The sequence below is a fragment of the Megascapheus bottae genome, chromosome 23 (assembly GCF_031878675.1).
Source record: "Megascapheus bottae isolate mThoBot1 chromosome 23, mThoBot2.hap1, whole genome shotgun sequence".
In the NCBI taxonomy this organism is placed as follows: Eukaryota; Metazoa; Chordata; class Mammalia; order Rodentia; family Geomyidae; genus Megascapheus; species Megascapheus bottae.
Window position 1 is genome coordinate 14876077 of NC_143531.1, and position 59138 is coordinate 14935214.

Genomic DNA, 59138 nt, shown 5'->3' on the forward strand with positions numbered 1-59138 from the left:
TATGCATCTAGTCAACTTAAGAGAATTCTAACTTAACATTAATGACCTTTGGTCATCAAATCTGAGTAGTATATAAATAAGAGAATTGCTGAAAGACTATTCAATTGATTGCTCCAAAGAAAATAAAATTTAAATTTTGTTTGACATAATTTTATTTAAGGTTATTAAAAATCAGAGATTAGTACAAAATATTAAGCATTTATACAATTTTATTTTTAAAATAACAATTATATTTACAGGCTAATTATTGATATGTCTGTTCAGATATGAACACACAATACACATATGACCTCATCTGAAATGGAATCAGAAGCCAACTGTTTTTAAATAACCATCCAAATAAGAAAATATACGCTATTAAAGAGATGTTAAGAGACTTCATGGATAGAGTATAAGTGAGAAAAAGGCTATTTGAGGAAACTGCATAACTTCTCCAAAAGCAGGGACCAATAGCTCATATAAGTAATGGGAGATTGGGCTTGTGAGCAGAGATAAGAAGAAAATCATGGTTGGAGGCTAACTCCAGTAAAAGCTAGCAAGACCCTGTCTTAAAAAAAAAAAAAAAAAGCTACACACCATGGCTTGAGCCTGTCATTCCAGCATGAGGTAGGTCTAAGTAGTGATCTAGGTTCAATGAGGAAAAACATTGCAGATCTTACCTGAAAAATAATCAAAGCAGAGCCAGAAGTTTGGCCTAGTAGTAGAGTGCTTGCCTAGTAAGCACAAACATCAGGTTCAATTCCTCAGTACCACATACATAGAAAAAGCCAGAAGTGGTGCTGAGGCTCAGCTGGTAGAGCTCTAGCCTTGAGAAAGCCCAACACCAGTGCTCAGGCGCTGAGTTCAAGCCCCAGGACTTGCCAAAAATAATAATAATAATAATAATCAAAGCAAAAGATCAGGGGCATGGCCCAGTAGTTGTCATAACAACTTGCTATAAAATTACTTGCTTAAAAAAAAAAGTCAGGGAGCCGGGAGCATAACCTAGTGGTAGAGTGCTCACCTAACATGCACAAAGCCCTAGGTTCAATTCCTCAGTACCACATACACAGAAAAAAGATGGAAGTGGCAGAGCGCTAACCTTGAACAAAAAATATCCAAGGACAGTGTCCAAGCTCTGAGTTGAAGCCCAGGACTGGTTAAAAAAAAAAAAAAAGAAACAAAGGAAGAAACAAAGAAACAAAGCAAAACCAGGGACTTGTAATCCCAGCTACTCCAGGAGGCTGAGATCTGAGGATCAAGGTTCAAAGCCAGCTAGGGCACAAAAGGACCTGAGACTCTTATCTCCAATTGACCTCTAGGCAAAAAAAAAAAAAAAAAAAAAAAAAAAAAGTGAGAATGTGGCCTAGTGGTCGGGTGCTTCCCTAGCATGCACAAAGCCCTGGGTTCAATTCCTTGGCACCACATACACAGAAAAAGCCAGAAGTGGTGCTGTAGCTCAAATGGTAGCATACTAGCCTTAAGAAAACTCAAGGGCAGTGCCCAGGCCAAGTTCAAGCCTCAGGAGGGGGGAACAACAACCAACAGTGACTTTCCTGCTCTGCATCTTCCCTCTCCTCCTGACCTGGTCTTTGATCTGCCTCTGCTGTTCTGTTAAATTTGGACTGGAATCCTAATGCTTTCTCCTTAATGTTTGTTTTTTTTTGGGGGGGGCAGATGAGAGTTACAGTTTGATGTTTTTCAATTTTCCTTGACTTCACTTCACTCTGGCAACTTCAGAACTTCCTGCTGATTCCTTGGAAACTAACAGCCTACTGGATCCCCTGCCAGTTTTGCTCCTCTCTTTACTTGTCTCCCTGGGTTTTTAGTAATTACATTACAGTTTGAAGTAACATCCCTACCCCTTCTCAGAATGTTCAGATGTGTCCTTAAAAACTTCAAAATATGAGCTGGTGGAGAACAATCCAACTCTACTATGTTTTGTGTCTTAAAATTCCAGTTCTGTCTGCACCCTATTACCCTATTACCCTACAATACGTAGTCTTGACTATTAGGACAAGTAAGACAATGCCCATGGAGGCAGCTGATATCTGTATGAATCATGATTTCATGTCTTCCAGATACGTCCAGAAGAGGGATTGCTGAGCCATAGGACCAATCTGCGTTTCCAATTTTTTAAGAAACCTCTGCACCATTTTCTATAATGGCTGCTCAGTATTTCAGAAACAAAATAATTGCCTCTCCTTAGAAAATAAATTCATGTGCTAATTCAGGTTTCTGGCTGTTCTTGAGGTCTACTGTTATCAGATCCACATTCCTAGTTGGAATTGTGTCCCCAGTAAAAAGACAATGCATATGCAGGCTTGTGATATTTTCCTCCCTGATTGCATCTCTCATTTGTTACCTTTCAGTTCCAATAACATTATAGGTTTGCAACCCAAGTAAATCTCTGACTTAAGTACAAATATGGAATGTTCATATCTTAAACCTGCTTCTATTTAATGTCTGCAGATTCCTGTATTTAAAGCCAAACTTAATATTTTTCTAAAACCTTCTAGTGTTCCATAAATGACCTACTTAATAGGACTGTATTGCTATAGCTGTCCAAATTGGAAAAAAATCTTAGAATTATCCCTCTTCCTCCTTCTACCCGCTGCTTCTCAGTCACGTGAAAACAAATCCACTTGCTTTCACTATTTCACATTTTTTTCTTTCCTGACATTTGGGGGTGTGTGTGTGGGGAGGGAGGGGACTTATTTTCCAAGATGGTGCAAAATTACTGAGTCTTTGAAACTCTGAAAGTCTATGACCTTTTGTCCCTTTCCCTCGTCAGAACCTCCAGCACATTACACATTCCATGGTATTCACTTGCTCTGCATCTCCTAGTACGATGGGATTGCTGAAGGACAGGGACAATGCTTTGGTCACTGTGGCATCACCAGTGCTAAGACAAAAACATGGAACTCTTAAAAGCATTAAACATGAATTTTACAAATCAATGACTTTCATATCACTCAACCTCACTTTATGCTTTTTATATACTTGTCTTTGAACTTACCTGCTGAACTCTATTGGTATTTTCTCAGTATTTTGACCATACGACTACAAAGTTAAATGTTTGAGTAAAAGTATTTATTTTCGACATGATTAAAGTGAGAATTTTTTTTGGCAATGTAAAAAAAAATTTAAATCTCAAAGGACCTCATGTAGCACCTCTAAAAATGTGTAATTATTTATAAGACAGATCCCATAGGAGCCACTGAACAGCTGTTAAGAGATTTGGCAAATCACTATGCCAGCCTGAATTTAATGACCTACAAGTGAAGAGCTACATATCCAATTACTAATCCTCCCTCAGCTACTTTCTGTCCTGATATAGAGGCAGCTGAAAAAAGATGCCCTACTAACAGATCAGAAGTGGATCCAGACTTTATTGTCAATGTTCACTGAAAAGAGATCTTTTAATCAGCATTGAGATGAGAAAGAAACAGAGAGGGTCTCAAAAGTGTCAGTTTACAGTTTTTCCAAATAAAATTTGAGTGTTTAAAAAAAGAGTGCCTTCAATTTTGTGACTAATTCAGAGAAATTTCAATTCTTTTGTAGAATCTTAAATCATAAAACTGAATTTTCTATTCACTGAAGTCTTTTAAGCATGTCCAGATATGTCTTAAAGCATTAAAAAAAAATCATTTTGGGCTAGAATGTAGCTCAGTGGCAGTGCTCCATTCTGAGCAACATTCTGAGCTCAATCCCCAGTACCAAGAAAAGAAAGTTTTTTCTTTTTTAAAAAAAAGGAAGAAAAATTCATTTCAGGGTTCTTTCCAAACACAGGCACATTTTCATTCAAAGATTCGTATGTAGTTTTCAATTTCTAAATTCTATAATAATCACCTATTGGAAGTAGAGCCAAATAAAAAGCCAAAGGTGAGGAGAAGACAAAATATATAACTCTGTTCCATTTTTCTTCAAGTTAAATGAAATGTCACTTGGCGTTTTTAGGCAAAATAGCCTAGAAATATCTCGACATGGAGTTTAAGCATATGTTTTAAAGCCATACAAACTTAGGGATTCTCCAATTCATTTTCTTTGTGGACTTCACTCCCACTTTTAATTCACTATTTGAACTGTAAAACCTTGTTATCCAGGCAACCTTTCTCTATATAAAATTCGAAATCAATTAAGCAAAACTTTCCTCCTGTCCTCAGCAAAGAGGAAAGTAGGAGGTTTTCGCTTAATTTTGGGGAATGGAACTATCCTAAACCCCTAAAATGAGATTTAAATGCCTTCAGGTACATATCTCATTTTTTTTTTTTTAGTTTTAGCAAGTAGTCTAGTACAATAGGATTAAAATAGGAATAAATAGAAAAGGAGAAACGTTTCCTCCAGGGGGTTAACGACGCCCAGATTTGGCTCTTAAGAGGAAACACTACAAGCCACCATAAGTGCCATTCACTCCCTAAAGCCCCCAGGCCCTAAGCCCCGCCCCGCCCAAGCCCCACCCCTTTCTCCCACAGAAAGCTTAGGAATTGGCTCCGTTTGATGACGTAAAAGCGTAAGCGACGGAGACGATACGGTGCAACTGCCGCCTCGGCCTCTGGGAGTTGAAGTTCTGGAAGGAGAACTCACACGCGGTAAAGAGACTACTACAGAAAGGCTTTCTCAGTGATCGCTCACAATCCCCACCAGTTCCTTGGCTCGGTAAGTCTGGCATTGCGGCTGGCGCTTGCTGGTAGTATTGATATCTTGTGGGATCAAAGAGAGTGTGTTGCCATGCCGCCCGCCACTGGCAACAAGGGCTTCCGGGGGAAGAGAGGAGCAGGCCCGCATAACTACCTGCGGCCTTGCAGGTCCTGGAGGAAATGACGTCAGATGGGGCGCTTACCGACTCACCGCTCTGATTCGTCGGATCCACCGTAAGCCCGCCTCCAAGCTGCGAGGGCGGCGAATAGCGTGAAAGGAGGGCGGGCGCGGTTCTCCCGGCTAGCGTGGGGGCGTTTACTACTTGCCGGGGTTCTTTGTGGGGTCGATTCCTGGTGGGGTGACTTTACGAGGGGTGACCGGAGACCGGACGGAGCCGAAGACCATTGGCGGCGGTGCCCACCTGGCGGCTCAGATCTGGTCCAGGCTGTCCCCCCCCTCCTTTACCTGGTTTGCCCTGGGAGGGAATGACGCGGCAGCCCTGGACGTGGGGGCCTCGAGGTCAGGTCGGGCCCGAGGCAGCCAGGCCTCGTGCTGACGAGCCGCCCTGGACGGTTTTCAGAAGGCCCAGGGTTAACTTTCACCGGGATCCCTTGAAGCCTTTAAGGTTTGGGAATTTTTCCGGAGAGGTTCGGAGGATAAGGACAGACCACTTTTTTTTTTTTTAACTTTGAAAACTCCCAATTCCGCAAAGCCTCCGTCAGTGTGTCTGTGTCTGTGTGTCCTGCGTTTCCAGTTTAGCACTTTGCAGAACGAAGAAGTGTCATCAATTTACAAGACGTTTTTATTTTAATCCCATTGGTAATACTTATTTTTCCTCTCCCCCCACGGATTCATGGTATATGTCCTTCCCGTGTCTTGGTTTTATAAGCCCGCCTGAAAACCAATCTCTGAATAAATTCAATTTTTTTGGAAAAAAAAATCCAAAATAAAAGTGTGCACAAACCTTTATATAGTTAGGTTATCGTTCTTTTGTATCTCCCGTGCTTGCTGTAATGAAATGTTCTGTGAGTGTGCCTCCATGCTGAGGAACCCACAACGATTGAAATTTGATGTCATGACCCAAACTGAACCAGTAAGAAAACAAGTTAGTAAAGTGTCAGGTTTCACATAATGAGTAATTGGAACAAGCTAGCCCATAATAAAATATTTATTGTATACATAGAATTGGAAGTGACTTTGTGAAGTGCACATGTACACTGGTGCATAATTGTAAAATATGGGGTATTTTTGCTATGTTTCACTTATTCATGTCTGAATGTTTTGCTTAAAGCCTAGAAAATTCACTCACTATGGTGTATTTTCTTAAGAATAGTTTTTTTTTTTTTTAAGATGATGTTCACTTATGACATTTACTTGTATTTGATAGGCCATCATAGGTTGAATTCAACTTGGGACTTCTTCCATATGAAGAGCAAACACTCCCCCTGGTGTACATGAGTTGTAAATATTTCAGTTACTTGTGAATTCTCACCATATAGAAATCACTTGGAATTTTTTATTGGAATAGAAAACTAGCCAAATATTTTGCCACTGATAAACAGAAATACATTGCTTTGGTAAATTATTATTTCATAAAAATATGTATCCTTCGAATTTTAATTGTACTTTCAGGTTTGCATGTCTGGCTTATTACTTTGAATACATATGTTGCCCAATTTAATGTGCTCTATGTCAAAAGAAAGTACTAGTAATAATACATATTTTAAGTTTTTCCTTCTAATTTGTTTTTTAGACATTGCCTTCAGTTTCTGATTACAGAATCAACTTTGGTGTTTGGGGTTTTAGCCTTGACTAAAATAGAATGTTTACATAAAGTATATTGGATAGGGCAGCCAAACCTGTTGCTAAAACTGTCTGAAGTTTTAAATGCATAAAGTACATGTTGCTACATATGCTTTTAAAAAATAATTCAATTAATAAATACATTGGGTTTTGTTGTTTTTCTTAATTTAAAATATAACCACAATATATAACATCACTACCCAGGTGCTGGTGGCTCATGCCTGTAATCCCAGCTATTCAGGAGATTGTGGTTCAAAGCCAGCCCAGGTAGGAGAGTTCATGTAACTCTCATCTCCAATAAACTATTAAAAAGCTGGTAGAGCATTAGCCTTAAGCAGAAGAAGCCCAGGGATAGTACCCAGGTCCTGAGGTTCAAGCCCTAGAACTGGCAATAATTAAAAATAACATCATTAAGGGGCTGGGAGTTTGGCCTAGTGGTAGAGTGCTTGCTTAGCATGCAAGAAGACCCGGGTTCAATTCCTCGATATCACATACATAGAAAAAAGCCAGAAGTGGTACTAGGGCTCAAGTGGTAGAATTCTAGCCTTGAGAAAGTCCAAGGACTATGCTCAGGCCCTGAGCTCAAGCCTAGGACTGGAAAAAAAAAATGACATCATTAAATAGTTAGAAATATTTTTATTGATTGTTTAGTATACTTGGCCCATGTTACAGTAGATGAACCACAGTGCACTTTAATTCTTTACTGACACTCAAGTAGCTTTTAACTATTAACAATACTACCACAGTTCTTATACTCTAATGTAACTTTTTGTGTATATTTTTTACTCATTTATAGGAATTTACTGTAAGAAAATAAACTACTAGGTCCATGGGTCTCAGTGTATTAAAACATTATTTAAGACTGTTGCCTTCTGAAAATCTTGCATGATACCCACTAGTATTACATGAAAACATGCCAACTTCAGACCTTTAGCAGCACAGCCAGTGAATGATATTTAATTGGTATTAAATAATATTGAAATGATTCTTGACTATAAATAACATTTCACTACCTAAACTTTGCCTTTCTGTGTATTGCTGATATAGTTTAGCATTAACCCTGTGAATTGGTAAGCTACTGCACTGTACTTCTTTGTGGGGATTTGTACATAATTCCTGTCAAGAGTTGGTTTTTAGTTTTTCAGAGGCATCAAATAATGTCCTCGGAAATGCTGTCAGCATTTATTGAGACGTCTAATGTGGAAAGAAAGCAAGATGTAAGTGAAAATCAAGAGGAAAGACAGAAGCCAAGTTCCAATGACGTGACTGAGCCGGTGTCCAAACGGCAAATGAAGAAGTTAATGAAACAGAAGCAATGGGAGGAGCAGCGGGAACTCCGCAAGTAGGCATTTGAGTGTGGGATCACTTCCTGTGCAGAATCACCCAGTGTTGGGCCTGCCCTAGTCCTTGCACATTGGAAGAGGAATTATGATACCCTGAGCTGCTGCTTCCTGCTTGCCAATGCCACCCAGGGGAGGTTGAACCTGAATGCACTTTGAATTGAGGTTACTGGTTTTCATCAGTAGTGGTAAATTTACATGCAGTCCTTGTTCTCACCCAGAACCTCTAGTGGAGAGTAACACCATTTCTGAAACAGTTAACGTCATAGGGGATATAGTCCTAGACACGGAAGAAAAATAACTCAGATCAGTTTGACCTCACATGAATTTGGCTAGAACAACAGGTTCTTGTGAGATCAGTTAGGCTGTAACTGGTATTGTTCAGAAGTTACAGGAAGAAGTAAACTATGGCTGATGCAGGTTAGGAAAAGGTATGACTATTCCCTGGAAACAACAGTGGGGAATGACTGGTAAAAGTAACATTCCTCGAGACTCAAACTTAATATGCTTTCCTAGTGAACGATCAATGCTGGTAATGAGATTATTGATCTATATAGTTAGGAGCTAAATAGGAATCTTCAGATTGTTTTGAAAGGTCTCTTTATAGTTGTATAAAGCTACTAGATGGACTAAATAAAATTGCATGTAGTTTAGCTTGATTGTAAAAAGTAATTCTTTTGTGTATTTTGAAGAGTATGGGGAAAATCTAGATGCACAAATAACAACAAAGTATTTCAATTACTAATTTTAGGCAGAAGCGGAAAGAAAAACGCAAGAGGAAGAAATTAGAGCGCCAGGCTCAGCTAGACTCTAGCTCCGATGGAAACGAGCGAAAACGTGTGCGAAGACAAGTTGCACAAAGCAATCTCCGCCTTATCATTGACTGTAGCTTTGATGAGTTGATGGCATTGAAGGTATCATGAGTCATTGTTAGAAAATCCTGTAGGTGAACTAGGCCTAATTAGTTTAATTTTAATAGATGTAAAAATTAATGTACTAAGGTACATCTTAAAAGACCAGATATAGTGGTCTGTGCTTATAATCCTTTATGAGAGAGAGAGAAATGAATGGATCATGGTTTAAGCCCAGCTTGATAAAAATGTTACTGAAACCCTATCTTGGAAAAACAAGCTAGGTATGGTAGGACACACTTGTAATCCAGCTATATGAGAAGCATTGGCAGAAGGATTAAAGGCTGAGATGGGTCCCTGGCAAGAACAAGAGAGTCTACCTGAAAAAAAAAAGGCTGAGAGCGTGGCTCAAGTTATAGAGCACTTGCCTAGCAGATGTCAGACCTTGCATTCAAACTCCCATACTGCCAAAAAAAAAAAATCTTGAGTGAAGATTTTCAAAATTTCTTCCCCATAGTAAGTTATTTAATACATCACTTTGATATTTGATACTTGTATAAATGCATATATGTGTATATTTATGTGTCGACAAAAACATATATGCCATAATTTGAAGGTAAACTTTAGAAGCTACTTATTAAAGCCATTATGAAAACAGTAGTAATATGGCTTTAAAAGAATGTTCTGTTGTCTCTTAAAAAGAGTAGCTAATTTGCAAGGACTCAGATTTTTTTCAGTGGACACAAAATATGAAAGGATGGGTCCCTTACCGAGCTACTGGCTTTCCTTGCAGTAATGTCATGAATGTGGGAGGCAATCAGTGACAATGATGAGAAGAAACCTTTCCCTATCCAGACCTCTATCCCTTGTGCTCATACTTATTTCCTCAGCATCTTACAGTGGCTATAGGTGGTTTCGATAATGGTCTTAAAAATGGCACTCTTTTTTTTATAGGACATTAAGAAACTTCATAAGCAGATTCAGCGCTGCTATGCAGAAAACAGGCGAGCACTTCATCCCGTTCAGGTATGTCTAATGGACCAAAGAAACAGAAGATTCTGGTTGCTTGTGAAATGAATCTTAATACATTCTATTTTCTTTTAATATTTTCTTTTTTTGTTACAAAAGTCAAGTAAAATATCATGTTTTTGTCATTTTATTATCTTCAGTTATACAAAAAGGTTTCAATTCAACATGTCAGTTATGAGTTCCATGCAAATTGATTAGTATCATTCCTTTTATCATTCAAGTAAAATATTTTAAATATAGTTTCTCCCATGTGACTCTCCCATGTGGCTGGATGGCTTCCTTGTAAGATGAACGCATTTCCTCACCACCTCCAGCCTTCCATTTTCAGCCACTTCTGGGAGATGGGAATGCGGGGAGAGAGGGTAGGAGCAGGGGAGGCTGTCAGAGGCCTACGTGCTAGCCAGGTCTTGTTTACTTAAGTGTTATAAATACGCTCTCCAAGAACCACTGGAGTTACAATGATAGGCCTGAAAATAAAGAATGGTCTCAGCAAGGCAAAATTTACTCCTGCAGAAGGGTGTGCCATCACCCAAAAATCTTTTCACACAATCGGCTCCCAGTTTGCTAGTGTAGGGAAAAATGTGTTTATATAAGGTGATTTTGAAATAAGGTTAATAGTTCACAAGTGATATCAAAATGTACCCACACCTTCCCCTATTTCTTGAACAGTCTGGGGCGTATTACAATTCCTGTTGAAACACAAAAACCTTAAATTTTACAAATCCCTTTTTATCCTCTTTTCCTTAGCAAGAGCCTAGCCACTAAGATCAAGCAGGAACTTTTAAGAAATATCCTTTGATAAAAAAGATAGTTGTTCAACCTGTCAGGACAGCTTACGCCTGTAATCCTAGCTAGCCTGTAATCCTAACTACTCAGGAGGGTGATCGTGGTTCAAAGCCAGCCCAGGCATTAAAGAACTTGAGACTCTTATCTCCAATTAACCACTAGAAAATGGGAAGTGGGGCTGTGGCTCAAGGGTAGGCTTTGAGCTGAAGAGCTCAGGGGCAGTGCCCAGGCCCAGAGTTCAAGCCCCATGACCCACAAAGTAAAATAAATAAGACAGTTTTTTCACATTTGAAGGACTTTTGTTTCCTCTTTAGTAACTGATAGGACTGAAGGAGAATTTCTTTTTTAAGTTTGAATTAAGATTAAAAATACTTCTAGTTAACTGTTTTGATTTTTACCAAGTGATAGTAGCTTTAGATTTTTGTACTTTCATATTTTATGATGTTTCACTTCCACAATTCCCCTTCAATCCTCCTTTGTGTTCACAGTGAGATCTCATCACCCATGATTCCAACTTACCAGAGGCATTAGGGTTTGGATTAAAGAAAACCGAGAGGGCTTTAAAGTGATAAAAGATAACAATTTTGTATCTGATGAATCAAATGAGTGTATGAGAGAAATATTAAGCTTAACTGCTTTTCTTCTCTTCCTGTGCCTGCCAATCCCCTATCAGTTTTACTTGACCAGCCATGGTGGCCAGCTGAAAAAGAACATGGATGAGAACGACAGAGGCTGGGTCAACTGGAAGGTAATCAAGGAAGATCCACTCACATAATCACAAGTGTTTTGTGCTTCTGACCTTCAACACTTTTAGCCTAAGTTTCTGTAAAATGCTGCTTTCCAAACCTGGATACAATTTGGTGAAGTCACTAAAATTAACAAGTATGCCTATATGCCATTTCTTCTGAATCTACACTGTCCAGTATGGGCCACTGGTCACATGTGCTATTGGACTCCTTAGTTGGAGTGGCATGAATCGTGAGTAGAAAATACTTGGTTGATTTCTAAGACTTAATAACCACTTAGTAATTGGGAGCAGGGAGGAAGGAGTGAAAGAGAAAGGGAGAGAGAGAGGGGAAAAAAAGATCTATATAATTGTGTGTGTGTGTGTGTGTGTGTGTGTGTGTGTGTGTGTGTGTGTGTGTGTGTGTGTGCTGGTCTCAGGGCCAAGATGCTATCCCTGAACTTTTTTGTTCAAGGTTAATTACTACCCCTTGAGCCACACCTTCATTTCCAGTTTTGTGCTGGTTAATTAGAGACAAAAATGCCAAATTTTGCTGCCCAGACGACTGGCTTCAAACAGCAATCCTTAGATGTCAGCCACCTGAGTAACTAAGATTACATGTGTGAACCACTGGTGTCTGGCAAGATCTATATGATTTTTAAGTATTTATATTTATTTAAGTATTATAATGACAGCAAGCCTTATATTAATAAACTAAAAGTTAAAATTATTTTTATGTGACCCTTCACTTCTTTTTTTTCATATAATTTTCATTGTAATTAATAGAAGGGTTACATTATATTCACTAGATAGAAAGTGCATTGAACCCTTTCTTATGTCTTGGGCCCCATTTCCCTCCCCCAACTCCAAACCCCTCCATCTTGTCCCCCTCCCCCCCGTTCCTTATCCTATTTCAGATAACCGAATAATCATATATATATAATATATCAGATAACAAGGTAAAATACTGTAACAATATGAGATAACCAAGAGACAGTGTGACCCTTCACTTCTTAAAGATTAGTTAGTGCCATAGTCATGAAGGAGTTGCTGGATTAAAAAGTTTAGACTTCATCCCTCTAGAAAAGGCAGAGTATTGAAAGTAATGTTATTAGAAAATTAACTCCCCCATCAGGGACTTGAGGCCAGAGACAGGACAATAAAATTAGAGGAATATTTAAAGAACTAAGTTTTGTGGTAAGGAATTAAAGAAGAGGTTTTTCAACAACTGTATTATGATAGTCTTTCAGACTTCATTCAGATGTGTATAAACTTGTTCAAAAAGTTGTTCAAAGATTTGTCAGCTTTCACAACCTTTTATCTTTTGTTTTTGAAGGATATCCACATCAAACCAGAGCACTATAGTGAACTCATAAAAAAAGAAGACCTGGTTTATCTTACATCAGATTCCCCTAATGTTCTGAAGGAGCTGGATGAATCAAAGGCCTATGTGATTGGAGGCTTAGTGGATCACAACCATCACAAGGTACTGTGTGACATGTGATTTGGGGAGCTCCTCATCCTTCAAACCCCTGACTCAGAGTTTTCTGATAGTCACATTAAGACTTGAAATAGCCAAGTCTTTGTAGATCCACTGTGATGTTTTAGGCCTGTCCCGCTAAACAAAGGCTTCCACCCAGAGATTACTTCCCTTGGGGAGGTCAGACAGTTACCATCCTCATCTCACCCAGGAGGAGTCTGAGGCACAAAAAAATTAATCATAAAACCAGTAGTGCGAAGCAGATGACTGGAAATGAGCCCATTGGTTTAGGTACTCTGCTCTTCTGGTAAGGAGAGTTTGCTTTTAACTCAGTAGTCCAGCTTCCTCCAGGGTTACGTAGACAGTTTTCATGAGAAGTTCTTTTTTATTCTATTTATTCTTTGCTTTACTAACCCATAACCGCACTTGGATGAAAAGTGCCGGAACTGCACTTTCTGAAATAAAATAGCATTTGCACTTGACAGCAGGCTAAATCCAAACCAGCTCTCTGAAGAACACGATGCTATTCTGTGTCTGAAGCAACACTGTCAGCAGAAAGTAGGAAGTGAATCAATCTTCCTCACAAGCAGAGCTGTGCAGGCCGAAGGTCCTGCCGTGCTCAGATACTGTGTGCCTACCTTGCAGTGGGTATGAAAGCCCAGTGTGCCTCAGGAGTTAGATCCAAGTATTCAGACATGGCTGCCATCGGACAGTGCAGCTCTAGAACATAGTAGAAGACTTTGTCCAAAGGATCTCAGATGCATTTTCATGCTTAGGGAAGGGTTCTGTTTTATAACTTGTAATGTAGAACCAGATTTTCCTGTCCTGCTTTGAATTCAAATAATTATTCCCAAGTCATCCACATCACATTACTTACTGTGTAGATACATAAACAATTGCTTGAGAAGATTAGTTCTCCTGTGTCCTGTACTTCTGCCTTGATTTAATGGGTTCAAGAATTTTAAATTTTAAAAAAGACAATTTTTTAAAATAATTTTTAAAGTTCTTACAGGTTTTTTAAGTTCAGGTTTTCATTTCATTTTTTTTTTTTACATTTGTGACTCAGTGTTATGTAATGAAATGTAAGGGCTGGTTTATATAAAGGGTTGGTATATATAAAGGGTTGGTATTAAAGTTTGAACTCGAGGGCTTGTGCTTTGTAAGTACTCTATTGTTTGAATCATGCCCCATATCTCCAGTCCCTTTTGCTTGTCTTTTTACTTTTTGGTTGGTCACGGGGCTTAAACTCTGGGTCTGGGCACTGTCCCTGAGCTCTTCAGCTCAAGGCTACCCCTTAAGCCACAGCTCCACTTCTGCTTTTATTTTTCTGATAGAGTCTGAGATGGTTTAGACTGTGAATCCTCTTAATTATGCTTACCTTATAACTGGGATGAGACATGAACCACCTCACCCTGCTTACTGGTTGCTAGGATCTTACTGACTTTTTGCTCTACCTGGCCTTGAACTTCAGTCCTCCTGATCTCTTGCTTCCCAAGTAGGTAGGATTACAGGTTTGTTCCACTGAACTTCATGGGCTTTATTTTTCACTGTTTTTGTGTGTGTGTTGCATCCACTGTGAAGTGTTTGTATTTCTCTCCAAATTTGGTTTCAGTATTAACCTAGAGAAAATCAGTAGGGCATGGTGAAAAGATACCTTAGTCAGAAGACAAGTGAATCTGCTTGTGGCTTTGCCCTGGAAGAGCTTTGTAACTGGGTTGGGATTGTCATTTCTTTTGTGTCCTTGTTCATAAATTGAGGTTGAAACAGATGCTATGAATTAACAGCTTACTTAATTAGCAAGATAGTGTTTCCAAATTTAACACACACAGCCCTCTTCAAATAATCATCTCCAACTCCTGTAAAAATTATCTTCTATTGTCCTAGACATTAAAAATAATTTGGCGTTGTAGCCTAAGTGTCAGCATGCTTGTTTTAGGGATTCACGTACAAACAAGCATCAGATTATGGGATTGACCACGCGCAGCTCCCCCTGGGACATTTTGTGAAGATGAACAGTCGGAAAGTTTTGGCCGTCAATCACGGTAAGCTAGACAAATGCTCCAAAAGTCCTAAGCTTCAGGGAATACTATGGGAAAGAACATCACGTTTATGACTTGAACAAATAGAAAATATAACACCTTCCCAGAGAAACAAATTTATGTAAAGAGTAATCGTTTATATTCTGTTTAAATACTAGAAATAATAATGCATATTTTTAGAAAACTCTGAAAATGTGTAGAAGAATAAAAACAATTTAGTTGTAACCTTACTATTCCTAGATAATTTGCATTAACTGTTTGGTGTGCTTCCTTCCATTTCTTTTTTGTGCTAATATAACTGTATCCTCACCGTGATGAACACTATTATTAATCTAGGATATTGAACCCACTCCTTATCATATTTTTTCATATCATTAAATGTTTTTAATTGCTATGTACTAGTCCATTATGTAAATGTATAATAATCATCCTTCTGTTGCTGAATTTGTTTTCTTTTTTGCTGTCATGAGTAATCTTGTGATCACTTATTTTTGTTTACCTGGAGTTTTACTTCTTTAAATTTTTTAAGTGATGTAGGTTAATTTACATAGAGGTTACAATTCCGTAAGTTCTTGAAGAACTTTCAAAACTTTTAATATATAATGAAATTTACTTTTCTATGAAGTAATCCAGAATAGCCTTCAATACTGTGTTGAGATGAATGACAGAACAGTATTGATCATTTTTACTCCTAACTTATAAAAACAAACAGCAAGAAGCTGCTAAGAGCGAGTGAGAGGCAGGAGAATTTTAGATTGATGCTATTTATTCTCTAGTTATATATTAAAAGTTAAAGAAATGAAAGGGATAAAATAACAAGGAAACTAAAGCAGTCCTCTATTGGTTGTATTTGATAAGGATGCTGGTAAGTTTCGGTGTGTTTCAGAGGGAATAGAGGAAAAGCTGGGGAGGAGGGATCTGCTTCAGGACCTTGTAGCCAGTGGGAAGGAGAGAAGAAAAAAGGGAGGGCGGGGGAGAGGGACCGATGGACGGACAGACATATAGTTATGACAAACTCATACTCTTAGTACAAAGGATGTGTTATCCTATGAGCATGTGACATTGAGATAAACTTGAGGTTTGTCTTTGATGCAGTATTTGAAATTATTCTGGAATACCTGGAAACAAGAGACTGGCAAGAAGCCTTTTTTACCATCTTACCTCAGCGAAAAGGAGCTGTTCCCACAGATCAAGCCTGTGACCATTCTTCCCATGGCAAGCAGTCTCCCAGGGCTGAAGGTGGAGCCAGCGGTGATTCTAGTGAGGGCGTCAATAGCAGACTTGAGCCCAGCTCAGCGGCGCCCACAGACATAAAGCAGGCTTTGAAGAAGAGTGGTGGCGGCATACACTAATATACCAGGTTTCCTCCTGACCTAGGGAAAGTAGAGGGGAAGCAGAGTGGAAGAAGGCTTTGTTTTCTCTCATTTCCTTTGTTAAGTTCAAAAGGAAAGAAAATAATCAAGGTAAATAGTAACAAAAGAAATTTTTGCTTTTGTATAAAAACATTTAAAGGGGATTTAAAGTCAAGTTTTAAGCCTCTAGTAAGAGTTTGAGAGTTTTATTGATTGGTGTACCCTCATCTCTCTCATTTGCAGGAATTATTCTTGAAGACATACCCTCTGACTCTTTTTGTTTTATTGTTTTGTGTTCATGTCTGTGTCTTTCTGATCTGTCACCTGTTTGTTGGTGAAGGCAGACATTGGTGCTGTCAGACCACTAGCATGTTGATTATGGGAAGTCAACTACCCCGTATTTTCAGCTTTTCTAGTCATTTCCATTACCTCAAAGATCTGTAGTCACGGTTTCCTTGTTTGGATTGTGGAGCGTGATCTTGTTCTTGCATATCCATGGATCTGCAGCCATCACAAAGGCATGGAAAACCTTTCATCCATTTTCCTCATTCCCATAGTAGTAATTCATGGCCAGACACCCCTGGCTCACACCTATAATCCTAGCTATTCAGGAGGCTGAGATCTAAGGACTGCAGTATGCAGCCAGTCCAGGCAAGAAACTCTGAAAGCCTTTTATCTCCAGTTAATTACCAGTGGAGCGATGGCTGAAGTGGTAAGAGTGATAGCCTTGAGCAAAAATGCTCAAGAACAACACCCAGGTCCAACAATAACAACAACAACAACAACTATATATATATATATATATATATATATATATATATATATATTCATTTTTTGGTTGCCAAATTAAAATTTTCAATCTAAATCATTTCAGAAGGTGGTAACTTTTGAAGAATCAAATTTTTCCTTTATCTTAATTTAAACAGAACATTTCTTGCATTTAGTATTTATTTCCACATATTTTTTAAATAAAATATTTATTTGTTTTAAGATATGGTACATCTGCCTCCTTTACTTTAAGTATATGTTCCTTTAAGTATTGTCATGCATGTGTAAAAATCATGCAGATAATTATTTACATCTATCTGTCCACATCATGTGTGGTTCTCAGTTGTGAATAGATAGGAATAGAAATGAGTGCCATTGTTTGTGTGAATGGCTGTATTGAATCCAATGAGAGCAATCTGACTTTCGTTAAGTATAAAAGTCCATAACCAAACCATTCTTTGGCATGTTGGCCAAAGCGGATGGGTTGAGAGTAGGATGTCTTTTCTAAACAGCAATCATAGAAAAGTGGTATTTATGTTGTGTGATTGTTCTTGCAGCCAAAGTAAGAGTTCAGGGGCCTTTGCTGAGTTTTGACAATGTAAGTTTCTGTTTGTTTTTTAATATGTGAAAATGATATGTAAGCAATTGTATAACATGCAACATATATAGAACTCACTTATGTGTGGTTGAATTTCATGTGGACTCTGTCTTTTGTTGCTTTATTCTTCATAATTATGTGGTCCTCCATATTAAAGCCTACAAACAAGGCATGTAAATAAAGATAAGCCTTACCATTTGGGAACAATAAAAAGCTTATCTGGAAGTCATCATTTTTCAAGGTTCAGCTGTTTCAAAGTATCTGATTACTACATGAAATAAACCTTTTACTTAAATGATCATCCATAGCATAGCGGTTTTAATTATAAAAGGTGAAGAAAAATTATAGGTACCGACCATGCCATTTAATTTTCTGTAATTATAAAAGCCCTATTTTAGTTTTGTAGGTGTGCTATAAAGCACACCACAAATTGGGTGGGTTAAAGCAACAGAAACTGATTCTCCCAGTCCAAGCTGAAGGTCCAGAACCGAGAGGTAGTAAGGCCTTGTTCCCACCCAGTGCTGCGGTAAGGCTGTTAGGTGTTACAGGTGAGTCCTGGTGTGCCTTGGCTCGCCATCACATCACCCACATCTGCTCTGTTGTTTCATGTCTCTTGTGTTGTGCCCTCCACATTTTCCCTTATTAGGTAAGCAGCATTGGACTAGGGTTTACCCCAACCCAGTATGATCCCTGCTTGACTACGTCCACAAAGCCCCCATTTCCAAAGAATTTCAAGTTCATGGTTTCCGGGTGACCGCATGTATCTTTTGTGGGAGAACACAATTCAGTCTACTCCCAGCCTCATCTAGGATACTAGTGGTGATTACCACTTTGTTTGCAAGTAATTATTTTCTGAAGTATTTAATAATTGGTTTTTTTAAATGATATACTTTTTTCTCATTTCAATGTCATTTTTCACAATTTTTACTTAGATAACACTAACACTTGTATTAGAATATAAGAAAGTTAAGGCTTTGTGTTTAATACTTACCATACAGCAAAAAATGATCTATATGCTAGGTACCAGTGGTTTTCACCTGTAATCTTAGCTACTTAAGAGGCTGACATCCAGCCCGGGCAGGAAGGTCTATGAACTGCATCTCCATTGATGTATCTCCAGTTAACTACCATAAAGCAGAAATGGAGCTGTGGTTCAGGTGATAGAATGGAAGGCAATTCTACTAAAAAAATAAAATAAAAGGTAAAGGCAGGGGAGAGGTGAGAACTTTTCTACTATAGTTCAACAACAACAACAACAAACCACTGTAGATTGCCAAGATCAGCTCAAAGCAACATATTCCAATGATCTTCCAGTATCAAAGCTTGATGTTTTTGTGTTAATACTGTTCAGACAGAAAACAGTATTTAAATAAACCCACTTCTCTTACCTATAATGTTAAAAGTGATGACAAATATAAATATTGTCTCCATTAATGTTTATTTGTTTGTAGCATTATGTTCAGGTATTTTCAGATTTACATGTGCTACCATAAAGAGGGCCAGACCATTTGAATCTTTCAAAAAATAAACCTGAAGTTGCAAACAGTGTAAAAGTCACATTGTCAAGAAGGCAGCATAGAATACAACTTCTACCTCTGGCTTATGAATGGATAAAAACCTCTCTGAGCATAGAAATCATTCTCCTGTGCACTTCTTGGTCTTTCTGATCGGCTTTCCTGACGATTGGACCTGAGAGGAGAATTTGATGGGTTGAAATATTCTGTAACCGGGATTTTTATTGTGTTTCTTCTTAAAAATAATGGCTGCTTGTGCTCGGCCCCTGAAACAGAAAAATAAATCCAAATAAGACCATAATTGACATAAAAAAAATCTGCCTTGTTTTAGTAACATGATACTGAAAAGACTACTTGAAGTTTAAGTAAATCATAAACATCAAAATTCATAAAATCTGTTATTGTCTTTGCTTCCTACTATGGGCTCATCTTTAATGTTATTTTATTTTTCCTCTAACATGCAGTGTAGGTTTTTTATTTGGGTCGGGATGATTTACAGTTGATTTACATATAGGTATGGAGGTTGGACAAGGAGTTGATCAGTGAGAAAAAGGAGAGATCTGCCGTCAGTTCTGACTGATAAAAACCAGAGCAGTAAAACAAGTGAATCATTGTACCTAAAAGACATTTCCCAAAGCCTACATGAGTGCTCTCTAATATTGGAATAGGTTTCCAGGAGATGCTGAATATCAACAATAGGGAGGAAAAGAACATGATTTGGAGGCAAGCTATATAATTTCCAGGTATGCAGTCAGAGGACAAGATATGTGGAGCCTATGGGTAAAGCATAAAGTTGACTAGAAACCATAATTGTATAGTCATGTGTCATAGTCATGTATAGTCGTGGGATAAGGAGTATGAGAGGAAAGGCAGTGTACAAAGAAACTATCATTAGAGCCAGAGAAAGGCTATGTGAAGCTTCTCCACTGCACTTACTAATAGTTGTTAACACATTGAGCGCCGCAGTGGAAACTGCTCGGGCCCCAAGGAACTTTGATGACCATGTCATATATACCTAGTGTAAAGGTATCCTGGAGAAACATGACTTAGCTTTATTTGAGGCCTGTAGATATACTCGTTGCCCTTTTGTCGTTATTGCTATGTTTGTTGTAAAGCCAGAGACCACCTAACCTTCAAGGATGCTTGAGGTATGATATTCAGGACCGATGGAGGACTTTCACTTCTCTTGACTCTCTGATCCAAACTGTAGGCCTTTGGTGGGGGGCACACAATGCTATTCTCCATTTCAATGTATTCCAAGGCCCCTGCTGTGGCAGAGTGCCCATTTGCTCTTCTCTCAAATTAACTTTGTTTCCGGGGAAGTCAGGCAATTCCAAGACCACTGAGCTATGAAGGACTGAATGTCAACCCTTCCCCTTTGGAAGGTCAGTACCAGGGTTTCTTTCTCATTGACTCAGGATATCTATTCTATAGTTCCTTTTGTGCTCTTATCTTGCTTCTCCAAGAGCCTTTTTGTCTGTGTTGAGGTACTTTGCCAAGAAGAATAAAGTCATAACGCATTTACCTCCATGAGATATTGGTCCAATTCTGACCCTGAATAGCTGAGGATTAATTGCTATTCCATGTTACTGCTTTTCTTCTAAAATCTCGGGTCTATGCCCCTAAATAGCACTTACTTATTGGGTTCCTTATACCAACTCAGTAATTATCACAAACTGTACTTAACCTTTCAGAACTTCCTTATTTTCTTCAGATCCTTGACTGGACACTCTGAACCAATTGGAGAAAAGAAAATATGAATTTCACAGAAAGAGATTAGATTACAGGCTCATGCTTATCATAAATATGCCAATTCAAGTCTTTGTTTCTTAATGCATTCAGTATTAAGTTCACTTCCTAGTGAGAAGTTCCTTTTGGTATTATCCTTTGAATAAATATCTAATTTATATCATGTATTGGCCACAGAGATAGAAAAACTAACCTTTACTCTCCTATTTTTTGGCTTTATGGAAACACAGATTGCAATATAAAATTCTTCTCTGTCCTGTTTCTGAAGTGGCATGGTTTTTGAATATTCATTTTCTCTGACATTATGTTTTACCCAACTTGTAATTTTAGGCAATACATCTTTCTCCCCCAGCTTAACACACCTTGCCTCCATGTGATCTTACACATAAATATACATGCTGCTTTTAGAATTGCAATGACATGGTTTAAAACATTTTTCTTTGGAGATAATTTTCACTTCCCTAATAGTTACTTTCTCTGTTAGAAGTTCCCCCAAATTAAAACAATTTGTTTTTATCTCTGGTTATCACATGGTTTTGTGATATGCATGTAACAAACTATACTTAATAACAACTATGTAGATTTGTTTCCTATATGGTTTCTATTTTTTTTTTTGGCAGTCCTGGGCTTGAGCTTAGGATCTGAGTGCTGTCCTTGGACTTTCTCAAGGCTAGAGCTCTACCACTTGAGCCTCAGCACCACTTCCAGCTTTTTTCTATGTATGTGGTACTGAGGAATCAAACCCGTGTCTTCGTGCATTCTAGGCAAGCACTCTACCACTAGGCAAAACTCCCATCCCCATGGTTTCTATTTTTAAACTAAAAAATAATGCCCTGTATATATATATATATATATATATTTTTTTTTAATGTCTGGGCATTTACTTTGGGTTTCCCCTTAGCGGAAAGAGAACTTTCCTCAAGAGTTACTTGATATATATATTCTCCCCTGCCAAAATGTTCTGAACAGTAGAAGTGAGAATAATGATTACACTTAGGGAAAAGAAAACACATGAACATAAATATAGTGGAGTTATCACCTAGGTGCTTGATGGCTTTCCACAACTCCCGTGAGCGTTTTTGATTTTGCAGGTGACTTTTGTGATGATTTTGCGGTGGGGATTGGTTTAGCCACTGAGGTTGACTTCTCTCGATTTGCTGCTGGTTCCGCAGAGGCACTTCTGGGACCATCAGCCAAGAAATGTATCTCAGCCAGCTCAGAATGAACCAAAGCAGAGACCCACTCTTTTTCTGATTAGAAAAGAGAAGAAGAGTTGGGAATGAGCTGGTTACAATGGCCATGTGGGTATTTAAAGGGAGAGGCTGGCAGTCTGGTTTCTGAGTAGGCATTTGTGGGTTCATAAACATTTCTGCCAAAAAGTTGTTTCATTCCAACCTGGTTTCTGTTGACCTGTGGTACAGCAGAGCTCAGGTCAGGTAAATTACTGAAATACTTGACCTTGAATGGCAATAAGAGTGTTTAAAAATACTGACTACAAAAGCCAGCCTTAAAGGCTGCTGCTAACAATGTAAAGATAGCTCTACCACATAGGGGTATCTATATAAACTATGCCATTAAAATTTACTTCATAATTAAATAAATATTTACAAGAAGGAGAGAGGGGGTCTAAAAGACTAGCAGATAGGGATACATTTGATCAAAATGCATTATGATCAGGCATGGAAATACTATAATGAAACCCTTGGTGGAATAAATTTGCCACTTAGATATTTAAAAGAACCAACTGACAAATATATCTAGAAATATATTCATTGAGCCCTGGTGACTCATGCCTGTAATCCTTGCTACTCAGGAGGTTAAGATCCAGAGGATTACAATAAAAAGCAGCCTGAGCGGAAAAGTCAGTGAGATTCTTTCCAATTGACCAGCCAAAAGCGGGGCCAGAGGCATGACTCCAGTGGTAGAGCATCATCTGTGAGTTCAGGCCCTGCTATTAACACCAAGAAAGGAGAAAAGGAGGGAGGGCTGGAACAAGAAAAGGAAGGAAGGAAAAGAGGGAGGGAGGGGGAAAAAAGAGGGGAGAAAAAATTAACTGAAACAATGTCTGCAGTAATTTAGTGATTGATTATTCCTGTTCCTTCTTGTCATTTTTTTCCTGGTTCATCTGTCCTTTTCTCCCAATAAAGTTGTGTGTGTGTGTGTGTGTTTGTGTGTGTGTGTGTGTGTGACAGGATTTAAATTCAGAGCCACACTCATTTGACCTGCTCAACGCTGGGTTCTACCACGGGGCCTCACTTCCAATGTGGCTTTCTTCTGGTTACTGTGGAGATGGCGTCTTGCCATCTGTTTTTGTTTGTTTGTTTGTTTTATTTGTGGGAGGAGGGCCTGGGCCTTAAACTATGGCCTTCCAGGTATCAGCCTCCAAAATAGCTAAGATTACAGGCATGAGCCACCACTGCCTAGCTCTAACAATAAGCATTCATTTCTTGTGTAGTTTATTGAATGTAACATTCTTACAAAAGGAAAAATATTAAAGACTTGGTTCCCCATGTACTTGGTAGTTGCCTACAAAGAAAGCAGTTTTGAGTCTCCTTATTTTAAAACAACCTATTCCTAACACACTGGTACTTATGCTGATGAGTGGAATGATTTTCAATCCAGCATGATCAGCATCAGCATCTGAGAGCCCATTAGAAATGCAGGTTCTCAGGCCCTGCCTCAGACGGGTGTCCTCGGTGTGATGATCAACGAGGCTGGCAGATAGCTGCAGAGTTCCACTCATAAGATGGTCCTGATTTAGAGTCGCAGCTGTTTTTGTGGGACCAACAAGAGCCCAAAGGAAGCTATGGCGTGACGGAGGTGATTTAGTTACAATTGCAGAGCTGCTAAAATCGGAACCTTGTTGAGTGCTGTCAGATCATGCCTGTAATCCTAGCTGTCAGAAGGCCAAGAGCTGAAGATCACAGTTAGAAAACATGGGCAGCAAAGTCTGTGAGACGCATCCCCAATGAACCACCCTCCAAAAGCCGGAAGTGGATCTGTGGCTCAAGTGGTAGAGCACTGACTTAGAGCACAAAAGCTCAGGGACAACAACCAGGCCCTGAGTTCAAGCCCCAGAATTGTCCCAAAAGGAAAGAAATAGACTGCCTTCAGGGCTCACAACAGGCCAGAGGACGTGCTCAGGGAGCCCCTGAGTGTGTGCCCCAAGAAAGAGATTCACAAACAAGCTAAGTTCAATTTGAGGCCCACTCAATTTTGTGTGCACTGAAGGACCAGCATTTACCTAGGTGGATTTACAAGGCTGCAGTGATTCTGGTACTGATGGGCCAACTTCCAACATGGGCTTATTCCCAGTTTGGGACGATAACCTGAGTCAAAGTACTTGCAAAGGCATATTGTAAACTCACCTTTTGTACTTGCATGAAGCAGCCACTGTAGCACTTCTCCTAGAGAATCAGTATGTAAAATTTCACAGAATTTTGCCAGGATCTGACAGAGAGCACACAAGAGTTAGTGAGAAAACGGTAGATTTCCTTGATTTTTCTTCCAGATCTCACCTCCCCCAAATGGCATTCTATTCCATCCACAATGCTCAATTATGTCCGCTGGAACTTCAGCCTGTAAGCCAGATTTCTAACAGTACACAGTGAAAGGGCAGAAGTATAGGGTAGGTTAGGCAATGCTGTGCTTAGGTGTCTGATAAAACCCACCATCTTCTAGCAGGAGCAGTATACCTTGTTTTAAGGAAATGGATCCTTCGCTTATTGGATCGTGTGCTTTTCTTTCTTTTTCATTATACAGTGTTAAATTCTGGGAAGCAGTTTAATAGCAAGTGTGTTTGGTTTGTTCAGACTTTAAGTTGTAAGAGCCTAAGTTTAGAATAGTGCCAACAGTAAGGTTTAAGAACATTTTTTGTGTTATGTCTTTTCTGGATCTTATCTGGATCCCTGTTGTAGTAAGTGCATCTCTTGCCTGGCATGTATAAATTCCAATACCCCTGAGCTTTGTTGTCATTGTTTTCCATTAACTTTCTCTTGTTGCATTTCAAAATCTCACTTTATTCACGGAAAAGTTAATTCTAGGCCCTGAGCCTCATGGGATCCACTCAAGAGTCCAGGAGCTCATTCTCCACATCAATTACTCTTCTTTAGTACCTTTGCAAATTTCAGTCACTTCAGCACCCTCAGACTCTGAACTCTTGTCTTCTTCACCTGGGAAAGCTAGTGCTATTGTCTGAGCTCCATTTCCCTGTATTATGGAAATTATCCCAATTATATCTCAGCTCTCAATGGTCTTGAGTCTCTATTATCTGCTGCAAAATACCTTAACACAGTTTATATATTTTCCCACTGATATAATCTATTATTTTGTAACCAGGGTCTCTCATCTACAATTTTGCTGTTTCTCCTCCCTCCCCAGTATACCAGCGATATGATTGTTTATTGTTGCAGTCTGTGGGGGTTTGTTGGTGTCTTTGTGCTCTTCCCAAGTTATATATTTAGTAAACCTTGCCTCTTACTTTTATTTCCTGGTCCAGATAGTTTGGTATGCAAACAGTGTTCTCTTTGACGTGAGCTTTGTTTCTCGGAACCTCTGAAAAGCAAGATCCGGCAGGAGAGGGTGCCTTTGAAGGTGTTGGTGTCTTTCTGACCTTAAGTTCTGCCTGAGTCAAAGACATAATATAATCAGGATGTAGTTTTCAACGTGATCATTTAATAAGAGAGATCTATGTGCACCCATGGCCTTACTACATGAAGCACACCAGAGCTCATCTGACAGTGTGACCTGATTAGTACCAGGATGAAGAGATTCACCAAGGGGGGAAAAAATCATTTAAAGCCCTTGGATAAAACATCAGGATAATCATTTTAAAATATGTAATGTGCAACATTTATTTCTATTACAGTTCTAGTCAACAACCAACACCTCCTATGGGAGGTTTGCTGTTGAGATGGGAAGATTTCTTTCAGATGGACAGTAAAAGTCAACTGAGAGATTGCATGCTGTTTCCTTGCTCAGTGGCAGCTAAGAAAGCTAGAAAGACAAACTAAATGTTCTCCCTTCATTAACTGGAGGAGGAAATAGGCTGTATTCTTGTTCTAGTGGGTAAATGTACTGTACTGTTTGAAATTAAGCAATAACAACAAAGCTTACTATGGGATCTTTGAGTCCAGGAAGAATTATTAAAAAAAAAAAAAGCCTTGTAGGTGTGTGTGTTTCAGACAAGGCCCTTTAACAACCTTCCAGTTTGAGCAGTCAATCTGGAACTTTGGGGACTAGAGTTGATAGAACATCTGACTGTTGACATTTATTAAAAATAAGCTGTATTGTATTGAAGCATTCTGATTTTTAAAGTTTATTATGTTGATTTTTGCAAGGGATAGTAAGGTAGACTCTGTCTCCTGAGTAGCTAGGATTACAAGCATGAGCTTCAGTACCCAGTGGAATGAACTATTGATACTTAGGGATACATTTTTAAATAATCATACTAAATTGAAGAAATAAAAATTTAAAAGAAAACTCACTATACAGTTTCATTTGCATGAATTTAAAATGCTCATCTTCAGAGCTATAAAGCAATTTGTCTTTGAGAGGACCAGGGCCAAGAGGCAAACTTTTGTTTGCATGTTTGTTTTTGCCAGTCCTACGGGCTTGAACTCAGGGCCTGGGCACTGACCCTGAGCTTCTTTGGCTCAAGGCTATAGCTTTACCAACTTGAGCCACAATGCCAGCTTCCAGCATTTTCTGAGGAATCGAACCCAGGGCTTCATGCATGCTAGACACGCATTGTACCACTATACCCAAAAGAAGCTGATTAATGTGTGGGCTTTTCTGTCTTTGAGTATCATTGTGTCTATATATTTACTGAAATCATGAATTTTATCATGTTAATTATATTTTAATAAAGCTGTAAAAATATTGTGAAACATGGTGACTTTCCAGAAAGATATGCAAAAGAGTGGAAACAATAGATGCTAAACTAAAGACACTGCTGTACATGTCATTTCTTTACCTTTTTAATTACTAAAGGATTCTCACTGGAAGTCCTGAAGTACTCATTGTAGTTTCTACAAGGCTCTGAAATGAAATTGGAGAGAAAGACATTTACATTTAATGAAAAAAGAATTTCTATCATGTGATATATGTGCCAGTTGCAGAAATAGATGGCAGTGATTTTCGTTTAAACTAAGGTCAACTCAGGGATGCGTTTTTAATATTTAATTAAATTTTCAATACTTGCTTTAGTCAACTTTTATTATCTTGATTGGGTTATCTTGATTGGGTGCCAGCCTTGGGTGAAAAATCTAAGCAAGAAAGTGAGGCCCAGGACGAGTACCAAAAAAGCAAATAAAAATGGACAATGAAAAGGAGACGAGAGCCTCACCAGGAATATAAAAACATTCATTTCCTTCTCTGTGCTATTTCCTAGACTGACTTTTTGTCTGATGTGGTTTGGTTTTAGCTCAACTTTAATATCTCTTCACTCATTTTACATGGATTAGAAACAACTGCATGTCCAATTAATAATGCCAGTAATAATATAGATGATATTACCCAACTGGAATTGGGGTTATAGCAGTGAAGATTTTCTGTTGTGGATAACCTGTTACATACTGAGAAAAGGTGTCATAACTATTTAACAATTTCTTGCCACGATTGTAGCAATCATATATCCATTTCTACCTCTTAGGACCAGAGGAGACCTAAGGAGATCTGCCATCTGGAGAGGAATACTCACCAGAATGAGGTCGTGGAGGCAGTCTGACACAGTGTGGGGTTGGTGTCATTCTTTTGCCAAGACTCTGGGCACTCCTGTTTCTTGGACACTCCTCCGTAGTGCTGGGTGGGTAACTGCATTTGGAGATTGGTGTCTCATTTTTCTCTGAGTTGTTACTCTGGCCAGTGCAGCACATTGTTCTGAACATACTCTCATCATCATTCACAGTACAGATTGGAATGTTATTCAAACCTACATGAGTCAGAATTTTAAAAAAGGAATCAAATAGCTACATTGTTTTTTAGCAGATTTCACTTGAATACTCAACAGTTTTCCAATTAAATACTGTTCAGTGCACATAAAATGTTGGACTTTAGATTTTGTGAATCAAGGCTAAAGCTGGACATTCTTCAGAAAGCAGTGTGGCAGTACGGGCTCCCTTAAAGTACTGAGCCATTTTGTGAGCCTTGAAATCCAGACATCTTTGGTCTTGGTCTGGAAGTCAAGCTGAGTAGATGCACCTAAATCCCAATTCTTATAATAACTAATGTACGCCAGGTTTAGATTTTTTTAAGATATTGAAAATGCTGCCATGTTACAAGATCTTATAAAAGAGGTGCACTTTGTTCTTTACTGTTAACAGGCAACAAAAACCTATTGTGGTAGGGATGGGAGACAGGATAAGGTAGATTGGAAAGAAAAGAAAGGAGAGGGAGAAAGAGAAAGGGGAGGGAAAGGAGAAGGCAGAGAGGTAGGAAGGGAGGGAGAAGGGAAGGGAAGGGGAGGGGAAGAGAGGGAAAGGGGAGGGGAAGAGAGGGAAAGGGGAGGGGAAGAGAGGGAAAGGAAGGGGAGGGGAGGGGAGGAGAAGGAAGAGAGGAAGGCAGGCAGGCAGGCAGGCAGGCAGGCAGGCAGGCAGGCAGGCAGGAAGGAAGGAAGGAAGGAAGGAAGGAAGGAAGGAAGGAAGGAAGGAAGGAGGGAAGACAGGCTCATATTTATCACAACAATGAAAATCTTGCTTTGTTGGTGGTAGTGGTGGTCTGGGGCTTGAGTCAGGACCTAGGAACTGTCTCTGACTCTTCTGCTCAAGGTTAGTGCTGCAATGCCACTTCCAGTTTTCTGGTGGTTTATTACAGATAAGAGTCCTATGGACTTCCTGGCCAGGCTGGCTTTGAACCACATCCTCCTGAGCTACCCAGCTCCTGGCTACTTCTTTATTTTACTTCAGGAAGATCACTGCATTGCCATCTGCTAGGGACAGTGGTTCTTATTTCAGAGGTGAATCCCTGGGGGTCTGAGGGCCAGCTACTTCAGCTGAGGTTGATCTGCTCCCAGATGCGGAGGCATCGCACAGGCAGGAACTAGTCTCTCTCTAGTCCACTCCAGCAAGTCACAACGTTCTGCTTCGTTTTGTTTTTTATGTACTTCAGAGCCCTGAGAAATCTACTTTTGAAAACATCACTCTCTCTCTATTTCCCTCTAGAACACAATATAGATAGATACATGCATGCTTTGAAATTCTGATCTAAAAGGAGATATTATCACTATAGAGGTACATAAAGTGGAGGGAGAGAGATGGAGAGAGGGGGGAGGTGAGGCATAGAAAATATATGCTCCTCCAGTGGACTTTTACACAGCCATTAGAAAGAATAATACTATGTCATCTGCAGGGAAATGAATGGACCTAGAACAAATCATATTAAATGAGGTTAAGCCAAGCTCAGAGACACAAATTACTTGTGTTTTCTCATGCAGAAGCTAGATCTAAAATACACTACGACATGACAAATTATACAGGACTCTAGGCATGAACACACAGTGAGAGCAAAAGAAGAGACTTTTAGAAGAACAAAAGGGTGCAATACCTATATGCATCTGATCATATAGGATAATATTTATAGACATGAACGCCAGGAAATGGAGACAAGAGGTTTATTCTTTGTTGCTGCTTATGTTTTCTTTGCGCCTTGTTCATTTATGTATCTGTCTTTGGGGGAGGCACAGAAATGGAGAGACAGTGAACAAAAACAGCAATGGTTCTCACTAGATACGATATTGAAAACGAGCTAGATAACATGTGGGTGGGGACAGGAGGGAAAACAGAAAACAGCAAGAGAAAGGGTGACATTGAACGAAAGGAGACATACTCATTGCCTGACTTATGAAACTGTAAGCCCTCTGTACTTCACCTTTACAATAACAAAGTTAAAAAAATTGTTTCTCTGAGGTTGCTATTTGGTCTGAAGAGGATGGAGGGGCTCTATGCAGATAGTTAAAGCACCGCTATACTTCAAAACACCAGTGAATCCATTCTGCCCCAAGCTCTCTGAGTGACCTACTTGGCCCTATCTACATTGAGCCCCCCCAGACCCCTGTACTAATAAACAAGAAATCCATGGCATATGTCTGCAAAGAAGGGGCCCGAAGGCCTCCTCTTTAGCTCCAGAGCTGGCCCATGGCCTCAGCACTGAGGGACTATGTCTTGCCAATGGTTAAATCCTTTGAGGAGCTGCCTTGTCTTACACCCTAGAACCAGCTGGTAGTTCATATGTGAGGGGGAAGGCAGGCAGGAATGACACATACCCTAGGCACTAAACCCCTTACCTTTGATGTGGCATACTCTTCTGGGATGAGGAGTGTGCCTGACTAGAAAGCAGTTTTCGTTTCTAGGTATAATATGGCTGCCTCTGCACTCTAACTGAGGAGCCGACGTTGAGGGCGTGAGGTTTGCGGTCATGGCGTGATGGTTTTTCTCTCTCCACTGTGGCCACAGATGTTCTCAGGGTCTAACTTGGTGGACCTCGCTTTCAGATGGGCTCAGGACCTGAAATCACAGCATGGCACAAAAGAACCTGAGACTTTTATCTCTAGAAAACGAGAAGTGGGCTTGGGTCAAGGGTAGGGTGGTAGCCTTGAGCAGAATTGCTCAGGGACAGCGCCCAGTTCAAGCCCCATGACCCACAAAAAAAAAAAAATAGGAGGCCATTTGCTTTCAGATTAAAATTTTGTGAACATTGCAAACAGTATAGGTAAAAGTAGATTTTAATTTTCCTGTAATAAAAGATATTTGTATCCAGGTGACAATGGTTCATTCAGGCCTATACTCCTGACTATTAAGAAGGTTGAGATCTGAGGACTGAGAGTCAAAGCCAGCTCATGCAGAAAAAAGCCATGAAACTCTTATCTCCAATTAACCACCAAAGAGTCAAAAGTATAGCTGTGGCCCAAATGAAAGAGCACTAGCCTTGAGCAAGAAGCTTAGCAACAGTGCTTAGGCCTTGAGTTCAAGCACCAGGATCAAAACACACACACACACACACACACACACACACACACACACACACACACACACCACTTGATTTTGAAAGAAGAGAAAATTGAATTTACATGAATCATGCCTAAAATGTTAAAAAGCCATTTTAATGCCGAATTAAAGATTGTACCTGAGGACAGTTTTTAAAGCAGATGGTTTGGATGCCAGAAAATCAAGTCTGATGATGCGGTTCCAGCTTCATAATAGGGCTAGACTGAGATTTGTGTTCCTTAACAATTTGCTGAGAATTTTCAGTTGTCAGAACTAGACTGATGCCTCCGAAAGAAAACAGCTAGCTCCCTCCAGCTCCTCTGACTCTCACTCCAAGGAGCCTATGTGTCTCCCTGGTTGTCAAGATAGATACACTCACAGCTTAGCAACATGCTAACATTCCTTGAGAAGATCTGAGTTCCAGAACCTCTGTAACCCTCCATCCATCCAGACCTCTAGTTACCCACAGCTTGTCAAAAGGATGTTGCAGCAAAAATGATTTCGCTTCATGTGAAACATGTGATGAATAAGAAAGAGAAAAGAAAGCAATATAAGTTGCATTGATAATTCTTCCCCATTTCTGTTTAAAGAGCAGGTGATATAAGCAAACGTTACTCGGGGAAAAACTTGTGGGGAAGTGGTACCAATTATTTTGATGAGCCAATCCTTCAGGGGTTTTCTTCTGGTTCTTTTTAAGGTGGGCTCTCATTTCCTGCTCAGGTTTGTGGCTGGAGTATAGTCCAGCCATTTGGGGCTGTGATGATAGACATTTATCCCAGCATCTGTTTTCCCTCTGCTATGATAGCCTCCAGCACTTTTCTGCCCAGACTGTTCTGAAGCAATAATACTCCCACCACTAGCCTGTTATGTCTCTTAAGGTGATAGGACACACCATTGAACCCCATTACGGGGTGAGAAAGGGGTCTTGTCAGCTCGTCTGTCCAGATTGGCCTCAAACTACAAATCCTCCCTTGCTCAGCATACCACATGGGGTTATAAGCACAAATCACTGGAACATGGCTCTGTCATTTTCCTTCTCAGAATGGACATGATTATGAATGTCTGGAAGCGGCACCCACCATTTTGGGCTTTCTTCAGCCTGCTGGAGGTTGAACACCTACACATGTGTACGGTAGGAGGTGTTGTATTGACACATCATGTAAAGTCATTAATATAAAATTAGACCATATTAGCAGGGTAGGCCAGAAATCCAATGATGAGGATCTTACTAATGCACACAAACATGATACACAGTCTGAAGATGTAGCTGGAGTGGTAGAGCACCTGCCTTGAGTTCAAACCGTAGAACCCCACAATAGAGGAAGAGAAAGAGGGAGATACACAGACAAAGGACAAAACCCAATAAAATTGGAGGCACAGTTAATGTGTGCAGTGAGCCAAGCAAGTGACCCAAAAAGAAAGGCCCCTGGAGGAGGTGTGGGCTGGGTTTTCTCACCTCCAGCCTCTAAAATTTGATATAATACATTTCTGTTGGCTTATGTCGCTGTATTAATTCATTATAACAGCCATGAGAGACAAATACATGACTCTTCTTGAAGCTCCCTAACCTGCTTCCCTATTAGGTTAAACTAGCTACTTCAAATGTGTGGATGCTTTCACTCCTGAGGGGTGATGGTTTAAGTGCCACATCTGTCACTAGATGGAGCTGTGTGCTGTATAGACATTCTGGCCCCAAGCTTTGACAGAAGAGGCACGAATTGATGTGGCCACTTGGTTCTCTCAACGAGAAAAGCTCTTCAGAAGTTAAAAATCCATGACGGCGAATGTCCAGCCCTTTCAGTAAGAGACTGCCGATGTCCTGCCGTGCTGCCCTGGCTTGTGCCACTCGTGGAAGAGATCTTCTTTGAATAGAATTTTTCTTAGCTGGGTGCTGGTGGATCACACCTGAAATCCTAGATACTGGCTGAGATGTGAGGATGGTGGTTCAAAGCCAGCCTAGGCAAAAAAGTCCTCGTGAGACTCTTCTCTCCAATTAATCACCCAAAAACCAGAAATGGCACTATGGCTCAAATGCTAGCGTGTGGAGAAGCTCAAGAATAGCACTCAGGCTTGGGTTCAAGTCCCACAACTGACAAGAATGACAAGAAGAATTTACCCTAATGATCTTCAGTTTTCTCTTCATTTATGCTAAGCTATAAATACATATGTAGTTTGTGTTAGGGTTTCAGAGTGATTGACTTTTTTGTGTGTGTGTGTGGGTCATAGGGACACTTCTCCTGAGCTCTTCAGCTCAAGGCTACCTTTGGGCCTGGACACTGTCTCTGAGCTCTTCAGCTCAAGGCTACTTCCCTACCCTTGAACCAAGCCCCATTTCCTGTTTTCTAGAGATAAGAGATTCAGGTCCTTTTGTGTCTGAGCTGGCTTTGAACCTTGATCCTCAGATCTCAGCCTCCTGAGTAGCTAGGATTACAGGCGTGAGCCACCACACCTGGTCCAGAGTGAATGATTTATATCTATAAAAATGTCTCATAGGAGGCCGGAAGTTTGGCCTAGTGGTAGAGTGCTTGCCTTGCATGCACGAAGACCCGGGTTCAATTCCTTGGTACCACATGCATAGAAAAAAAGCCAGAAGTGGTGCTGAGGCTCAAGTGGTAGAGCTCTAGCCTTGAGAAAGTCCAAGGACAGTGCTCAGGCCCTGAGCTCAAGCCCAGGACTGGCAAAAAAAAAATGTCTCATAGGGGGCCTGGAGTTTGGCCTAGTGGTAGAGTGCTTGCCTAGTATGCACGAAGACCTGGGTTCGATTCCTCAGTACCACATGCATAGAAAAGCCAGAACTGGTGCTGTGACCAGTCCCCAGGACTGGCAAAAAAATGTTACAGATGCAAAATTGTTCTGTGACATTATTATTGCAGGATGACAACACATGGAAGAGCAATTACCATCCTGGATATCCCAAAGAATTACTAATGGATTTTCTTTCTAGATGACACTCGGCATGTATGGGTAGCACTTACCCTCAGTGTTAGCTTGTTACATATTTACGACGTGAGTGAATGAGTGATTGAGTGGATGAATGAAGCAATGAAGCAATACCCGGGACCACAGTGGAACTAATAAGATGATGGTGACTTGCCTTAAAGTCAGACTCTTCTAACCCGATAGTAGGCTGTGAGGGACAACACTGAGAATGCAGGCTGTGAATCTGAAAGGGGAAACCACAAAAGTCTCAAAGTAGGTAGGTCACAATGAGACCCTGGCTTCACTCAGACTGTCCCAGACTGGCTCTGTGACAAGACCTCTGGCCTTGTCAGTTTATTACCCTTTCTGGGGTGCAGAGGATCAGGAAGGGGGGACCTTGTAGCCCTAACGTTGCCAGCAGTTGCACTGTTGAAGGTCTCAGATTCTTGTTGTCTCCAGGGAAGAACTGAATGAAGCCCATTCATGCCTCAGCAAAGCCAGGACTTTAACAGAGAGAGGGAGAGAAAGTGCACAGTGAAGAGAAACAGTGGGCTCTACCAGGTGGCAGAAAGGCATGGTTAAACATTCCTGTTTTCTAGGCATCTAGGCAAGGTTCATAGTAAGGACGGGGCCTGATCTTAGGGAAAAGGGAATTAGATCCTCTTGACTTCTAGGAGGGACTATGTATATACAAGGTTACTATCCCAGGCTTTATGTATTGGCATCCCATAATACTGGATGCCTTAAATTTGTTGCCCAGAGATCATATAAAGTCCCATTTCGCAGGTTCCTCAGTTTGCTTAGAATTGCCCTGGAGTTTCTCTGTTTTTAGGAAGAAGTCTTAACTGCAAAGTGACCACTAATTATCCTTATGGAAGAGACACCAAGGAAAGTACTAATGAGGGCCTAAGATTCCACAGTGTCTCCTGGCCTGGGGGAAGGGGGAGAGGGAGGGAGGGAGGGTTGCTATGACTGGGAGAGGGGCTTGGTCTTAGCATTCTTTCTCTGTCAGTTACACACACACACACACACACACACACACACACACACACACACACACACACACACAAAACACAACAGCTAAAGATGGACTGGAGTGTTGTCTTTCCATGGCTGCCACATAATCTCCCTTCTCAGGCCCTCACTATGTCTCTATCATGTCTCTTATTTAGCATGTGAGGGTAAGTGACCAGATATGTGGAATGTCAAGAGTTTGAGCCTAGAGGCTTAAAAACTGATTTCCTAACAGTGTGATAAACCTTTTCATGTCAAAGATCTTATTCTGGAGAGTTTGGGTCTTCCACTGGCTGTTGGGATGGTGATGTTCCTGTTGACTAAGCAGACATCATGGAACTCAGTGGCTGGGATAAGTCTGCTTAGAAGTGTTGGTCTGAAGACAAATCTAGGTTCAAGTTCCACTTATGCTGCCCTGTGTAACACATCTATAGCATGAAGATAACATTTAGCACACATTAACTAGCAGTCATATAATGATATCTATTAACTGCTCGGGTTTTTTTAAATTTTCATTTATTTTTGTTGATTATAGGACTAGAACTCAGGGCCTGGGTGCTAACCCTGAGCTTTTTCACTCAAGGTTAGTGCTCTACCACTTTGATCCACAGTACCACTTCCAGACTCATGGAAAGAAACAAAGAAAGAAAGAAGGAAGGAAGGGAAGAAGGAAGGAAGGAAAGAAGGAAGGAAGGAAAGAAGGAAAGAAGGAAGGAAGGAAAGAAGAAAAAAAAGAGAGCGAGGAGGAAGAGAGGGAGGGAGGCAGGCAGGCAATGTTTTCATTGAATGTTTTTATTGAATACAAATTATTTCATATTTTCTAAATGTTGGGTTACCTGCAGTGGAAACAGGTAACACCTCAGGGAACAAGTGATTCATTGATGGCCTGGGCAAGAACGCCGTCATTTACATCTACCGTGTTCGTGACTTTTAGAGAATTCACATATACTGATTTTCTTAGGCTCTGATTTGACTGAGTTGTTTGCTTTCTGGTCACCCAATCAACCTTGTCCACTCCAGCTAACCCTGCACAGGGAGGAACAGTCTCCAGATGCCCGAGGGAAGTTACACTCTCACTGTGATTTAACAATTAAACTCCTCTCATTGTTCAGGATGTTTGTTGAAATTTGGCAAGCAACATGGCCGAAAAGAAAATATTAACAATGAATCACTTAGGCATTCAAAGCCAAAATCCACATCACAGGACGGGAAGAGAAGGGCAGGGCAGGACAGGGAAAAAAATTGCATAATGGGATATTCTTTGATTGAAATTATAAGCAATTGTTTTTTAAACTGGCTGATCAACTATCATTTAATACAGTAGTTTTGATGTATGTATGTATTGCTGCTGTCTTTGAAATAGATGGTAGTCACTTTTTGATCAGAAGTTAGTGTTTCCTGGGATAGTCAGCCCCTGGATCTGTCTGGTAGGTTGTTCTGAATGTACTTGAGAACTCTGTTCCTAAATATTTGGTCCTTTCCAATGCACTTATTCTCTTTCCCCTTCATTCCAGGTCATCGGCGCCTAACACTTTCCTAAAATGTCTCCTGAAACCCATTTTTTTCTGAGGCCTTGTGTTTGTCTGGTACATTCAGTAATCCAGTGTACATATGTCTTCCCCTCTCCTTGCCCACCCTTCTTGGAGAGGAGGGGGCTACCATGCTGCCTTTTGGATGGAGATGTCTCATCTACTGGCTTTTAGAGTGTCCTGACAAGATATACAAACTTGGTGGTCTAATATGTCAGATATTGTCTTCTGTTTCTAAAGACCAGAAATCCAAACTCAGAGTGAGCAGGGTCAATTCCTCCGGACATTCACAGGCAGAGTCTGTCCTATGATTCTCTAGTGTTGGGTGATAGGCTTTGTTTATATGTCTATAAATTCTGAGCTTATACTCACTTCACTCTAATCCATCTCAGGTCATCAAGCTTTCAGAGAAATAACCCTTCAAATCGATTATACGTTTCTATTATTAACAAACATTAGTAATATTATTCAAATATTAATTCTCCCAGTTTCCAACAGGAATGGCATTTACCCACCGTCAGCCAGCTGGTGTGTACTATACTAGTTTGTGGTTCCATTCTGATTGAGGGCTGCCCAGGTCTCTGGAGTTAACAAATATTTTCAGTATGTTACAGCAGCACATCATGTTCAGTATGCAGGCTGTTAAAAAGGTATAGTGCCAGCTAGGCACCAATGGCTCACATCTATCCTAGCTACTCAGGAGGCTGAGATCTGAGAAGAATGGTTCAAGGCCAGCCCGGGCAGAACAGTCCCTCTGAGACTCTTCCATCCAATTAACCATTCAAAACACGGAAGTAGTGGTATGGCTAAAGTGACAGAGTGCTAGCCTCGAGTACAAAGATAGGCTCAGAGACAGCACCCTAGCCCTACACCAATCCCCCCCCTCACCACCCAAACAAAGGTATAATGCTAGGATTTCCATGAAGAAATTCTAAATAGATGAGTAGCTGTGACTCCAAGTCCAGACTAATCACAACATGAAACACCAGGAGCGTCTGGGTAGAGCCACAGAGCAGAAAGAGCTGTATCACCATGTCAGCTGCCATCCTGTGTCCTTCCCAGGAAGACACAGCTGGCAATCAATCGCACTGGGTCAGCGACAGAACAAAACTGTCGTGATGTGAGTGAGTTGTGAAGCACATACCCATTGTGAAGCACATATGAATTATATCAAATTGTCATCGGTTGTCCCTTCTTCCTCTCTTCCACCCTTGCAAACACTTGTGCATCTCCACAGTCATAAGCTGGTCCGATGATTTTTGATGATTCCAATCCTCCATGGCTTTTCAGTTTGGTTATTGGGATAAGTTGATCCAAGTTTGGCTTTGGGGCATGTCAAGGCAGTCAGAAGTGGCTCTGCCCTAGAGTGAAGAAAGGAAGTCACAGAGACTGTAGTATCAAGCCCAGATGGAAAGAGTCATTGCTTCCTCTCACATGTCCAGCAATCACTTTTCTTGCCTCACATCTAGAAACCACGAAAGTTAGTTTTGCCTCCCTAATAGTTCAAGAGTATGGTCTAAATGGCTATTTGCCACTTTCTAAATGGTTCTGCCATTTAAAACAAGGCGCTTTCCTAAGTTAGATTGAAAGTTTTTGAGCCGGGAACGGTGCTGTACAGCCATAATCCCAGCACTTGGGAGGCAGGATCAGGAGGTCAAGAGTTGAAGGCCAGCTGGCCTACAGAGCAAAAACCTCTTCTCAGGGCTGGGGATTAGAGCTCAGCGGTAGAATGCTATCTAGAATGGACAGGCTCCAGGTTCACTTCTGCAGTCTGAAAAGGACATAAATCCCTTTCTTACATACAAATCAAAGTAATCTTGAGTTTTATTTCTATGTCCATGCTTCAGGAAACACAATCTGTCATATTTTCTTCTCTAGATAAACTCAGAAGAGCTTCTCTGAAAGCAGAACTTTGTCCAGGTAAAACAGATGAAGGCAGAAGCGTGGTGGGGAGACAGGAGAGGAGGTGATGGGTATTACTCCCCTCCCTGCCCCTCCCACCTCCCTGCTGGGAACAAGCATTTCCAGAGTCCCCTGGGAAGGTGGTGTGGCATCAGCAATGCAGCAAGGTCGACAGCCACATCTGGAATCCTACTCCAGTTTTCCACTGGGATGAGCCTGGAGAAGAACTCTGGAAATCCATATCAAGAACAGACCTCTTCTCGACCCGACAGGAAAGACAGGAAGAGTTCCTTCTAGAGCCATGTCAGCCCTCAGAGCCTGTGTCCCCTGCCTGCCAGTGCACACGCACATGCGCAAGCACACACACACACCCTCTCACACACACACCCTCCCAGCTGCTGTTCAATAGCTCTCTATTCTCTGAATGGGGAACTTTCCAGGTTCAGTCCCATCACAGAGTAACTATCAGGTCTTGGTGTCTTGAAGTCATAAGCAGCATGTCCTCATCCAGACAAAGAAAAAAAAATGGATTTTTTTTTCTGTTTTTGCTTTGTTTGTTTTGTAAGGAATATGTATGCAGATAAATCAATTTTGGTTTCTTTTGCTTTTCACATTTCTCAACCTCCTCAAATTGCAATGTTTATCCTACCAGCACAGTTGTGAAAGCTGGGTGAGAGGAAGTGCTAAGGAGAGCTACATGTGAACTCTTCCCTTGTTCTGAGAACTCTGCTTCTGTAAGCTTTGTAGGCAAAAGGAGATTTGCTGAAAGCGCCATCTCACATGACAACCCCTAAAACTTGGCCTGGCGTGCCTGGAAAAGGATTAGCACTGAAGACCCTCCTTTGTCCTGCCTTGCCCTGACCCAGCCCCTGCATGGTTTGGCACAGCTGAAGAAAGCAAAGGATGCGTTTCAGCTTGCATGTGGAGGTACAGCTTTCCACTCAAGTTTCCAGGGTTGGAAAGAAGACCATTTTAAGAACAAAGGCCAGAATAAAATCTCCCTCTCCAGGCTTTGGTTCAGGCAGAACAAATTCTGCGGTGTTCATTGTGATTCTAGGTGACTAGTAGCTATGTGACATTTAGTGACTAAAACTGCCTAATTCTATCTGCTACGAAGAATCATTCAGCAGTAAATTGTGTTCCATTGCCATTAAGGGCACTTAAATTTAGGATATACATGCTATAATAGCCAAAATGATCATAGCTGTTTTCTTTTTCTTTGTTATCTTTTTTATTGTTGCAATAATGTATAGAGGGGTTACAGTTACATTCACCACGTAGTAGGTACATTACATCTCATACATTAATACTCCTTCTCAGGCTTTTGACCCTATTTCCCTCTCTCCACCCCCTCCCAATCATCTTGTAAAAAATATGGCATTATTAGGTTTTGGACTCAGAACCTCATTGTTTCTTCATAGGCATGCTTTCAATCCTTTTTGCTTTAGTTACTATCATATATTTTGGGCAACTTTGAACACAGCCTGCTATTTACTAGGTAGGCATTCTGCCATTTAAGTCATTCCACCATCCCTTTCTAGATCATAACTGTTTTAACTCTTTTGCGGAGGTGTGGGCATGAAGTCAGGGCCTAGGCACCGTCTTTGGGCTTTCTCAAGGCTAGCACTCTACCACTTGAGCCACAGCACCACTTTGGGCTTTTCCTGTATATGTGGTATCAAGGAATCAAACCCTGGGCTTCCTACATGCTAGGTAGGCACTCTCTCACTAGGCCACGCTCCCGTCCCACTCTTTTCTTTTTTTCCTGATGGTACTGGGGATTGAACTGTGAAGCTTTTTCCCTAGCTAGAGATGAACTCTGCTATTGGAGTAGAACTAGCAAAGAGAACTCTACTATCTCCAGCACCATTCTGCATTGATTATGTTAAAGGTATAATCTTACTTTATGCCCAGCTGGTCTGGGCTGTGATTCTCCTATTTGCTAGAGATAACAGGCACATATCACTGTTTCTAGCCATTGACCTTTCCCCATATCTGCAAAAGCAGCCATTGGTTGAAATGGAGTCTTCCAACTTCTTTTTGCCTGGGCTGACCTTGAATGCCTATTGTTGGATCTCTGCCCCTCAAGTAACTGGGATCACTGTTTCGAGATACCACACCTTGCTTTAGCTTCGTTTTTCCTTGGCTACTTTCCAAGTTTCAGCTTTTCACACATTATCATCTAATCAGTTTTCTAAAACATGGATTCTAACTATAAAGACGTTAACTCCTACAGTCCTGCATGGGAAGCTGTAAAGGCCTCTCTCTCTTTTCCATATCTCTCACCTTAATCCTGTTATACTAAAACAAAGTCTTGCAAAAACTCCATACAAAAGATTGATTGAGATATACTGATTTTGGAAAATTTGGATGCTCTGGCATCTGGCCACTCTGGTGGTTTTTCACCTCAGTTCACAAGCAAACAAAGTTGTTGTTGCTCATGAACTTTGGTTTATTTGATTTGAAGGCTGAGACTATGAATGTTTGTCCTTGTCTATACATGTCTAATTCTGTGACAAAGCCCGAAAATAGTACTGGGTCTTTAACACCTAATGCTAAGACAAGGCATTTATGTACCAACTTGCTCAATTAGCAATGCTGCTAACTGGCACCTTTCATTTGACTACCGTATCAAAATTCTTAATTATAAAGAAGAATTCTGAATTTAGTGTAAATGTATTTTCAATCAGATCTATAGCACTTACTACATTTATTTCAAGGAATATTTTGTTCGTATATAATGACTAAGTGGTAAACTTTCCTAAATCTTACTCTGCGGGGTGATAAGACTGGATTTCCCGGTCTGAGCTGGGTCCAATGATTTCACTAGATCACTCCCCAGGGGTAACATTTCCTTCACTGGAGGTGACAGTGTGCTCATGTGACTACCTACTGCTGCCCAAAGTAAGACCTAGCTAGGAGGCTGGGAATGTGGCTTAGTGGTAGAGTACTTACCTAGCAGGCATGAAGCCCTGAGTTCAATTCCTCAGTACCACACAAACAGAAAAAGCCAGAGTAAGGCTGTGACTCAAGTGGTAGAGTGCTAACCTTGAGCAAAAGAAGCTCAAGGACAGCATCCAGGCTCTGAGTTCAAGTCCCAGGGCTGGCTAAAACTAAAAGATCTTGCTTGGATCATCACCTATCAAAAGAAATAATAGACTCAAGAGATCCTAGGGTTGTGACGTCCCACATGAGGAGTCAGTGGCTTGAAATCTCTGGACAGCTGATTCAGAGGAGCCTTTAAGAACTTGCCAAATAACTGAAATCCCTCTAGAATTCAGGTATTTACATGTAAATGGATGCATCCTAACTCCTTTTAAGCACCTACTCAGGGTGCCTCTGTGTGTGTGTGTGTGTGTGTGTGTGCAATCTGCACAACCAATGTTCATAATATGCCATTGTTCTATGGATCATATAATTTGGGGTCAGATGGTAATTTCTCTAGGCACACAAGCAAGTTTTCCTTAACTTTCTAGCTCTGACATAGAAACCACAGTAATTCATTTCTATATCCTGTATATACTCAACCTGTTTTTTACCCTCAACTTTGACCTTCTATTCCAAATCTTTTTATATCTCATTGGCTCTGTTTTTCTTGATATTTAATTGTACATTTTCCTACAAACTACATCAAGTCTTTGAAGAATAAAGTACTGTCTCAATTACAATTGTACACATGCGTGTCTAAAATGAGCTACGTCTTACAGTGCACTTAAGGAGACCACAAAAGACTTTTTAAAATACTCTATATATTATTAAAAGACTTGACTCCAAAATAAGATGGCTGAGAATGCTTTCTTCCCTTTCAATAGATTTGGCTGTGCTGTGTCTGCCAGATGTCTTGGATTGATCCTCATGACTACTAGAACTCTCCGCATAACTCCTTTGCAAAGGGGCAGGGCTTCTGGGGAAGGCTATGAATCAGGTGGCTGGAGGCAGAGCTTAGGTACGGACTATTTATTGGGAAGCAGAAGATACTGTTATCCACAGAGAAGTGATAACTTTTCAGAAAAGTGCCTCTTTACTGAAGTTCAGAGTCAAGATAAAACCAGAATGAGCACGGCCGGGAAAGTAAGCAGAATGTGATTATTATTATTATTATTACGCTCTAGCAAGGTGGAGTTGGTTTTTTTAGAACTTTGAATCTAGTCAAGTAATGACATATTTGAGGCTGTTTCTTAAGAAATGAAACGCAGGCAATGCACGGGGGAGAAAACATTGAGTCAATTGTTTCAGCAAGTTTTGATAGAGGCCAAGTTAAACTGAAAACTATGCATGGAAGATTTTTCTGTAACCCTAGCAAGTGATAGCGAATGGTGGTTCATGCTGGTGTTATTCATAATGTTCTTTCAGGAGAGTTGAGCATTTGCTCTGATGAGCAGAATGTTTCTAAAAGTATATATATTTTTTCAAAAAATGTTTCTCCATAGCCTCAGAAGCATGCACTGTATTCATTTTTCAGTAGGTTCGGGGGTCGAATGGAAAAGAAGAGTTTTCCCCTTAACACTTAGCAATGTTAATTCCAGAAGGCAGGCAGGCAGGCAGGCAACCAGTATGCTTTTAAGGTGTCTTAGGATGCATTTTTAAATTAAAATGTAAGTTTTAAATTTCCATTAAAATAAATACAAATCTATATTGTAGCTAGACTAGGTTTAACTCTGGTTAAAAAATTGTCAGAATTAGCCAGGCACAGTGGCTCATGCCTGTAATCCTAGCTACTCAGGAGGCTGAGATCTGAGGATCACTGTTCAAAGCCAGCCTGGGCACTAAAGACCAAGAGACTCTTATCACCAATTAACCACCAGAAAAAGGGGAAGTGGTGCTGTGGCTCTAGGGGTAGGGTGGTAGTTTGAGCTAAAGAGCTTGGGAACAGAGCCCAGGCACAGAATCCAAGATCCAGGACCAAAAATAAATTGTCAGGATTGATTTTAACTTTAGAAATAACCTTTTCTTTTTTTTCATTATGTTGGAAATGAACTATACAGCTTGTGGGTGGGAATGGGAGGGAAAAACTGGGAGAGAACAACAAAAGGGGTGACATTGTCCCAAAGGAAATGTACTCTTTTCCTGACATACGTAACTGTAACCCTATGTACATCATCTTTATAGTAACAACAATACCAAAAAACACCTAAAGGACTGAAAGCTAGTCACAGAGTATTCCTCAGTATGAGAAGCTTTAACTTGCCTAATATAAAAACTGTGCTAGAAAGGCATGGAACCAACCCAGATGCCCCTCAGTTGATGAGTGGATCAACAAGATGTGGTATTTATACACAATGGAATTCTATGCTGCTCTCAGAAAGAATGACATCGTTTAATGCAGTCCCACTTATCCAGCCTTTCTCTGATTTGTTGTGTTTCTTGGTCCTTATTAAGAAAGTTTCGACCTGTGCCAAGGAGGCCTAGTGTATCTCCTATTCCTTCTTGTAAAGTTTTCAGTGTGTCAGCTTTTACCTCGAGGTCTTTGATCCATTTGGAGTTCATTCTAGTGCAGGGTGACAAAGAAGGACCCAACTTTAGTTTTCTGCAGGTGCTTAACCAGTTCTGCCAGCACCACTTGTTGAAGAGGCTGTCTTTCTTCCATTCTATTTTTTGGCTCCCTTGTGAAAGATTAGGTGGGCATAAGTCTGTGGTTTAGTATCTGGGTCCTCAGTTCTATTCCATTGGTCTTCAGGCCTGTTCTTGTGCCAGTACCAAGCTGTTTTGATTATTATAGCTCTGTAATAGAGTCTAAAGTTTGGTATTGAAATTCCTCCTGTGCTGTTCTTTCTGCTAAGAAGTGTTTTTGCTATACAGGGTCTTTTATTATTCCATATGCATTTTGGATTGCCTCTTCTATTTCTTTAAAGAATGACATTGGGGTATTGATGGGTACTACGTTGAATTTGTAGATAGCCCTTGGCAAGATTGTCATTTTCATGATGTTGATTCTTCCAATCCAGGAGCATAGGAGGTTTTTCCATTTTCTCAGTTCTGCTTTAATTTCCTTTTTCAGGGTTTTAAAATTTTCATCAAAAAGGTCCTTTACATTCTTAGTTAAGTTAATTCCTAGGTAGTTTATTCTCTTTGAGGCTATTGCAAAAGGAGTTGCTTTCCTGATTATTGTCTCGTTCCTCTCACTGTTGGCATAGAGGAAGGCAGTTGATTTTTGAGGGTTAATTTTATAGCCTGCTACCTTTCCAAAGTTTTGAATCAGCTCAAGGAGCTTGGGAGTGGAGTCTATAGGGTTCTTTAAATACAGAATCATGTCATCTGCAAAGAGGGACAGTTTCACTTCCTCATTCCCTATTTGGATCCCCTTTATGCTTGCTTCTTGCCTTATTGCACTGGCTATGAATTCTAATAGCTAGTAAATTAATTAGGAAGCCTACAGAATGGGAGAAATCTTCACTAACCATACAATGGACGAAGGCCTCATATCTAAAATATATCAACAGCTCAAAAAATTGAATCACTCCAAAACTAATCTTGAAAGTAACAACCATCCCATTAAAAGATGGGCCAAAGACTTAAAGAGAGTCTTCTCTGAAGAAGAAATAAGAATGGCCTATAGACACATGAAGAAATACTCAACATCTCTGGTCATAAAAGAAATGCAAATCAAAACAACTCTAAGATTCCACCTCACTCCAGTTAGAATGGCCAGGATCAAGAAATCTAATAACAACAGATGCTGGAGGGGATGTGGCCAGGAGGGATCACTACTACACTGCTGGTAGGAGTGCAAACTCATTCAACCACTATGGAAAGCAGTATGGCAGTTTCTCAAAAGAATAAACATAGAGCTCCCCTATGACCCAGCAATTCCACTACTTGGCATTTACCCAACCGTCCAAAACAAGGGCATACTAAATCCACTAGCACAACCATGTTCATTGCAGCACTATTTACCATAGCAAAGATATGGAACCAACCCAGATGTCCCTCAGTTGATGAGTGGATCAACAAGATGTGGTATTTATACACAATGGAATTCTATGCTGCTGTCAGAAAGAACGACATCTCCCCATTTGTAAGGAAATGGAAAGACTTAGAAAAAATCATATTAAGTGAAGTAAGCCAAACTCAAATGAAATTAGGCTCAGTGGTTTCCCTCATTTGCCATAATCAGTAGAAACCTTGGACTCTCCTAGCAGAGATTTGCAATAGAGCAAAACCTAGATACATAAGGCCATGCCGTATGACACTAAATGAAAGGACCTCTAGGATATAGAAACAAAAGCCATATAATGAGTGATTGTTGTCCTTAATGTACTATGTTATCTCTCATCTCTTTTGCTGTCCCTTGGTTATCTCTTATTGTTACAGTATTTCACTTTGTTATCTGATATATTGGATATATGCGTATTTGGTTATTTGAAATTGGATAGGGAAGGGGGGAAAACAATATAAGGGTGGGGGTGTGGGGGAGGGAAATGGGGACCAAGACATGAGAAAAGGTATCAATGTATGTGAAGTAATGCACCTTCCATCTGGCGAATGCAATGTAACCCTTCTATTAATTACAATAAAAAATAATGGAAAAAAAGAAAGAATGACATCGCTATATTTATAAGGAAATGGAAGGACTTGGAAAAAAATCATATTAAGTGAAGTAAGCCAGACTCAAAGGAACATAGGCTCAATGGTTTCCCTCATTTGTAATAGTTAATACACATCTAGAACTCTCCTAGCAGAGCATTACAGTAGGGCAAAACCTAGATACATAAGGCCATATAGGATGAGGCTAAATGAAAGGACCTCTAGGAAATAGAAACAAAACCCATATAATGAATGATTGTTGTCCTTAATAGTATCTCTCATCTCTTTTGCTGTCCCTTGGTTATCTCATATTGTTACAGTATTTTACCTGGTTATCTGATATATTATATATGCGTATTTGGTTATTTGAAATCAGATAGGGAAGGGGGGGAACAAGATGAAGGGTGGGGGTGGGGGAGGAAAATGGGGACCAAAACATGAGAAAGGGTATCAATGTTTGTGAAGTAATGCACCTTCTATCTGGTGAATATAATGTAACCTTTCTATTAATTACAATAAAAATAAATGAAGTTCATTGCAGCACTATTCACCATAGCAAAGATATGGAACCAACCCAGATGTCCCTCAGTTGATGAGTGGATCAACAAGTTGTGGTATTTGTACACAATGGAATTCTATGCTGCTGTCAGAAAGAACGACATCGCCCCATTTGTTAGGAGATGGAAAGACTTAGAAAAAAATCATATTAAGTGAAGTAAGCCAGACTCAAAGGAACTTAGGCTCAATGGTTTCCCTCATTCGTCATAATCAGTAGAAACCTTGGGCTCTACTAGCAGAGATCTGCAATAGAGCAAAATCTTGATACCTAAGGCCATATAATGTGAAGCTAATTGAAAGGACCTCCAGGATATTGAAACAAAAGCCATATAATGAATAATTGTTGTCCTTAATCTACTATGTTGTCTCTCATCTCCTTTGCTATCCCTTGGTTATCTCATATTGGTATAGTATCTCACTTTGTTATCTCATATATTGAATTTATTGGTATTTGGATATTTGAAATTTGATAGGGAAGGGGGGAAAACCAAGACGGGAGGGGGGTGGGGGGGAGGGAAATGGATACCAAGACATGTGAAAGGGTATCAATGTATGTGAATTAATGCACCTTCTATCTGGCAAATATCATGTAACCCTTTTACTAATTACAATAAAAAACAAAAAAGGAAAAAAAGAAGAAAAAGAAAAAAAAATAAATGAAAAAAGTTTAAAAACTGTGCTAGGTTCCAAAAAATGGGGTGGGGGTGGTAGGTTACCCACAGATTCACATCTTCAGGAAACCTAGTCTCAGCCAGTATAGTTCATAATGGTCATTTTTCTCCATCCTTTGCCTGGACAATGCTCTAGCTTCTTCACATTGCTGCATACTTACATGGATCAAAGGATTACATGCTTTTGATCACGCAAGCACATAAGCAGCATTTTCTGTCTGCCAGATTTATCCTTTGTGAATAAACAGTGGTGGTTTAGTTCACCTTCTGCTTTTGACAGAGTATAAAAAAAGAAACTAGCTTACTGGAATATTATATGAATGCCAGGTTTTCTAATGCAGTAGGTGACTGAATAGCTCACATCTAATAAAGCTTAAATGCCATGTGCTGTGTGATCCTAGACCAAATATTTTGTCCTTCTGGATAACATTTCCAACATCAGATAATGTGGAAGGCATGAGACTTGAGTGTTGGGTGAAAATCATTCCAGAAAATATACAATATTATATAGTATCCCATGTTTGCATTTATGTCATTTCTAGTGTGTATATTTACAAGGGCAATTGGGGCCCACGATAATACTTACCAATTTCTCAGGTTATTAAGTGTAAAGCTGCTATACTATGGGAACCAAATACTCCCTTCTCCATTGAGGAAATAGAAGTTGCTCCACCCAAGGCCAAAGAAGTGCGCATTAAGGTAATAAAAAGGCCTTTCACCTGATGAAAAATGGTGAATGACTTCTTTCAAAATCTTTCTTAAGGAAAAATGGTGAATGACTTCTTTCATAATCTTTCTTAAGTCAGATTATATCAAGATTTCCTTTCTTTCTTTTTGTTGGTTGGTTATGGGACTTAGACTCGGGACTTAGACTTAGATGGCCCAGGTGCCATCGCTGAGCTTCTTTATGCTCAGGGCTAGCATTCTACCACTTAAGCCACAGCACCACTTCTGTTTTTTTGTTTTGTTTGGTTTTTGTTTGGTTTTTTTTTGAGTGGTCATCTGGAGAAAAGAGTCTCTTAAGGACTCTTCAGCCTGGGCTGGCTTTAAACCGTGATCCTCAGATCTTAGCCTCCTGAGTAGCGAGGATTTCGAGCATGAGCCACTGGCACCCTCCTTGAAGTTACTTTTCTCAGGAATAAGGGGGTTATTCCTGTCTGAGAAATGGCCTGACAATTTTTAGTGCATTTTCCTTCCATTCCAGTGGACAGAGACTGACCATTTTGTGGGGACCAGCTGCTTTGCTGCCAGTCTTCTCTTGATCCTCTCCTTTGATCACACTGAGATATAGCTCCTTCTTTGCCATCTTGGTCACATTTCCTCCACCCCTTGTTATGACAGTCCTTCAAGGTCCTGACTACAAAAAAAAAAATCTGTGTCAGTGCCAAGATAACATCTGTATCCCAATTCCCTCACGAGATCCTTAGTTCCCCGCAGAAAAGCACCAAGATTCCAAGTACAGCTGGGCAGCCATGTTTTAAATATCATAATTCCTTGGAAGAGAAAGAACTCATCTGATGGTTGGTTTTTGGTTCAGAGTCTCATCAAAGTCTTATTTCATTAGAAAATGATGTAGACAAAACAAAGATAATCTCTTCAAGACCAAACTGAATATTTTCCCAATTACTAAATGACTAATTTACTGGTTGGTTCACAATGTTCTTGGGTTTTTTTTTTTGCTTGTTTGTTTTTGTTTTGTTTTTTGAGCTCAGATTTTGGCCACAGGAATCTGTCGCACAGATGACCACGCGATAAAGAAAGCAATGGCAGTTAAATTCCCAGTGATTGTTGGACATGAAGCAACTGGAGTTGTAGAGAGTATTGGAGAAGGCGTGACTACAGTAAAACCAGGTCTGCACATGACAAATCCCAAGTAAATATGTAGGTGTTCATTATTCCATTTTAAAAAATAATAGTACCAGGACCAGAAGTTTAGCCTAGTGGTAGAGTGCTTGCCTAGCATGCACAAAGACCTGGGTTCGATTCATTGGTACCACATACATAGAAAAAGCCAGAAGTGGCTCTGTGCTCAAGTAGTAGAGTGCTAGCCTTGAGAAAGCCCAAGAACAGTGCTCTGGCCCTGAGTTCAAGCCCCAGGACTGGCAAAAAGAAATAATAATAATATAATAGTACTGGCCATGAGTACTGGCCTTAAGCCAAATCAAAAAATGCAATAAGCAACTGTACCAAGTGTAATTAATGTGGCAAAATCTCAGTCATTAGCTAGCAACCCTTATACAACCTTAGAATCTTTCAAATGAGTTTTTCATGTGCAGTGATGAGTTCAACTTGTGTTCATTTATCCCATATTGCTCACAGATGGTACCTTGTATCATAATGTTTTTCCCTTTAGGTGATAAAGTCATCCCACTCTTTTTGCCGCAGTGTCAAGAGTGCTCTGCCTGCCGCAACCCACAGAGCAATGTTTGCGTTAGGACTGAGTAAGTGTCATTGTTTCTCTAATGTCATTCGAGTTTCTTCTGCTAAATTTTTAACTGAATAATGACTGCATGCATCTGATGCTTCACCTAGTATATCTGGCCATGGAGTACTGGCTGATGGGACTACCAGATTTACATGCAAGGGCAAAACCGTCTATCACTTCATGAACACCAGTACATTCACTGAGTACACCGTGGTGAATGAAATTTGTGTGGTTAAGATTGATGATGCAGCTCCTCCTGAGAAAGTCTGCTTAATTGGTTGTGGATTTTCCACTGGGTATGGGGCTGCTATGAAAACTGGCAAGGTAAGAATCAGGGGAGAGCAGACTAACTCCTTCCTTCCTTCCTTCCTTCCTTCCTTCCTTCCTTCCTTCCTTCCTTCCTTCCTTCCTTCCTTCCTTCCCCCCTCCCTCCTTTCTTCCTTCCTTTCTTTCTTCCTTCCTCCCTTCTTTCTTCCGCTCTTTCTTTCTCCTTTTCTTTATTCCTCCCTCCCTCCATCCCTTCCCTTCTCTCTCCCTTTCTTCTTTTCTCCCTCCCTCTCTCACTTCCTCCTTTCTAACCTCCTCCTTCCCTCCCTTCCTCCTTCCTTCCTACCTATTGAATTTGGATGCCGTTAGTTTTATGTTGCTATAACAGAACACAAAGCACCTGAAGAGTTCTAAAGAAGTTTACTTGTAGTTTTAGAGGTTGAAAATTCATGATCCAGTGGCCTGTGATGAGAGAATCCTTGACTGGGCTACCACATAGCATAGCTATGAGAAGGAAAAAAGCAGTGTATGGAAGACAAGATTGGAGAAGTATATTAGTGGCCTCATCTCCATCTACTATTGGGGAAAGTTAACTAAGATCCTAAGAGAATGGATTCACCCTACATCCTTCTGGGTGATAACCCCAGTTGACCCACTTCCTATCACGTCTCAGAAGTTCTAATCCCTCTCAGGACATGAACTCAGAAGGGACAGAGCAAACCATACCCAAACTATGTCCAAACCATAGACGTGATATCACTGTAGCTCATGTAAAGACCCTCTTGCTGAATAAGGTGCTGGGAATGAGTATCTCAGCCCATGAGTGGGGGGATATTATACATTCCAGAAACTGCTGGCCTATAACTTAGAAAAGCATTCATACATTCTCAAAACTCATGAATGGTATTAAATACGAATACGTTCAAAATTTTAACAGAAACAAAAAGGTTTAGACTGGTCAAAGAAAACAGCTACATGCTACTTACAAAAGGTGCTATTCAAATGAAAAAAGACTGGCAGTCCCTGAACTGATTTAAGTACATTTCTTTCCCAGAGCTATACAAGAATCATCTAACTGCAACATGGAGGTTAGACTCTTTTGAGGAAAAATAATCTATTTCTTTTCAATAGACTCAGAATCATGATTAGTCAGAAAGTGTTATTCGGAGCAAACACAAAACAGATTTCATATGGCTTTGTGGAGGAGAGGCAATAGAGATCTCTTTTCTTGTGGAAGCGTGCCAGAAGGGTGAGGGGTTGTATAATAGTTAAGGAGACTCTGGGCGAAATGTGGCCATTCAGGATGGGTTTTCAGGTTATCTGGCAAATACTGCTTTTGTTTTGGAATCCTTTTCTCAAACGTTCCACCTTTTCTGTTCTTCGGTGTGGCTTTATCACATGTGACCTAGCACATATACTGGAAGTATTTTGGCTCCATCATTCATATGTAGGCCAACGTTTCTCCCCACAGGTCACTCCTGGGTCCACTTGTGCTGTGTTTGGTCTGGGAGGAGTTGGCTTATCCGTCATCATGGGCTGTAAGTCAGCCGGTGCCTCCAGGATCATTGGCATTGATCTCAACAAAGACAAGTTTGAGAAGGCCTTGGCGGTGGGAGCTACTGAGTGCATCAGTCCCGAGGACTCAGCCAAGCCCATCAGCGAGGTGCTGGCAGATATGACCAGCAACTCTGTGGACTACACTTTTGAGGTTATTGGGCGTCTTGAAACTATGGTAAGAGCTAAGATCCCCAAATCACAAAATGCCCAAGCTGTTAGATATTTTCAAGGCATAGCTTATTTTCTGTACCTTTATTATCAGCTATATAAAAAAATAGCTCTTATTCAAGCACACAAGCAACAGAATACCTGATTATCAGATATTTTGCCTTAAAAATAACATAATAATCACATTTTTCATTTAACTAGTCAGAATCTTCAGAGATGTTGTCCCTGACCAAATTTAAGTATCACATCATGCCACCTTCATGTGACTAGAGGACAAGGCGACAACCCTTCTGGATAAAACTGTAGATAAACCCTTCTAGATAAAACTTTCTTCCATAAGTGAAATTCTGCAAAAGGTGATTCTTCTCCAAACACCACAACACAAACAAACACTACAAGGTAACTGTCTAGGACAGATTGGGAGATGTAGAGGATAGGAGAGCTATTGTTTCTTCTTGTTTGTGTGTGGAGGAGGTTGGTTTTTTTTGTAGGTCATGTAAATTGAGTATAGTAACTGTATTTGCTCATCCCTCCTCTCAAGGAGCTATTATAAATATTATAAGTGATTTCCCCAAATCCATGATCTTCACACTTACCTATCTTTGCACTCGTTTCATCTGAGCTTGGATTTTCTTTATCTAAATTCTCTTAGAGCGTGAGTCTTCAATAGTCTTCTCCTAGGGCTGCTAGCAATGCCAAGATCTGTGAAACTCAGGAGAGCCTCGTCCTGGAATAGGTTAGAAGATCTAGAAAATGGGACAACATCAATGCTACTCATGATCGAGTAATAATTCTGTCTTCAGGGTTTTCTTCATTTTGTTTGTTTTGTGGGTTGGTTTTGGAGTCAGGTGCCTTTTACATACCATTGTTCCATATCCCGTTCCTAATATCACTTAGAATTCACTCTGTAGTAACAAATGGCTCTTCAGGTCATATGTTCACAGGGCAGTATCCAATGTTACCTATATTATTAGGGCCTGGTTTCTAGATGATATTCTAGGGAGCATTGGCCTCTGAAAAACAGCATTAACTGCAGTTACAATCTAATAAGTGTTTAAAAAATATAAAAAAAATAGCCAAATGGAGGAATGAGCCCAAAGTGTAAAATGAGCCTCAAAGATATTACCAAGAAAAGAGACTTCTTTGTCTCTTAGTTAATGTTAAGTTTAATTGAAAATTAATGTTTAATGTTTAGTTTAATAGTTAATCTTTATATGAAATGTAAGAAAGGCATATTCACTATCACTTCAATTTCATTTACATCAAATGACATCTTCAGCTTTATCTGAAGTGATGACACTGCCATGAAAAGACCAGGATGATTTCCTCTGATTTTAGTTCATGGTACACTGGAAATCTGATTACTATAAGAGTCATTTTGTGTCTTAATGGGCATACAATATGTAGCAGTTTAATTAACAACTAACATTGAATCGTGAATCCATTAAACTAAAGATTTGTGTGTGGGTCTAACTTGATTTCATGACTTGGAAACTGAGCTAACTGCTATAACTGTGATAGTTTGCAGTTTTTGGAGTCCAGAAGATAGGGCACAACAGGAAAAAGTGTTCTTATTTTTTCTTTCTTTTTTAAACTTGTTATCATAAAGGTGATGTGCAGGGGAGTCACAGTTACATAAGTCAGTCGCAGAGTACATTTCTTTTTGGACAATGTCACTGCTTCACTCACTTTTTCCCAGTTTTTCCCTCATTTCCACCCATAAGTTGTATAATTCATTTTCCACATCATCTCCAGTGACTATCCCTGATATATTTGTTCAGGTTCTTTCCTTCCATTTCTGTGCCTCCCTTTACACTCCCAAAGACATACCAACAGAACAAAAAGAAAAGAAAAACAAAACAGTAAGGCATGCGTCTTATGTTCCTCTCCTGAGTCCATCTTCTCATGTGAAACCCAGATTGATGCCCTTGCCTCTTGCCACGTGAACTATGGGACCAGCGTGATGGTAGGCTTACCTCCCACAGCCAAGATGCTCACCTACGACCCGATGCTGCTCTTTACCGGACGCACATGGAAGGGCTGTGTCTTTGGAGGTGAGAGCGGCAGGACATCGGGGCAGTGGATGGTGGGTGGTAGCCTTGCCTTGGCTGCCTGGCAAGGGAGAGAAGTCTGTGTTCTTATCACATCTTCCTTAAAGATCTTTCTTCCAAAGATGAGTATAAAGTGAGCTCAAGTAGAACTATAACCACAAGAACCCAAAAGACAGCTGTCTATTCCACTCTTTTCCACTCCAGTCTTAATGCGCACAATTTCATATTACTGTCTGAAACTAACGTTGGGGCATGAATGCAAAGACACCAGAAGTGTGTCTCTTGGGGGTAAGTTACATGGAAGGAAATTGTAATGGAATGTAGCAGTCTCCATACACAGCAATGGGTAAGAAATATCAAATTTTTTACATTTATGGGTACGTGAGCAAAAAATTCTGGATCCAAAGCCAAAACAAATAAACAAAAGGTATGAGGTGGAGAGATTATGGATAATTGAGATAGTAGATGTAAAGATTAGTGAATTCAACAAATATTTATCAAGCACATAGGAAAGTATAAAATACATTTCCAGACAGTGGAAATATTGCAGAGGGAAATGGCACAATACAGAGCCTCCTTTTCTGGAAAGTGACAAGTCCTCATTGTAGTGCAGAGAGATGATAAATAAGCAATGCAGAGCACATCACATGGTGATAAGCACAAAGGAGAAAAGCAGAGGGCAGACAGCCAACGGTACCAGAGGATGGGGTGAGGGAAGTCAGCATGCTATTTTATAAAATCTTGAGATGTCTCCCAGTAAGATAAGCAAGACATCAAGGAAATGAGCTATTTAGAAATCTCGGGATGCTGTTCCAGGAGAGGGCGCAGTCAGTACAGCGTGGCCGTTAGGAAGAGTGAAGTTAGCAAGACAGCCTTAAAAGGGAGTAGGACAGTACAGAAGCTATTGTCCTCTCTCCTGGATTTTCAAGGAAGTAAGGCTACTTGGGGGGCGGGGGGGGGGGGAAGGCCCATAAGAAGCCAAGGAACAAGTAGAGAGACCACTTCAAATGTCATTTTAATGCAGGAAAGAGATGACAGTGGCTTCGGATGCTGGCAAGAAGTGTCCAGATCCTAGAAATATTTTTTTCAGAGAACATCTATAGGATTTTTAAAAATATATTCAGCAAGGGAAAGAAAGAACAGAACCCAAAATCTGGGGCTTGAGCAACAGGATAATGGAGTCATTGCCACTTATTGAGATGAAAGAGTGCAGGAGAAACCAGTTGACAACTAGTGGAAAGGAAGTAAAGATCAAGATTAAGTAGGACTTCGCAAAGTATAAATGCCTATCAGACCACAGCTTAGATATGAGTCTGTAGAGATAGAGATGTAGCCTGGAGACAAACCCCTAAGTGTTTTAAATGCAATGCCATTAGCTCACACCAATAATCCTAACAACCTAGAAGGCTGAGATCTGAGGTTACAAGTTCAAAACCAGTATGAGCAGGAAAATCTGTGAGACTCTTACATCCAATTAACCACCAAAAGTTGGAATGACTCAAGTGGTATGGCATAACCAGCACAAACACACATACACACACACATACACACACTTCATTGTTTTTAACTATAGTTTATTAAAGTCCATGAGATTGGAAGGAATTACTCTTAGGGTAGATATAGATAAAGAGGAGTAAAGATTGGAGGATCAAGCTCTGGAGCACATGTTACAAGTCTGGGGGATGTGAAGGTTTTACCCAAGACCTCCGTATTCTAGTTGACAGTAATGTGTTGACTTAACACCAAGTGAGCAGTGAATATCAGTCCATGACTCACAGTTGACCAATGGGTCAAAATGATAGGTACTATATTATATCAGTGTGCTTGAAGGAAGTGCCTAATTGGAGCAGGCTTATCAGAGAATGGAAGGAACTGTAACCAAAGAATTGGTGAAATCTTGAAGGAAAAAAAATGAATTGGAGTAGATTCCTTCTGTTCTTTACAACAGATGTAGAGATGTGAGATGGCTGGATTTTTGGCCTTTGTTTCTTAGATGGAAGAACTAAAGCTCATGTGTATCGAGTGGGGAGTGAGCCAATACAGGAAAACAAACAATGCAAAGGAGAAAAGTCAGTGTATAAAAATGAAATAGTGTAAAGTATAAAGAAAAAAAAAAGATGTGTGTTTGCTTGTTTACAGGTTGGAAAAGCAGAGATGATGTACCTAAATTAGTGACTGATTTTCTAGCAAAAAAATTTGACCTGGACCAGTTGATAACTCATGTTCTACCTTTTAAAAAAATCAATGAAGGATTTGAATTGCTCTATTCGGGGAAGAGGTAATGATTTCTTTATTGTGTTTGTGTGTCCACAGCTGTTTGTTGATGTTCTTTTTATTGATCTGTTTGCTTCATGTTTTGTTTCTATTATTTATTTTTATTTTATCATTTATTTATTTTTTGCCCATGTTTACCTTTTCTTGGGCATCAAGACAATTAAGCTTTCTGTTCTTAGCTCCCTAGCCTTATTTGAGTTTTGCATCAGTTTGAAAAGCCCTTTCCTCTTGTCAGTTGATTACAATCACAGTGATGTTTCCAAACTCAGCTCAGTTGCCCTTCTTAGAGACATGCCGAAGGAAATTAGTAAATTGGAGCTCATCTCAGACCTTGACGGCTTTTCAGTAACAATTTTCCTAGTTTCTGTGATAGATAGGAAGGATTCTTGTTTGAGAAAAATATCCAAAAACAAATCACTAATATCTCTTTTCTGACATTTCAGCATTCGAACTATCCTCACGTTCTGAGACCCTGAGTGGCAGGAGTTCTGTGCTGGGTACTGGTCCTTTACCTCCCTCCTCTGAGGCATGGATGTATCTCAAAGAAACAAACAGAAACAGATTTGGGGAACATCTTGAACCTTTATATGAGCCTATGAACCTTAATAAAAACTGAGTTGTATGAGTATCTAGGAATTAGCAGGGGGCTTATTAATAAAACTAATTTTAATTTGCTTTTTCAAAGGCTGTAATTATATATTGTGTGAAAAATGTACAACTGGATTTCTGTGTTGGAATGAAGGTCATTTTCTGGGAGTTTTAATCAGTTGCTATGATTTAGAAGAAACACAGAGAGGGGTAAAAGTATTTTCTGAACAAATTAATAGTTGTAAATTAACTTAAATAAGATTATGAAATCAACTTGTTACTTTGGACATATTACTAGATTAGATTAAGAAGGAATTGGGAAATTTAAGGGAGGGATGCATTCAATGATTAACTTAAAGAGCTACCATTATGTAATTTGATACACATCTATTAATATTTTATAGAATATAACTTTTATACTACTTAAAAGTACAACTACAAATACATTATACCACTTACTATAGTGTTCACTTTAATAAAGTAGGAATATATGTCTCACTGTGTATTTATTCTTGGTTTTTCTGATAAAGAACTCCAGGGCAGAATCTCTGTCAGTTAGTATTCTAGCAAGGAGCAGTCAACACAATGGAATTAAGAGTTTCAATGAAGATAGTTTAGTCGTGTTTTTCTTTTTCCAAAGGTGTGGACAATGTGAATTACACCACCAAGGGATAATAATATATCCAGGATTTCATAGAGTAAGAAACTTTTATTGTCCATTAATGTGAAGGCCAAACACAGGGAACAGTAGTAAGAGCATAGTAAGAGCTGGGGCCACACACATCCTAACAGGAAGTGGCCAAAGTGAGGGCAAATTGATGTGAAACGATTCACCAAGCAAAGCATAGGCTAACCCATCCAAGCTGACTTGTATTTTCAATTCCTTGCAATTTACCATCAAGTCCTCTAGATCCCTCATAACCTTGATGCTTTAGGATCCTTTGTCTATCAAACAGACTTGGAAAGCAATAACTACTATTTCAGTGTCATTAGTAGAATACAAAATCTCGAGGTCTAGCTTCATATTGTCATAGAATTACTAAGGCTAACAGATTGGACCAACCAAAACCAAAAAATAATTCGACCTTTTCACTGCTTTCTGAAACTTATCAGGAAAAAGAAAAAACAGGGCTTGCTTAATATGTAAACTAGGTCATTGGTCTTGTTATTGTTTTCTCAAAGCACATGAAGGAAGCATGAATATGCTCAAAACATTCCATGTCAACATGTGAAAACAGATCAGTGAAATTTGCTGGGATTAGTTTTAGGAGTAGGAGAAAGATGAGTTCCATTAAAGTACATTGCATGTGCATATGAATATACACAAGTGACAACCTCTTGTACAACTAAATGATGTTAGTTAAGCTGTGGGGAAGAAGAAGGAATAGCATCAATGCTGAGATGTGATCATCTGGAGGTTTACAGAAGAATGAAATAATTTTGGCATTTGCTGTTTACTTTTCTAGCTGCCATCCTCCCAAATACATTCTGTATTTATATACTGATGAGATTGTGATCTTGAAAAACATATTACTGGGACAAAAGAATTCATTTTCTTTATCATGGTAATTCACTATGGATGAAAACCCTCACATGAAGAAATGCTCGACATCTCTGGTCATAAAAGAAATGCAAATCAAAACAACTCTAAGATTCCACCTCACTCCAGTTAGAATGGCCAGGATCAAGAAATCTAATAACAACAGATGCTGGAGGGGATGTGGCCAGGAGGGATCACTACTACACTGTTGGTGGGAGTGCAAACTTGTTCAACCACTATGGAAAGCAGTGTGGCAGTTCCTCAAAAGACTAAACATAGAACTCCCCTATGACCCAGCAATTCCACTACTTGGCATTTACCCAATTGTGCAGAAACAAGGGCATAGTAAATCCACCAGCACAACCATGTTCATTGCAGCACTATTTACCATAGCAAAGATATGGAACCAACCCAGATGTCCCTCAGTTGATGAGTGGATCAACAAGATGTGGTATTTATACACAATGGAATTCTATGCTGCTGTCAGAAAGAACGACATCTCCCCATTTGTAAGGAAATGGAAAGACTTAGAAAAAATCATATTAAGTGAAGTAAGCCAGACTCAAAGGAACATAGGCTCAATGGTTTCCCTCATTTGCCATAATCAGTAGAAACCTTGGACTCTTCTAGCAGAGATTTGCAATAGAGCAAAACCTAGATACATCAGGCCATATAGTATGACGCTAAATGAAAGGACCTCTAGGATATAGAAACAAAAGCCATATGAGTGATTGTTGTCCTTAATGTACTATGTTATCTCTCATCATTTTTGCTGTCCCTTGGTTATCTCATATTGTTACAGTATTTCACTTTGTTACCTGATATATTGGATATATGCATATTTGGTTATTTGAAATTAGATAGGGAAGGGGGGAAAACAAGATGAGGGTGGAGGTGGGGGGGAGGGAAATGGGAACCAAGACATGAGAAAGGGTATCAATGTATGTGAAGTAATGCACCTTCCATCTGGTGAATGTAATGTAACCCTTCTATCAATTAAAATAGAAATTATACGGAAAAAATTTAAAAAAAAAGAAAACCCTCTAGGGACTCACAAGGCAGTACATTTGGCCTCACACATCAAATCGTATCCATTCTCCAAGACGGAGCTGGATTCTGCCTTCCTATTCAGCACACTTGAAAAAAAATAATTGGGGGCTGGGAGTTTGGCCTAGTGGTAAAGTGCTAGTGGTACCACAAACACAGAAAAAAAAAGCCAGAAGTGGTGCTGAGGCTCAAGTGGTAGAGCTCTAGCCTTGAGAAAGTCCAAAGAAAGCATTCAGGCCCTGAGCTCAAGCCCAGAACTGGCAAAAAAAAAATGCCCTAGAAAATGGTAGTAAAAATCTTGCTCTTTGAGAATCAGTGTTGAGCCAGACACTGGTATCTCATGCCCTGTAATCCTAAATAGTCAGGAGGCTGAGATCTGAGGAGTAAAGTTGGAAATCAACCAGGGTGGACGAAATTGAGAAACTCCAACTGATTCATTATCTCCCACATACCAGCAAAAAGAGCCAGACA

At 40.0% G+C, this 59138-nt stretch overlaps 3 protein-coding genes across 7 annotated transcripts; 2 read left to right on the forward strand and 1 right to left on the reverse strand.

Moving 5' to 3' along the window:
• Window positions 1-4487: 4487 nt before the first annotated feature.
• Trmt10a (tRNA methyltransferase 10A) lies at window positions 4488-16003 on the forward strand (the record flags this gene model as incomplete). Its single annotated transcript, XM_090356544.1, has 8 exons — window positions 4488-4638; window positions 7561-7765; window positions 8515-8677; window positions 9569-9640; window positions 11103-11177; window positions 12490-12639; window positions 14570-14675; window positions 15768-16003. Coding segments are annotated over exons 2-8 (987 nt in total), but the record flags the coding sequence as incomplete, so codon positions are not given.
• Window positions 16004-18809: 2806 nt separating this feature from the next.
• On the reverse strand, window positions 18810-51861 carry C23H4orf17 (chromosome 23 C4orf17 homolog). 4 transcript variants are annotated; one of them, XM_090356771.1, is made up of 11 exons: window positions 51764-51861; window positions 47970-48107; window positions 33728-33796; window positions 29934-30153; window positions 27354-27584; window positions 26628-26692; window positions 25134-25277; window positions 24022-24103; window positions 21693-21903; window positions 20592-20635; window positions 18810-19170 (listed from the first exon to the last, which is right to left on the reverse strand). In XM_090356771.1, exons 4-11 carry the CDS (start codon window positions 30064-30066, stop codon window positions 18980-18982), a joined length of 1101 nt encoding a protein of 366 aa, XP_090212897.1. In that variant the 5' UTR covers window positions 30067-30153; window positions 33728-33796; window positions 47970-48107; window positions 51764-51861; the 3' UTR covers window positions 18810-18979. The 4 variants fall into 4 exon arrangements, with proteins under 4 accessions (XP_090212897.1, XP_090212898.1, XP_090212896.1 ...); XM_090356772.1 differs by lacking the exon at window positions 33728-33796; XM_090356770.1 differs by lacking the exons at window positions 33728-33796; window positions 47970-48107; window positions 51764-51861 and adding an exon at window positions 30773-31000.
• Adh7 (alcohol dehydrogenase 7 (class IV), mu or sigma polypeptide) lies at window positions 41932-56167 on the forward strand. Of its 2 annotated transcripts, XM_090356776.1 has the most exons (9): window positions 41932-42068; window positions 47348-47449; window positions 48463-48601; window positions 49104-49191; window positions 49283-49499; window positions 50914-51174; window positions 53086-53221; window positions 55358-55496; window positions 55936-56167. In XM_090356776.1, the coding sequence occupies exons 1-9, from the start codon at window positions 42051-42053 to the stop codon at window positions 55958-55960; spliced, it is 1125 nt and encodes a 374-aa protein (XP_090212902.1). In that variant the 5' UTR covers window positions 41932-42050; the 3' UTR covers window positions 55961-56167. The 2 variants fall into 2 exon arrangements, with proteins under 2 accessions (XP_090212902.1, XP_090212900.1); XM_090356774.1 differs by lacking the exon at window positions 41932-42068 and having other exon boundaries at window positions 47371-47449; window positions 48476-48601.
• The last annotated feature ends 2971 nt before the right edge of the window (window positions 56168-59138 follow it).

Coding starts and splice junctions, on each gene's coding strand:
- Adh7 (XM_090356776.1), top strand. Junction 49,500..50,913: donor CTGCTATGAAAACTGGCAAG/GTAAGAATCAGG, acceptor TTCTCCCCACAG/GTCACTCCTGGGTCCACTTG. Junction 53,222..55,357: donor GAAGGGCTGTGTCTTTGGAG/GTGAGAGCGGCA, acceptor GCTTGTTTACAG/GTTGGAAAAGCAGAGATGAT.
- C23H4orf17 (XM_090356772.1), bottom strand. CDS start 30,066: ATGACCGCAAACCTCACGCCCTCAACGTCGGCTCCTCAGTTAGAGTGC. Junction 27,585..29,933: donor AAGAGTATGCCACATCAAAG/GTAAGGGGTTTA, acceptor TGACTCATGTAG/GTTTGAATAACATTCCAATC. Junction 26,693..27,353: donor GCCTCCACGACCTCATTCTG/GTGAGTATTCCT, acceptor ATTTCATTTCAG/AGCCTTGTAGAAACTACAAT.